The sequence below is a fragment of the Glycine soja genome, chromosome 10 (assembly GCF_004193775.1).
Source record: "Glycine soja cultivar W05 chromosome 10, ASM419377v2, whole genome shotgun sequence".
Classification (NCBI taxonomy): Eukaryota; Viridiplantae; Streptophyta; class Magnoliopsida; order Fabales; family Fabaceae; genus Glycine; species Glycine soja.
The window spans coordinates 34,398,680-34,470,768 of NC_041011.1; the positions used below are offsets into that span (position 1 = coordinate 34,398,680).

The 72,089-nt window shown below is 32.7% G+C and overlaps 4 protein-coding genes across 5 annotated transcripts; 3 read left to right on the plus strand and 1 right to left on the minus strand.

Moving 5' to 3' along the window:
- The first annotated feature begins 15,455 nt into the window (after positions 1–15,455).
- Positions 15,456–15,884, plus strand: LOC114371669 (uncharacterized mitochondrial protein AtMg00820-like). The gene has a single exon (XM_028329034.1). The coding sequence runs from the start codon at positions 15,456–15,458 to the stop codon at positions 15,882–15,884; it is 429 nt and encodes a 142-aa protein (XP_028184835.1).
- A 5,065-nt stretch (positions 15,885–20,949) lies between these two features.
- Positions 20,950–26,362, plus strand: LOC114372058 (probable pectate lyase 8). Its single transcript, XM_028329448.1, has 7 exons — positions 20,950–21,161; positions 21,622–21,681; positions 22,641–22,715; positions 24,215–24,857; positions 24,972–25,075; positions 25,435–25,573; positions 25,688–26,362. Exons 1-7 carry the CDS (start codon positions 21,052–21,054, stop codon positions 25,907–25,909), a joined length of 1,353 nt encoding a protein of 450 aa, XP_028185249.1. The 5' UTR covers positions 20,950–21,051; the 3' UTR covers positions 25,910–26,362.
- A 10,682-nt stretch (positions 26,363–37,044) lies between these two features.
- LOC114371670 (protein MAIN-LIKE 1-like) lies at positions 37,045–40,900 on the plus strand. Its single transcript, XM_028329035.1, has 6 exons — positions 37,045–37,078; positions 38,816–39,153; positions 39,267–39,644; positions 39,762–39,926; positions 40,045–40,638; positions 40,724–40,900. The coding sequence occupies exons 1-6, from the start codon at positions 37,045–37,047 to the stop codon at positions 40,898–40,900; spliced, it is 1,686 nt and encodes a 561-aa protein (XP_028184836.1).
- Positions 40,901–42,564: 1,664 nt separating this feature from the next.
- LOC114369139 (inosine triphosphate pyrophosphatase) lies at positions 42,565–50,142 on the minus strand. Of its 2 annotated transcripts, XM_028326323.1 has the most exons (10): positions 50,040–50,137; positions 49,635–49,784; positions 49,390–49,454; positions 49,211–49,274; positions 49,111–49,120; positions 44,615–44,646; positions 44,386–44,498; positions 43,800–43,876; positions 43,573–43,702; positions 42,565–42,695 (listed from the first exon to the last, which is right to left on the minus strand). In XM_028326323.1, exons 2-9 carry the CDS (start codon positions 49,759–49,761, stop codon positions 43,585–43,587), a joined length of 606 nt encoding a protein of 201 aa, XP_028182124.1. In that variant the 5' UTR covers positions 49,762–49,784; positions 50,040–50,137; the 3' UTR covers positions 42,565–42,695; positions 43,573–43,584. The 2 variants fall into 2 exon arrangements, with proteins under 2 accessions (XP_028182124.1, XP_028182125.1); XM_028326324.1 differs by lacking the exon at positions 42,565–42,695 and having other exon boundaries at positions 42,768–43,702; positions 50,040–50,142.
- Positions 50,143–72,089: the final 21,947 nt, after the last annotated feature.

The following is a 72,089-nucleotide window of genomic DNA, read 5'->3' on the forward strand; positions in this document are numbered from 1 at the left end:
ACTTAGCTTATTCTATCACTTTTAAAAACAATAATACATAATTTATAATCACATTATTAATTTATGGTCAGTAGAGATGTCATTATTTAATTTTCAACTATATCTCAAAATAAATTACTTATGAAAGATGATACTCTTGTGATAAATAAAAATAATAAGAATGTAACATTATTCATAAATATATTTTTTTAAAAATATAAGTTATAATATATATATATATATGAGTGTTTTATTATGAAGGGTGAGAGGATTAAATAGCAAATCAAAATAGAAGATACAGATTTAATTGTTGCTAATATTAAATGCATGTGTATCTAATATTGGCTCTCACACGGACATTTAATATTAGCAATTAAAATTACATGTGCATTTAATACCTTCTATTTTGATCTAAAGTCCATTATTTAATCATCTCACCTCTCATAATAAAACACTCATCTCACATGATATGTTTCCTATATATATATATAAATTTGTCTTAAATATATAACTTTTTTCATATTTATCCTTATAATTAATACTCATCTCTTTTCTAATTGTTTGTCAATACATTCCACCTATTCTTAAAATTAGGGCCATTTTAAGTCTAAAAATAATTAATGCAAAGAACATTATAGATTGAGACTTATAAAAAAAATAAATATCATCATTTTAAACTTAGTCTTATAACTAGGAACAAAAGAAATATAAGATTTATTAATATACACACTTTTGTCTTTTAGTATGAGTGTATTAACAAATTACACCATTGATATATTTTAAGAGAATATCTAGTTATAGTTTGCTAAAAGTGTATGTACCTTAGCAAATCCAACAAGACCATTTGTAATGCCAAAAGAGTAATGATATATACAATGTTTTATGTTTGATCTATCAACATATCTTTTACCTCACCGGGCCTTGGATTTTTTTGTTTAATTTTGGTAATCCCTTTACTTAAGATGTTTGATTTTTCAATGGAACTCCGAAGTATCCTTACAATCTTTGGTCCTTTGAATTGATTGAGATTAATTCTCGCTTTAAAACTTAGTCATATTTAAAACTCTCTCTCCCTCCCCAAAGATATATTATTTAGAAATCAAACATAGTTCTTTCTCCACAAACTCAACGCGTATTTCAAACTAAATTATATATCTATTGGATACCAAGCCTTAAATTGAAGAGCCTTTAGAAAACTTGGCCTCAAAGTACAATAATTTGTCTTTCTTTTTTCACAAAGAGGGTGTGTTATGAAAACAAAGCCACCGGTGATAAGATGAATGTAAAGATATATGGTGATCTATCGAGTGTATTGTATTGTTTTGAAGTGTGCTCACAACCGGTCCCAAACCTCCACTAGTCTTGCCTATAACATTTTTTGGTCATGCTTAGAAAGAGAAAAGCCGGTTCCAAAGCCTGCTCTCGATAATTCATAAATATATACACTATAAATTTATATTCTCGTTCTCGAATAAGAACTTTTTTAATAATATTTCTGCATTTATCTTAAAAAAATATTTCTGCATTTATGGATATGATGGAAAAAAATGTATATCCTCATAAAATTAATTATAGATAGAATTTGGATAGCTTAACATATATTCACAAGTAAAATAAATGAATTTATTTTATACTCACTTATTAATGGTTAGGATGGATAAACAAGTATTTGTACTAGCAGGTATTTATAATTTAAAATTATTTAAATATCCTTAATTTTTATGAAGTAATTTGCTTTAGTTTTCATTTATTCTATCTCTCCTTTTTCTATTTTACTTTTTTAGTATAACTATATATTTAAAATCATTAATTTATTTTATTTATTTTTTCTTTTAATTTTATATCTCAACAAATATTTATGGATAGTTGCAGAAATTGATAAAATATGTAGACATCCATTTAATATGAACTCATATAAGTATGAGACATATTTTCATTCAATGAGGACAGAGTTAGCACTCATACATATCTGCTTCACCCCTTTGTTAATTATTCATATCTACATTGAACATGCAATTTATTATTCTTTTTTATTCATTTCAAATTCTTAAATTTAGTTTTTTTAAAAGTTGATTAATTGTGAGACAATTGTATGATCATTTTAAGTTTTAAATATTGCACAATGAGAGAAAAACTTGTTGAAAAATAATTTTGTGTGACTGTGTGTTTAATTACAATATGTTACTCCGTTTTTCTCATGATAATCATCATGTAAGGTAAAAAATTGTTCCATAATAATTGTTATATAAAAAAATTATCATTTTAACTTTTCAACATAATATTAATTATTTTTTTATTTATATTGATCTCTTATAATATTAATGATATGATAACAAAAATTAAAAATAAATTAATAGTGATAAAATTAATTTTATAAAATTAATATTACTTTTCATTATTTATTAAAAAAATTATCTATGAAAAATAATTTAGGACAATAATTGTAATAAGACGGAAGAAGTAATAGTTAACTGTAATATTATCAATCACAAAATCAACTATGTAATGAAACCGATAATTTATATAATGTAACCAATAAATATGTACATGGGTAAAATAAATTATTCTACTAATCTCATAATTATAAAAATAAAATATTGCCAATATGATGAACCCCTTTTTAAAGAGGGGAATGACTTCTCGGTGCAACCACACTCCAATGCCTTGCCTTGCCATGCCAGTTAAGGCGCACAGTTAACTAAGTAATAAGCCACACTTTGTTCAAGACCCACAATATTTGTGCAAAGTTCAATTTCTTGTTTTGCTTATATGAGCTTGTTGGCTTATATAATGAAGAACAATCATCATTTGGGGGAGTCGGGATGATGATCATGAAATTATAAACAATATTTATACAATAGGAAGGGAGGAATGCAACACCGATGATTTGCCTTTTGGTTGGATGCAGGGTTAGAGCAAAATATGAGAATGGGATAGTCTTAGCTAACTCAAAATAAAAAAAAAATAAAAACTATAATATATATTTTATTTAATTGGTCACCTTTTTATTAATAGTTAAAAAGAGAACTACTTTTTTATTTGATTGTAACAAAAAAATTATGACTTATTTCTTTCAATGCCCTAATAAATGAACTATTGCTCTCTACTTTTAATTTGTGTTTTAAGTCAAAATTAATCCTTATTAATCTTTTTAAATGATGAGTTAAATTTAATATATTAATTTTGAGGATATATCTTTATTTATATTTAATTTCCCCCAATAAAAAATTGACTAATAACTCTATCTGCCCTTAGTTGGATGCATTTGCTTGATATTATCATATGCGTTGAAAACATGGGGCTGTTTCATCTAGTGGGTTGGAGCCTGTTTGCGTTGACGATGAAATCAGCAGTTGAAAACATGCAAGTTGGATTTATTTTAGGGTAGTTAACAAGACTATTCCCCACAAAAATAATAAGAATTATGATTTTTCACATTACTTTCTTTGATACTTTTTATTTATACTTATTTTAATACCATTAATTAGAATTTTTCTATTTTAAAAATTGGTTAAAAGATGGATAACAATAAGATTTTAACGGTAAAAAGTATAAAAAGTATTTAACTGAAAAGGTGTTAAAAAAATATCCATCCAAATATAAAAGAGTTTAATTTTTATGCACTGATTAAAAATTTTCAATGCATAATTTTTTAAGTTTAAGATTAAATGATAGCACATTTTTTTGTGTAATCATATATGAGGTATATAGATTTCTATTTCACATCCAATTAATTCTCCTACTAAATTAGCCCATTATAAGGTAAATTAATACCTCTAATTACGAGTTTATACTCAAAACAAGAATCAAACCTTAGTTGAGACTCAAGTACCAAATTAATTGTGCCAACGATTTTTAAGGAGTTGTTATTAAAATCAATAATATTATCATAAGATAACCGTGTAGAAAATCTTTACACTATTAATATGTTTAAATTAAATTCATAATAAAATCACGAAGTAGCTTTTGATAACATATTTAAGCTGTTTTTGTAATCTTGATTTTAGTTTAAGATATGCTTTTGGTTTTTTTCCTAGAAAAACTTAAACTCAATCCAAATAGACGGGGTCATGCATTGACATTTGGTTCAAATATTTTATGTTATGCAAGAGTCTTGATAAAACAATGATTTTGTCCCTTTACTTATATGAAGGCAAATGATTTCTGCTTAACTTCTTAACTGAAAAAGGTTAAAAGCTCATAACTAACCCATGCGAGGTATGAACATCATTATTGGTCCACCTAATCAAGGGTCCTGCTTATTGCACTTGCTTGCATGATCCATCATCATAATGCTCCGTGTACCTTTTTTTTTTTTCATTACGTGGAGATGATATGTAGCGTGAGGACAAAAGTGGAAATTACGTAAAAGGGAATGTTAATCACAGTCACAATAGGCGTGGGGCTTTGCCATCATGGGACTCACCTTGGTTGTTTGTTGCATGGGAAGCGGGAACACAATAGTGGTCCGAAAAGGTAAAATTGTTTAAGGGCTCGAATCGAATGATTAAAGTATTAAACCCATTACTTTACTAATTAAATTCGAGTTTTTCAATATTGCGGGTTTGGATTTCCTTAAAAACATTAAATATGTCATTTATGAGAGGGAAAATATAAATTTGTTATGTGTATGAACCGGTTAATTCCTTACAGGTACTTTACTCACGATTTAATACCATTAATTAGTATGAATATTTAGCATTATCTTATATTATCTCTTGTCTCCTTATAATTGTTGTTCGAAATTATTTTATACAGATAAAAATAATTAATAAATAAATATAAAAAATACTCTTTTCATTTCATTACAACTGTTGTATAAGAGAAAAAATTACCAAAAATAATTATCATTTTAATTTTTTAATATAACATTAATTTTTTTTCATTTTTATCATTTATAATATTAATGGTGGACAACGAAATCTATAAATAAATTAATGATGATGTAAGATTAATTTTATAAAATTACTACTCTCTTTCATCTATTTATTAATTTTTCTTAATATATTTAAAATGATCTAAAATGACTATTATTTTGAGTCGGAGAGAGAAATAATTTTATAAAATTATCCTTATTATTATTAATTTTTTTTAGTTTTTGTTATCTACCATTAATGTTATGACTTATAAGGGTATAAGTAAAAAATGAGTAATTAACAATACATTAAAAAATTAAAATAAAAATCATTGAGACTTATTTTTTTTTCCTTACATGAAGATTATTATAGGACAAAGAAAGTAAATAATAATGTACACCTACAAGAAATCTAAATAATGTATTAATACACTATCAAAATGTTATACTTCTTAATTAATAATTATACTTAAATAATTTTAAAAATATTTTATTTAGATGAAAACAATACAAAGAAATTTTGCTATAGAACAAATTAAAATCAATTCATTTGAAACCATGCCAATACTATATTTTAAATGTGTTTCTAACTTCTCATATTTAATTTTGATAATCCTTGGAAAATAATACTTTCTTCATTCCTATTTATGAGACCTATCAATATATATTTTTTGTCTCTTATTATAAGATTTCATTTTATTTTTCTTGTGTATTAATTTTTTTTACTAAAATACCCTTATTTATTTTAAAACAATTAGATTTTGTTATTCCTATTCCTATGTTAATATATATATATAGAGAGAGAGAGAGAGTACACTTACGATTAAATCTAAGTAAAAATCTTAATTGTTCCATCTTTCTATAGTAAATGTAAGTAGTGAGTGCTTGTGTAATTACACAAGACCTCATAAGGTATTGTTGTAATTTGTTCATAATTTAAATATTTTTACACTATCATCTAATAACATATTATCATTATTATGTATGATAAGTTTATTTATTTCTTATTAATTATTTTAATATATATATATATAATATATATATATATATATATATATATTTAAATAATAATATAGAAAAAATTATACTACGGTGCATAGAAATTGATATTAACATAGAGGATTGAAAATAAGTTTATTTTTTAATTGTGAAGATAAAATTCAAATTTTATTATTGATTTTTAGAAATGTGCAATACCCAAATTAAATTTATTTATTTAAATGATTTAATTTTATATTGACTTTAATTTATTATTTTGTTTATAATTTATCTATTTTCCTTATTTATATTGATCTTACTTTGAAAATATTTTAAGTTTAATAATTTAACACTTAATATATATTTTCATACGAAAAATAAAGTTAAATTAAGAAATGAAAGAAAATTAAGAAACTTTCAACATAAAGGATAGCGATAAAAAAGACATTAACTCCTCTAAAAAAAGACATTAACAAAAACACTCACTATTCATAAAATTTTAATGTCAGGCAAATAAGAAAGTTGAGCTTTTCTCATTTGTATAATAATATAACAATAAAATCAAATTTAATTTTTTAATAAAATAAATAGAATAGCCAATTATATATTTAATGAATCAAGAGTAAATATTTTTAAGAATGACTCAACTCATAAGAATTTTTATAATACAAAATATTAAAGCACTAGTGACAAATTTTAGTGATGAGAATTGCTTTTTTAACACTACTATGAACATCACAAAAATTTTAGCGGCAAATTTTTACAAATTACTGTACATGTAAATTGCTTCATCACTAATATTAGTTTTTCTTATATACAATTAGGATATATATCTCTGCTATGTAAATAAAGGACGACATAATTTTTTGCATATGGTAAGTTGTTGTTTTCTCTACTCTAATTTTATGCAAATTAATGCCTCTTCTTCCCCTTCTAATTTATTGCTGCAATCAAGTGTAGAGATTGTTCTATGTTTCTATAAGTTACCCTTTTATGCACCTCCTCTTCCACTCAAATAAAAGAGTAACTGAATTAATGAAGTGGAAATTAACAAGAGGATCAGAAATACAAATTGATCGAGTTTTACAAATAAAAAACAAGGTGAAATTAATGAAAAGATATTAAATTGAAAAGTGTTAAACTAGAAGGATTATTTACATAACAATAAAGGTTGGTCAAGTTACTAAATAACCAATTCATATCTTACAAAAAGTGAGTTTGATTCTTATGAGGATCTTATTAATAAATAATACGTAAGTATTTATGTAACAACTGCTATTGAGGTTTGAAATTTGTTATGATTCCAATAAATTCCCAAAATCCAATTTACCTAAAAAATTTGTTAGAAAAAAGGAAATATTTGTAGATTAACCCAAATAATATGTGTTCAAGAAAATTAAGTAAAGTTTTAGCATCTCATATATTTCCAATTAAATAATGTAATAATTTCTGACTCCAGATACCCTTTCAATTAATACGCGGATGCGGGTGGAATTAAATAGCACAATGACACTTCATATTTTACAATAAGTACTACTCCAGATAGTTCTTCAAATTAAGTTTGTGATAATCAATTAGGAAATGAGAAGGAGTCAGATATGGTAGTTGCTATTTGTTCTTCTCGTGAACCAAAAAAATGGCTTTTAATAAATTCAGTAGTTTCGGATGAATGATGAGAATGTATTATGAGGTGTACGTAATACGTATAAATATTTATAGCATTCCCCCAACTTATGTCCGTGAATAATGCAGCACAAAAAGTTGCGAACAGAGAAAATAAAAATAAAAAAGGTAGACTAAGGAAGAACACACGTGAATGTATTTATATATACGGAAAAAATATGCAGAGCAAATCCTGCTTCTATAAGATTATGTTCTCATTCTTTAAAAAAAATATTGTGAGGGGATTCATTATACTTCATTGAGCAGAAAATTTGGATTACATATATTTATTGTCTTTTACGGCTACGCCACTAGAAGTCCTCACTCAACCTCCACCAGTATTTTGATACACATTTTTTTATTATTAAGAATTAAGAATTAATAATATATGCTATGTTTTCGTTGAATCACAAATTGTTATGCCACTTATAAATAGTCTCTTTTTATTATAAGTTACTTTGGACAATACAATTACACGGAAAAATACAAATAATTAATTTTAAAAAAGTGTTATTAATGTAATTCTCATGTCTCAAATATAAGAAAAATATATATATATTTTTTAATTTCAAATATAACAAAATTTCAACTAATTTATCCTACTTAATATTATTATTTTTAAAATATTCTTCATATTTAATTGATGTGATATTTTTAATAAATTTTTTATTCTTAATATTAAGTTGCAATGAAAGATAAATTAAAAAAAAAAATTTAATTGAAATTGATACAATTAAATGTGATTAACTAATTTTTTGATATTAAATTCCAATGAAGGATGAATTGGACAAAATATTTTATTAATAATCATTATGAGTGATGTAAAAACATTAAAGTCTAAAAAGTATTAAGCATTACTATTAATATAAAACACAAATACTTAGAATATTTAATAAGAACAATTGAAAAAAAAAGATTAAATATTTCATAAAAATTCTAAAATGTCTTATAAAAAAGACTATAATTCATTATAAATTATGTCTTATGATAAGGATCAGGGGAGTAACTTATTTTTTCTATTAACTTACTTATGAGAATCTTATCAAGATTATTTATTAAATTGAAACAATTTTATGTAAGTTGTTCTATAAACTTGACAGTTTTCAAAGAGAGTTTGATAGACTGTGTAAAAAAAATTTACACAAAATATATTAAACTCTTTTAATAAAAAGAAAAAAAATATTATTATTCAATGCCAAACATGTCTCAAAGTTTGTTAAGTTTAATAATTATCTAAAATTCATATCAAATTTGATTTTTAATTGTTTGATATGGTAAAAACTTTTATACCAAGAATACATACTCATTAAAGTCTTATTAAAATATAATATAATGATTTTAATTAAACTTGTGTAATTAATATATATGCATAGTGTGAGAACAGCACGTACAAAAGTATACATGTATGTATGACTGTGTCTGTGTATGTGGCTAGGGGGTTTGGTGTAGTTTGACTGAGATGGCAACGAGTCATTCTGTTCGTGTGCCCGAGTCTTAATGCTGAAAGGTATACATTAAATTCTACGTGAAATCTGAAATTGGCACTGTGTCACATGCACCAATAGATGCATTCACATGTTGCCCATTATGCCATTGATCTTTAATTCAATTTTCTCATTTTAGTTAAGGGGTTGGCAAGCCTTCAGGCTTTGACTCAAGGTTTCACACATACCCAATTTCGATCTCTTCATCAAAGAATCCTAATCCTCAACAAGGAAAAGAAAATAAGGAAAATAATTAAGCAGCGAGATATGGCATGGATTGAGGAATGATTTGTTCTTCAAAAGTCGGTTGGTGTGAGAATTGGTTGAAGATTGTTGTTGTCTATATTTGTTTTATTTTCTATAAAAAAAAGTAAAAAGCGTTAGTAATATGTTAGCTGCTACAGAAAATATGAAAAGATTAGGATTTTAGTTTTCTTGTGTTTTAATAAATTTCATGGAAAATAGGAAAATTAAAATAATGAAACATTTGAGAATTATGATATCATAGATGTGGTTACATTTGATAATTATGATATCATAGAGGTGATATCTCTTGGGAATAAATATATATGTTCAAGATCCAATATATCATGTTATCAATTTTAGTAAAGAATGATTCTTTATTTTATTATCATATTTATTATTTTATTAAATTGTTAATTTGACAAATTCTTGATTAAAATTAGAGGTTTGTTATCATGATAAAAATTATGATAATGAGAAACAAGTCTTTATAATTTTAATATAAATTGTTTTTGATCGTATGATTATTGTGAATAGGACATCAATAGTCCAGATAGATCAATATATATAATAATTTTTATTGAATAAAGATTAATAGATCTCATTTATTAAATTACATATATAAATTATGTATATGTGAATGTCATCATTGAACTAACTTAATTGAAAATTTCTAATAGTTAATATTATCTTGATATGTCAATAGGAAATTCTCAAAAAGAAATATATTAGTTTCCTTTGACCTAAGATTATCATAATAATTAACAAGTTATTTGTTATATTTTAATTTTGGACACCTAATATCTTAGGATACTATTTGAATGAATATTGGATATGATTATATACTTGTAGAATTAATGATTAATCAAGAAGGAATTCATCAACTCTAGGTGATAAGTTTGAGCTCTATGATAGAGTTAAGACCTTGACCAAGATAATTGAATGAAAAAAGAAAAGAGTTTCTTAAGTTATTAATTGATTAAATGTGTTAGCTAATTAGAGTTTGACAATAATAGTGTGTTATAGAGTTATAAATGATGGAAGGAAATAATACACTATTCTTCTATTGGTTCTTGAAAGTAAAAGATGTTACTTCATGCTATTTGGACGTTAAGGAGTGTTGTTAGACGCTTACCTTGATTACTAGATTAATTATGATTAATGTACTATCGATCTAGTATACCAGGTCACACAAAAAGAGCGTTCCAATCTTTGCAAAAGAAAATGATTTATTTGATAATTAAATTAGAGAACTTAATTTAATCAAATAAATATTTTAGTGGAATATTATTATATTTTTTGCCGGCACTGAGAATATAATTAATATAAATAAGAGAGTATTATTTTATAAATGTGAAAGTTGTCCATAAGATCAGAATAATATTCTATTGCTACATATTGGAATCAAATCATGTGATTAATTATTGTAGTTAGTCATGAGATTAATTGTGAATTATCTTCATCTTATACCAGAAAGTTTCTTGAAATAAAAGATATATGATAATTTTTATTTTTATAAAGATGAAGAGATATAAAATCATTTTAAATAAAATGTTTCCTTTTTTTCTTAAAAAAAAGGCCCAAATTCATATCTCTTTAACATGATAAATAAGAGCATCTACTAGAGACAAGGTGTACCATATACAACCTAGAAAAGTTTAAAACTAGTTTTAGATTTGAGAAGTATAAAATGATTTATTTTTTAAAGTTCTACTCATCAAAGAACTGATAGCATAAATTGGTTTCGGTGTGGATACATACTATTGAAGAAAAATTTTATTGCTTCAAGAATGTGCATCCACATACCCAACCCTATTTTCTCTATTTATTGTTGTTGTTATATATTTTTAAATACAAAATAAATTATAATTTTCTGCTACAAGTATTAAAAATAAAATACTTCTATGTAACTATTTACCAGCTGGGTCAAGTATGCTCTCCATAATATTTAGGGGTCCTATAAGTTTCGGATATCCCAAATCCAAATAATTAATTATTCGTGTAATTACGGATTTATGAGTTAATTTGCATAACTAGTAAGTTAAATGTGTTTAGTCAATAGATTTATATAGAGATTAATTCGTTTACCCACATAAAAAATGAAAAATAGTTTTAAATAATAATTATTTTTAAAGTGAAAAAGGAAAAAAAAGTCCATTAATGATATTGTACATTAAAAAAACACTTATCCACTCATTATGAAAAGAAACATTTAAAAGGAGTAATTGTTTAGAGAGGTTTGTCGAATGATCCATTTAACTATGTGCTTATACGGATCAATTAAATAGAGACCCATTCACATAATTAAATTCCTAAAATATTTATGATGAAGTGGGATATATATATATATATATAAACAATGAATAGGGATACAAAGAATATAGTCCTGAATAACGAGTATTCTGTCTGTCTATAGGATTACTGAGTTACTACATAACAGATATTTAATTACTTATGTTGGTTAAAATTATATAATCTGTAAAACTTTTTCCTACAATTTCTAGTTGTATTTTTAGGAATTTGAATTTTGAGACCCTAATTAAGTAATTAGTATAATCCTACCAATTGATTTGTACACACCTTATTGAATACTTTATGTTACTTAGAAAAATATTAAATGATTCTTTGTTTAATTTGAAATATAACATTTTTTAATAACTATACTCTTTAGATAAATAAGGGAAAAAAAGCGGTTAGTTAAATACATCACGAGAAAATGCAAATATGTAAAATTTTCTTGATCATTGTGACAATCACTAGAAAAAAAATAATTTCGTATCTATATATATAGTACTCAGTATATACGGTGAGTAGTTTTTGCCATATGGCCCACGCTCGATCATGGTTAATTAGGAAAAGGTCACAAGTCAAACTCAACCCTTGTATTTTAAGAGGATTAGAGGAACAAATTGCTAGATAGGTTGTGACTACGGGAAAACACACAATGAGAGCAAACTTTTTTTTTTCTCTCTCCTTACATAATTGAATATTTATTTCATTTATAAAGTTTTAAAAAGTTACAACGATTTTTTTTTTTGACTGAAACATTACAACGATTTTCTCAACCCATTCTGATACCTTTTTCCCCTTAATTAGGACTTATATAAGTGATGGAATTGTTAAACTTTATCTAAAAACTAATTAGCTGGCATTAAGTATATTTGTTAAATAAGTATTTAGTTCGCATCTGAATAATTAAGATAAGCATGTGAAACTTCTAACACTTCAATTCCGTCTACAAATGCTCACTTGAACAAGCGATACACAGAAACAGGATGTAGATTCCAAAATCATATATTAAATTTCATTACCAATTTAGATTAAGTAAAATTATCTAATCAGCATTCGCACCAGGAAAATGAAGTGGGAATTTCATACCCTTGGACTTTGTGATGCAATCTCTAGCATGTTAAACGTTCTAAAGTTTCATGCACACTACTCAGTTACCAAGGTTTGATTTATTTGCCTATTGGACAATTTAATTTGATGTCAATTAATTTTAAAATTAAATATAACATGAAATTAGAACATATAATTCATTTTCACCGTTTCTTTGGCTCGTAGAAGGATCTCTATGTTTTAATAGTTTTCACCATCACTTTGGTCCAGCAAACATAGGTATAAAGAGAGTATTGGAATTTGGATGGTTACTCTTATCATTGTCTTAAATTTCAACTTATTTTAAGATAAAATTTAATACAAGTTTTTTTTAACTATAATTAACTTTACACAAGTTAAGCTTCACTAATGATTCACTTTCGATCAACTTTAATTAACTTATTAATCATACAATTCTTTGAAACCAATTAATCTCTCTTTTCATTAAACTAATAATAATTATTAATAGATTTTAAGTAAACTTACAAAATAAATAACAGGATAACAAATGCAGAAATATTAACTTAATCAAGCGTTATTTGTTTAGAGTATAACAAAATAAATATTTATTTTTATAGTTAAAAACTAATAATCTCATCTAAATGCAAAATATTGAGAATATTGCTGCATGATTGTGTTGATCCTAATTGTGTGTTGATCCTAATTGTATTGAGAATATTGTTGCATGGTTGTGTAGATTCTAATTGATTCTATATGTATTAATTCTGATTGTATTTTAATTCTGTTTTGTATCTTGATCCCTTGATTATTGAGATCACTTATTTTTAGGATAGATAATTGTATCAGATATGTTAGGAGAGGCTATAGGAGAAATCTTAGCTAGGTGGTTGGATGATCTTGTATATATATATATATATATATATCTATTGATTTTTCTAATAGAGGCAGAACAACAAATTCCATTTAATGTTTTCTTATGGTATCAGAGCTAGGCTCTGATTAAAAGAAAACCGAGTGTTGAAGAATAGTGGATAAGCGCGATGAAGGATCAGAAACGGTAAAGAGAACACCGTCTCCATATGATCTAAGTTCGAATGACAATCTTGGAAGTGTGATCACCCAAGTTCAAACACAAGGTGCTTATCAAGGCCGTGGGAGAGATATAAGTGTGCGTACAAATGTTGCCCAGACTTCCAATGGAGGAACGATTCTGCCAGCGATTGATACAGACAAGGGCGGGTTGACAGGTTTGAGTAGTGAGCAGTGACAAACTCTGGTGGATCTTCTGAACAATCATAAGGGAAGCACCATAGAAAGAATGATAGGTAAAAAATGGTGTGGATTATTGATACAGGAGTCTCTAATCATATGATAGGAGATTTGAGACTTCTTCATGAGCTGAAGGTTGTGCAAGGATGTCTTGTGGGACTACCAAATGGAGAACAAGTTGTTGCTCACAACTAAGGAAGGAACTGTAACTCTCGAAGGAAGCCTAAAGCTTATCAATGTGTTATATGTGCTCGGATTAAATTGCAATTTAATATCAATGTCTCAATTGATAGATGATACAAACTGTATAGTCCATGTCACTAACTCTTTGTGTGTTATGCAGGACCACACTTTGAGGATGCTGATTGGAGTGGGTGAACGAAGAGATGGGCTCTACTATTTTAGAGGGATTCGTCATGAGAAAGTTTTCAAAGTAGGTGATATGTCTTTATTTGATCTTTGGCACAAGCGTATGAGGCACCCTTCCTTGAAGATTACTCAATTAATTTCAAATGTTGATAGTAGTGTAACTAGAAATAAAGCATGTGATGTGTGTCAGAGGGCAAAGCAAACTAGAGATAGTTTTCCTTTGAGCAGTCATAAAGCTAGTAGTAGTTTTGAATTGGTTCATTGTGATTTGTGGGGGCCTTACAAAACACCATCTTCTTGTGGAGCTTCTTATTTTTTTAACTATAGTAGATGATTTTTCTCGAGCTGTTTGGATTTATTTGTTGCTTGATAAAAAAGAAATGTCACAAGTCTTGTTGAATTTCATTGCTTTAGTAGAAAGACAACATGAGAAACAAATGAAAATCATTCGAAGTGATAATGGAACTAAATTTACATGTTTAAGAATGCAATTTCTTGAGCGTGGCATTGTTTTTTAGACATCATGTGTGGGAACCCCCCAACAAAATGGCAGAGTGGAAAGAAAACATAGACATATCCTTAATGTTGCTTGTGCTTTGAGATTTCAAGGTAACCTACCTATTTTTTTTTGGGGTGAGTGCATCTTAACAACTGAATATCTAATAAATAGAACGCCAACGCCATTGTTGAACGGAAAAACTCCATATGAGGTGCTTAATGGGCAACCACCTTTGTATGATCAGTTAAGGGTGTTTGGGTCTCTATGTTATGCTCCTAATCAAGGTAAGAAGGGCGAAAAGTTTACTAGCAAAAGTAAAAAGTGTGTGTTTGTGGGGTACCCTCATGGATAGAAAGGATGAAAGCTTTTTTATCTAGATAACAAAACTTACTTTGTGTTAAGAGATGTTAATTTTTTTGAGAATGAGTTCCCTTTTCTTTCCATTAGTAATATTGTAGCTAGAAGTGTTGAAACTGAAAATGAAAATGCAGTGAGTGAGGAGTCAGGGGTGGCTACAGAAGATAGGATTCTTGAAGAAAGGGGGGGTGCCGAATTGGAGCTCACTCAAGATGTTGGAACATCAAGAGAAGTGCATTATGATGATGATGATGAATCTGAACCAAATAATGAGGAATCTCTTGGCTGAGGTAAACATAGCAGAATTCCGTCTGTGAAGCTGCAAGATTTTGTGACTTATACTGTCCACAAGATGAGCCCATCCGATTGTTCACTCTCTCCACAACATAAATCAGGTGCACCCTATCCTATAACACATTATATGAGTTGTGATAAATTTTCTGTCCAACATTGTAGGTTTCTTGCCACTGTGATTGCAGAGAAAGAACCAACAACATTCTCAAAGGCAATTAAAGATGGTAGATGGCGCTCTACTATGCAACATGAAATACAAACTCTTGAAGACAATCACACATGGACCGTGTGTCCTCTTCCAACAAATAAAAAGGCCTTGGGATGTAAATGGGTCTACAAGATCAAGTACCATTCTGATGGCACTATAGAACAGTTTAAAGCTCGCCCAGTCATTCTTGGAAACCATCAAGTGGAAGGAATTGATTACATCGAAACATTTGCTCCCGTGGCCAAATTGGTCATTGTTCAGATTGTTTTAGCTGTTGTTGCAGCAAAGGGGTGGGATCTTCATCAAATGGACGTGCATAATGCATTTCTTCATGGTGAGTTGCAATAGGAAGTGTTCATGAAATTACTTCCTGGATTTCGCACTGCTCAACCAGGTATGGTGTGCAAGCTAGCAAAATCATTATATGGCTTAAAACAAGCTCCCTATTGTTGGTTTGCTAAACTTTCCTTTACTCTCAAGCATTATGGATTTTGCCAATCCTACTCAGATTATTCCTTATTCACTTTAATTGATAAAGATGTGCAACTTGTGGTTTTGGTTTACATTGATGATCTAATCATTTTTGGAAATAATTATACATCTATTCAGTGCTTCAAGGATTATTTGAGTAAGTGTTTTCATATGAAGGACTTGGGATTATTGAAATATTTTTTGGGAGTGGAAGTGGCTAGATCTCCTACTGGGATTTTTCTTTGCCAAAGAAAATACGCTTTAGACATTATTAGTGAAGTTGGATTGCTTGGAGCAAAGCCTATGGAAACTCCAATTGAGCAAAACCATAATCTTAGTCTTTCCAAAAGACAATTTCTTGACAATCCAGACATGTATCGCAGGCTTGTTGGTCGTCTTATTTATCTTTGTTTTACTCAACCTAACTTGTCATATAGTGTTTATGTTCTCTCTTAATTCATACAACAACCACGAGTAGAACATTGGACTGCTGCACTACGGGTGGTGCGGTATCTCAAAGGGAATCTGGGGCAAGGGGTTTTTTAGATAACGACTATGATATGAAATTATATGGCTAGTGTGACGCTGATTGGGTTGCTTGTCCCCTTACTCAACGGTCACTTACTGGTTGGATCATTTTTTAGGTCGTTCTCCTATCTCTTGGAAGACCAAGAAGCAGCAAACAGTGTCATGGTTCTCTGCTGAAGCTGAGTATCGTTCGATGGCTAGCACAACATGTGGACTTAAGTGGGTGAATGATATATATTATTTCAAGTCTTGGTATCATTCATCCCTTGCCTATGCATCTCTATTGTGATAGTCAGGCTGCACTTCACATTGCGCAGAATCCTATTTTTCACGAACGTACGAAGCACATTGAAGTCAACTGTCATTTCTTACGTAATGAAATTATTCATGGTCACCTCTAGCCTTCGTATGTGCCTACCCGTGCACAACTCAGACACATTTACTAAGGCTTTGGGACGTGCACCACTTAATCTTCTGCTTGGCAAGTTGGGCATTCGAAATCTTCATGCCCCCACTTGAGGGGGGTAATGCAGAATATTGAGAATATTTTTGTATGATTGTGCTGATCCTAATTGTATTGAGAATATTACTGCATGATTGTGTTGATCCTAATTGATTTTATCTGCATTAATTCTGATTGTATTTTAATTCTGTTTTGTATCTTGATCCCTTGATTATTGGGATCACTTATTTTTAGGATATATAATTGTATCTATAGGAGAAACCTGAGTTAAGTGGTTGGATGACCTTTTATATATATATATATATATATATATATATATATATATATATATATATGGCAGAACATTAAATTTCATTTATTATTTTCTTACATCTTATATAATTGACCCATTAAATAAAATTGACCCATTAAATAATTATTTTTAAAAAGAGTCAAGATTAATATTTGTTTTATAAAATGCAGAAAGTAAATTTTAGATAAGTTTTATATATTATATTGTAATTATTAATCAAAATGTTATACAAATTGTATAACAAAAAAGTATAACAGTGGTGGTATTATAAAAATCGTATATATATATATATATATATATATATATATATATATATATTAACCACCACTACCCTTATAAACAACATTACTTAGTAGTATATGACCCATCGGAAGAAAAAAATACTTTCTTAGTAAAAAAATATATTTTATGTAATAAATATTAATGGAGGCACCTTATACAAATATTTATTTTGTAAGTTTACTTTAAAAAATTTTAGTAACTATTATTAGTTTAATGTGAAGAGAGATTACATTGAAGTGAGTCTTATAAAATAAATAGGAGATAGATAATTACTCTTTCCAAAGAATTATATAATTAACTAGTTAGTTGAGAATGGGTCATTAATGAAGTTTAATCTGTGCAAAGTTGCAGAGATTACAAAATCCTAAAATAAATAGGAGATAGATAATTATTCTTTCCATGTAATTGTACAATTAATTAGTTAATTAAACTTGGTTGAAACGTTTAACCTATGCAAAGTTGCACAACTTAGAAAAATCGTTAAACTAAAACTCTAACATGTTCATTTTGCCAAATTTAGTTAGTCTAAAGCCTAATTCTAGTATATATAACAAGGGAAAACAGGAAATATGCATATGCACATTTTTTTTTTGTCTATAAAAGGACAACTCTTGACCTTCTTTATAATATTGTTCAAATAAATTAATGGCATAATTAAGTACATAAAATTATTTTTTTTTTACATAAAACTTAAACACTAATAAGTTTTTTTTTTATCAAATAAAGACTTCATACATGTTTTGCTTTTAGTTTGTTTTAAGGAAATAATTAGTTATTTTTAATATTAGTTATTTAAAAAAATTGAAAAAATAATAACAATTTCTCCAGAAACAGATCTGCCAAAAAAAAAACTTGACTTATTATAAGTTTGATATAGTGATATTTATTAAAAACATGTTTAAAGAAAAAACTTATAAAATATTCATAACCGACACTTATAAGTTTGATAACTTTTTTTATATGTTGCCTAATTCAGTAGGTTGAATACTATTTGATCATAACCACTTCATCTACTCGAATATATATGTTACCATTATAACTATGACCTTGGTATAGACCTAACACCCCCTTCCCAAAACAAAGTCCTCAACCTCACTATAAATTTCACGATCTCACTCGTTTAGAATATACTATAAATTTAACGGTAATGCATATATGCTATGCCGAGTTTCTATCAAGAAAACACGAAATTTCACGTTAATTTTCAATTTTCAACTTTCCATATAATGAATATAGTATATAAAAAATATGATATGTGGTTGTGTTAGTTGAATAGGTAACATAAAAAATAAACATAGTGTAACTTTATTGGTAGGAGTTGAATGGTGGCACTAGAATGGAATCATAGTCGTCAAACTCATTAAACTTCAAAAGAAAGTTACTGGCCGTGATTAGCGCGCATCTTGGACGTACGTTTCCACGGAATCAATCTCGCCAATAAAATAAACTAATTAACCTAAAAGAAAAAAGAAAAAAAACAACATCCCTTTTTTCTTCCTTTTTCCCCCCAATTAATCCATCTTATTTTATTCAAGTTATTCATCATTTAATTTAATTTTACTTGTTGTTTCTAGTTGTCTTTATTCTTACGCGTTGTATTGTGTTGTGCACTACTACTACCTTGCCGTGAAATCAGCAGTAAACTGTGACATTTGTGTTTTTCTCTGTTTATTATCCAAATTCGTACGGCCCCCACTCCTCCGAGATCTTCCTTCCCTCCTTTATATATCTGCCCTCACGTGGTCCCCTTTCACTATTCACTACCCACCACTTTTAATTTTTTTCTTTCTTCTCCTCTTTTCACTTATATGTTATTTGTTTCACAAATAATGATTTAAGTGATATTAAATTTGATTTTTTAAAATAAAATCTTAAATTCGAGCTTGCGTGATTAGAAAATCATGGTTAAGAATAAAAAATCTCATAAAAAATCATCAATCAGATTTTTTTTACAAAAACTCATCATTAAAAAAACATATGAATATTTCATACCAAATAAATGTTATTGTTCATACTATGCAATGTCATATCCACCCAATTAAATCATTTGATTTCATCTTATTTCATTTTGGTTTTATTTCCATGCCACACTCTCATTGTTTCCTTTCATGCAAATATGCAATCATCCGATATATATGTGCATATCACAACATGTTAAATATAGTTTTTTGGATATGTAAATTATTGTACAAAGGGAATTGCCCGTTTTGGTTTTTTGGATTTTACTCTTTTTAAAAAGTATTATTATTTAAAAAAATTAGAGAGAGTAAACTAAACAACAATGTAAAGAATTTTTATTGTGATTTTATGAAAAAAATATAATGCACAGTTGTTAACTTAATTAGCTTAAAACTTATACATATCATGATTTTTTATTCGTGATAATGTATAAAAATTATAAATAAGTTCATAAACATGTTTACATATTTACAGATTTAATTAAAATATAAGATCGTAATTACAATGTTAGTAGCGTCTTATTACAATCATCTTTGACTACTGATTAGTTTCTCACTGCTTAACTATACTAACTTCAGGCATAATCAATTGAATTGTGATGTAAGAAAATTCAATTCCTTCCTTCTAGGACATCCAATGATATAAGAAAGCAACATTAATTACACCGCATGAAAATCAACCTTCTTATAAGAAGAAGCGTATACTACATACAATTACGTCATTGTGAGGTATTTCAGCACTTATAGTAACCTTCTTCTTTAATTTGTTTATTTAATTACTTACGTGTATGTAATTTAGTGTCTCAGAGTACCTACGGTCTATTGGGAATTAAAAAAAGAAAAATTAAAACCGAGCAAAATCTATGAAGGGAAAATAATGAAGTTTAAATGAATTAAAATTGGGACAAGACAAAGAACATTGCATTATTAAGTCACAATGATATTGTACACACGATTAAAAACCGTTTGGAGTTAGTTGGGCAGTGACTGGTGGATAAAGTGAGGAAAAAAAAAGTAAAAAGTAAAAAAAAAAAAAGAGAAAGTGGTGTGATCTGAGATTTTAGATCTTAGTATTAGCAATTAGCAATCAGCAATAGTAGACACTAGACCTGCAACGCCACGTGACAGGTACTGGAGCCACGTGCGGGAGAGAGGGTAAAAAAAAAAAAGTGAGTTTAAGGTTAAGAAGAAGAAGAAGACAGAGAGGATGGTTAATTGGTTAAAGAAATAGAAGAAGAAGAAGGACGGAGCAGAAAAAAGCAAAAGCCAAAAGCAAGTGTTAGTTAACGGCGTGAGAGGGACGGCGAAGACCCAAACAAGAAAAACGATCGGTTAATTAACGGCGTGAAAGGGTTGGGCGTTTGTGGGTTTAGTGTCTATAAAAAACCGTTATGTTGGAACCTGTTCTTCTGAGTCCACTCCACCCATTTCTCTCTCTCTCTTCTCTTTTCCTCTTCAACATTCTTCTCTCTCACAAAGCAACAACACAAACACCGAGCGAGGGGAATTCAACTTTCAGCAATGGCGGTTTCTTCTTCTGCAACAAAATGGGTCCTCTTCTTGCTTCTGGCGCTGCTCATTCGAGAAGAAGCCATGGCCATGGCTACTACCCCACAGATCTCTGACCTCAGGTCTCAACACACACACAAACTCTGTTTCAGTGTCTGAACCATTTGTTTCTTTGAGAAGCATTGTGTGGTGGTTTTTCTCAAACCAAACTAATGTGTGTTTTCTGCTTTCGCTTTGACTGAAGCTTGCAACTCATTTATATTCAATGTTTTGGTCATATTACTGGGCAATGTGGGATCTCCAAAATGAAAAGTAGTTTTTAGAGTGAAAAATAGAAACAAACTAAGCGCAATTTTTTTTTCTGGATTAGAAACCACATTGTGAATTGTTTGGTTTCTCAAAGGGAAAAATGAAAAAAAAATCTCAATTTCACATTTCAAATTGAAAACCCATTTTTCAATTCTTATTCATTCGGATCAAACATTCACTTCATTGACACATTCCATGCATATTCGTACACTGAAGCAAAGAGAAAACGAAGATATTGTTCTGACCCATTTTTTTTTTCTATTTTGGTTATAGGAATGTTGAAGTTGAAAGACACAGGTTGCCGAGCTTGACGAACTCGTCAATGGTGGAGAGGTTAGTGTCCTTTTTCCAACGTTAAAAATTCTTATCCTCTTCTTTCTCGAAACTCGTGTAAATCTGGACCGTCCGTTCCGAGTTCTATCTTTAACTCTCGGCCGTTGGATTTCGATTAACCGCAACTAACGATCACAACCGTTGAAAAATCGTTGATGCTCTCGATCTGGATCGTTTTTATTCGGTTATTTTCGTTCTTCGGATTCCTTTGCCGCTTCTTTCTGTTTTCTCTTTGTCGAGGGTTCTGCAAAAGCAAAAATCTAACTCCCCACACCATTAAAGAGTTAGTTAACCGTCAACAAACTTTTTTCCATTTCCAAAACTACCCTCCAAAGTGTGGCTTATATAATGTTAGCTGAAGGGTTATTTTGGTCATTCTAATTCAGATGATAAGATATATCATTAAATATTATATTTCGCTGTCTTGGAAAAGTTATTTAAGTTTAACGGTTTTTACGTTTTTTTTACTCTTTTACTTCTTACGGTGCAAATATGGCTACGGAACTCACTCAAATCAAATCTCACCGACGATTGCATTTGTTTAATTTTTATATTTTTCCTTTTTTTAATTGTTGTTACAATCTCCTGTCATTTTCTTTTTTTCTAAAATAAGCGTTATTTTCTCTTTTTGTATTTACTAATTATTTCAATATAGTACAAAAAGGACTGTTGCTATAGTTAATATGTCACAATTGCCGAGTCTAATAGTGTAAATATATTTTTGTATTTTTCTTCCAATATTCAGGAAAAAGGGGTAGTTTATTTATTGTTGCTATCTTTAGCATTAGTGAATTTTTGGTTATTATAATATAAATTGATTTATTATATAAAGTTTAATGTTGTCTTATGGCACCTATGACTAAAAGCCTATCTAGTGAAATAATATATGTATTGAAATAGTATAGTTTGTTATTTATTTATTCGTTATGATTGTGATTGTGTTGTAACTTTTTTTTCAGGGCAAAAGAGGCTGACAAATTAAATGAACAAGCTGCTGTGGCTAACCCAGAGGAAGTGGTTTCAATGGTTGAGATGTGGGTCCCTATTTCTCTCTCTCTCACTACATTTTCACCATAGACAATAGACAAGCCTTGTTACAATGTCCATTCATAGCTAAGCAAATGAATTAAAGCAAAAGAGAAAAAAAAAACTACATGAACATATAATTATCTATAATGTTTTTTATCTATATTTATTTATATATTCACGTGGAGTAGGAACTATTTAGTGTAATGGGGTAGGGTAGTGGAGTGGTGTGTACTGTAATTGGTGGCCCTCATAACTATCCCTTTGAGAAATGAGACTAACTCTTTCTTTAACCCCCAACTCACCCTTTTTTTTTTCCTCTGCTACATTACTTTCCTGTTTTTTTTTGCCATATTTGAATGAATTTGAATTTTTGATTCTTACCCCTTTTTTTTACCCTTTTGTGGCACGGCAAGTTAAAAACATTACCTTATGTCACTAACTAGCTACATTTTTGGTCATGGTCTCTCTCTCCTTTTCATGCTTCAGTCACATGCACTTTCTCATGATATGATATATAATATATAGTTATATACCCTTCTTTCACGCTCATGATTCTTTTGCATGTCATTATAAACCTAATCCTTTGCCTACAAGTAAATTAAATTAATGTTTCTTCATAAATGTGTTGTTGTACTTCCGGGTACAACTCTTTCTCTGCCATTAAAAACAGTTGCAGCAGCTTCTAGCGGTTTTGCTCTGCTTGATCAAATTTTTCGGTGCTTCATGTGTGGTTGAGTTTAGTTGTGTGAAAAAAATAATTTACCATGTATTTGTTGATTCCTTGTAACGGCCACAGTTGCATATTTGGGGTCAAGATCCATGTCATGACAGAAAAGCATATTTACCATATCTTCTATTCCAGGAAAAAGCCAAGAATATTTTGCCGTTACACTTGTGAAAATTCCTTTTGTCTTCACTCATCACATGGATAAATAATTAATTTTGACATTATTTGTTTCCTCCACAATGCTCAAAGAGATTTATTAAAATTTTTATCTTGGGTAAGAATCCTAGGGATTTTATTTTATTCTTGTTAGCTGAGTCTACCTATTGAGATTAGGCCTAATTATTTGCTGCTAACCTCTACAAAGGCTAGAACCTTTAAAAAGCATTTACATATTGCGCAGGAAACAGGAACACTTTCCTAGTAGCACATCTGCAAATGTGTTCAATTTGTAACACATCTTGGCATTGTATTAAACTATTAATGCTGGAAGCAAAAAAAGTTGGATATCATATGAGAACTAACTTAGAGTAGTTTCACTGAACTTGAATAACACCAAATATAGATTATGTTTGACAGTTGGCATTGATGGCATTATGAAAACAATGTTGTTTCAATTTGTAACACATCTTAGCATGGTATTAAACTATTATTAATGTTGGAAGCAATCAAATTTGGATAAGAGTAGTTTTGATTGAGCTTGTATATATAATACCAAATAAAGATTGTTGTTTTGACACTGATGGCATTGAGAAAATAATGTTGTTGATATTACTACAGGAGCATCCAGAACAGCACAGAGAGAAGGAAGCTGGGATATTTCTCTTGTGGAACAGGCAACCCAATTGATGATTGTTGGCGTTGTGACCCCAACTGGCAACGCAACCGGAAGCGTCTGGCGGATTGTGGCATTGGTTTTGGCCGGAATGCTATCGGTGGTCGTGATGGAAAATTTTATGTGGTGACTGACCCCAGGGATGATGACCCTGTGAACCCGAAACCTGGCACTCTTCGCCATGCTGTGATCCAGGACAGGCCCTTGTGGATTGTGTTCAAGAGGGACATGGTTATTCAGCTGAAGCAGGAGCTGATCATGAACAGCTTTAAGACCATTGATGCTAGAGGAGTGAATGTGCACATTGCTAATGGAGCATGCATCACAATTCAGTTTGTAACCAATGTTATCATTCATGGCTTGCACATTCATGATTGCAAACCTACTGGAAATGCTATGGTGAGAAGCTCCCCAACACATTTTGGTTGGAGGACAATGGCTGATGGAGATGCTATCTCCATATTTGGCTCAAGCCACATTTGGGTTGACCACAACTCCTTGTCACACTGTGCGGATGGCCTTGTGGATGCTGTCATGGGCTCAACAGCCATTACTATTTCCAACAACCACTTCACCCACCACAATGAGGTACTACTACTTTTCACTGTAGTGTTTCTGTTTCCTCTGTGTCTAGCTTCACTTTTCCCCTTGTTGTTGCATCATGACTTAAGCTGTTATCTTATTATTTCTTTGCAAATTCAGGTGATTCTACTAGGCCACAGTGACTCTTACACAAGAGACAAGCTGATGCAAGTGACCATCGCATACAACCATTTCGGAGAGGGACTTATCCAGAGAATGCCACGGTAATATTTATTGTCACTTTTTTGCATTGAAACCCTTTTGTTTCCCTTTTTCTCCGTGTGTGCGCCTTGAATGCAAATAAATGTTAACACAAGATAGGTTGGTCTGGACTTTGGAGTAGTAGGCTAGCTACAACCCTCTTTGGTGCATTAATTTTGTTTTTAATCTTTCTCATTCAGTTTAAGGAAATCACATATTTTTGTGGAAGAATTAGTTTTAAGGGACCAAATGGTGTAGCCATTAGTTGAAACCAACAACTGGATAGGGCTATATTGTCCCCTCCAACAATGAAGTGTTTCAAATCAGATGTGGAATATTATTATGAGTTAACCTAACAAAAGATTGGTCATGAATAATGCAGTTGTAGACATGGATATTTCCACGTGGTGAACAATGACTACACTCACTGGGAGATGTATGCTATTGGTGGAAGTGCTAACCCCACCATCAACAGCCAGGGCAACAGATACAATGCTCCTACTAACCCTTTTGCCAAGGAGGTACAATAGTACAATCAATCAACCAATCCATGTGATGCTGTAAATTTAATCACCTTTTAGTTAAGCAAGTTTCGCTAACTGACTGAAAAAAACAACTTGGTGCTATGTTAACAGGTGACTAAGAGAGTGGAAACAGCAGAAACCCAATGGAAGGGTTGGAATTGGAGGTCAGAGGGAGATTTGTTACTGAATGGGGCCTATTTCACTCCATCTGGTGCTGGAGCCTCAGCCAGCTATGCTAGAGCCTCTAGCTTAGGAGCAAAATCTTCTTCCATGGTTGATTCCATGACTTCCAATGCTGGTGCACTAGGTTGCAAAAGAGGCCGTCAGTGCTAGCATGTATTATCAACCATAGCCATGTGAATGAAAGAGGCCATCCATTATTTTTATTTTGTGTTTGATTCTCAAGTTTTTACCATATTATAGTAGAAAATCATCATCATCGTATCCATTGCTTTCTTTCCTCACACCTCGATTACCATATCCTGCATTTTTCTTGACAAGTGTACATTAAATTACACATGTCAATATGGTTTTATGTTGTTACCCCATTGCCACATTGTGTGTTTTGTTGTTGGTCAACCTTAGCTGCTCGACTTGCTCCAACTGAAACAAGCAATGCAATTGTAGGAGCAGGTGCAGAAGTGTCATCCATTGTTTTCTTCCCTTTTCAATTTTTTTCCTTTTTCGTTCTTTGGTCCTTCCCAGCTCATCTCATCTCATCAACCTTTGTCCCCCCCCCACCAATTCATATGCATATTTTTCCAAATGTCAAATCATGTCTCCTTACATATTGTTCAGTCTTTTTCAGTTTTATAGGATTTGAATTGAATGAGCCCAAATATATATATATATATATATATATATATATAAATATATATATGAATTTTCTTTTAGCCCCATTTTGTTATTTTTTTACTATTTGTTTTGTTGAGTTAATTATACAAGCAAAAGCATGATTGTCAAAGTTGAGTTATATGGAAACACTTTATCAATGACGATTATGGAATTGTAATAGTTGTGGTTTTGCTTTTTAACTTTCTCACCTTTTTAGCCTTTTTTTTCTTTTTGCCCTTGTCAATGCAAGTAATCTTTGATTTTTTTATGCAATTATGGTTGTAAATCATTAAACATATCTGCTTGTGTTTGTTTCTCTACCAACATTTGTGATTCGTTCATGTGCACCACATGATCCTCCCTCCCTCATTATCTTTCTAATTAACATGATGACCCCTTTTACCTACATTGTCCCCCAACAAAAAGATGCAATGCTAACCACCGATTACTTAAGAGATTTCCTTGGATTTCACATTATCATGGGTGAAGTTATGAACAAGACATGCCATGATTTCAAGTATCCTTCTACAATTAGTTTTGTTTCCTTATTTTTCGACTACGCAATACATAGCAGATCGAGCGTGTATCTAAAGGCATGCTTGTGTAACAAGTAAAGTCTTTAAAGGCCTCCAGGGAAGTAGTATTAATTGGGAAGCTACCCTCCACAAAAGAAAATTGATCGATGTCCTGCTAGAATTTTTCACCTTGCACAATTAACTATCCTCATACATTTCAATCCTTATGAGAGAAATTTAACCGTTTTCACAAATACATATCAATAATTGGAGATAATCATATTCATTTATCCTTAATCACTTATAACTTATAAGACAAAGTTCACCATATTTATACGTGTAAAATGATCAATAGTTAAAATATGTCTCGCAAGTGATCAATAAGATCACAAGATTATTGAAATATCTAATGATAATTAACTACAGCTCAAAAGTGAATAATTGTGTCAGGTGGCAGGAAGGTAATCACTACCCTCCACAAAAAGTCAATGTGCCAACAAGGTATATGACTCATATGATGTATCATGGGTAAACCAGTAAATACTCTATGACTTATTAACATGAACTTTCACTAGAATGTAAGAGGTGATTAATTTCTGAATGCTCCCAACATGGTAATTGAAATGAGCTAATCAAATTGGCTAGTTCAAATGCCTTTGTTCTGTCCCGTCACAACTCACAACTAGTTGGAGGAACCTAGTGTGACACCCTCTACCCCTCACATATATATTAATAAAGAAATAAAAATTCAAATATTAATTAAAAGTATTTTTAAAACATTTTTAAATACAAGCCTTTCAAAGGGGTAAAAGACTCACATTCACTTTCTTCTACATCATATTCAAACTTGTCCAAATTTATAATAAAGTCATCTCGGCTCAAACAAGGTCGTATAAGCTTCATATAATTAATATAAAACATATATCCTAATGTCACATCCTATCAGAGCGTTGTGTTCCCGTGTCCTCTAGCATGAGGTTCTTCATAGTCATCCACCTATTCATCTACTCCCTCGAACACAAAGTTCAAGATCATCACAGGATCTAAACACAAACAACAAACTAGGAGTGAGTTATCACATTCCTAACTACTAGAGAGAAATAAGACAACATATAGTAGTCAAATACAATTTACTTAGCATATTTCACATTATTTCATCACTTTGTCATTCAAAATTTACTTTTCAATCATCAATCACAATACACAAGAATCACACACTTCGATCAAGACATAATAACACATCAATTTCATAATAAACAATTAGCAAGCGTATGCAACAGTTATGCTAAGACTCAAGCCTATATGCAATGTGGTACCATGTTAGTGAAAAACCTCGTCGGGCGCCTAGGAGTACATGACAAGACAAACCACACACTAGCAAGTCAAGTCACTCTCACTAGGTAATATCATAGGGAGACCAGTCAGGGTCACAATGTTTTGCGAGAATGCTCCAACCATATGGGATCAACATAGGCTTAAAGGAGCACTCAAACCATGTGACCCCCAAGGCCTACACTCCGAAGAGTTCGTCAGGGCCTCTCCCTCCTGATTCAGGTCCAACCCAGAAAACATTTTAGCACACAGACTCTATCTATGAACTGTACAAAACACACGACTCCTCAATTATTCTCAAAATAATTTTAACTCGTCACCCTTTAAGGATCTTATCATTAACTCTTCGCCCTTAAAGGGACTTAACATTAACTCGTCGCCCAAAAAGGGACATAGCATCAACTCGTCGCCCTAAAAGGGACTTAACATCAACTCGTTGCCCTAAAAGGGACTTAACATTAACTCATCGCCCTTAAAGGGACTTATGATCGTGTGATTGTACAATTCATAGTTCACAACTCAATGCACACAACACCTCAATGCACATATATATCTCAATCATATACATACTCAATTTATCACATACACTTAATCCCAATCACAATGATATAATCTCAATTTAACACGTTATCACACCTCATGAATCATATACACTTTACCTATGAATTATGCAATACACACATTTACTCAATTGTTTTCAAAGTCATTTTAACCCGTTGGGTTCCCATAGTGGATCTCATCACAATACCTGTCACCCTTAAAGGGTCTTATAATTGTGTGATTGCACAATTCATAGCTCACAACTCAATACACACATCAATATACATTTATTTCACCATTTATCGCAGGTTCAATTTATCACATACTCGTAATTTGAATCACCATTTCGTAATATCAATATAATAATTTATACAAAAGGTTTGTCACAACATGGACAATAAAACCCTTCAAATAATTTCACACAATTATATCAAAATCATGGGTCAAAAAGCAAAAACATCAAGAACACTCAAGTTTATTAATTAATTGTCATCAAAACATCAATTGGTATGTAGAACACAACCATATTGTATTTATAATCATAAAGGAAAAATTATAATTCAATAAACATCCCAAAATAAATCCAAATTTAGTTCTCCAAGGATCCCTACACATGTTCATTCTAACCCCAATTGCGATAAACTCATCCCTTACCTCTAAGCGGACTCACAGCAGCGGACTCACGTGTCTTCTGACAGTGATAGCGCCATCTCTAGCGGTTCCTTGAGATTTCTCCAGTTATTCCTCCGACTGTTCCAATAGAATTCTCAAACGTCAGAGAAGAGATTGAAGCCTCCACTTGTACTGTCTTCATGCGATTCCTTTTTCTCCCTCCAAGAATATTATCTCGCAAATCCCAACGGTGAAAGTGTGCACAATTGAATTTCGAACAACATATCCAAATTTGACTACAATCCAACGGTTAACGAATCCGGGATCGTAGTTTTACCGAGACAGTTTTGAGTTTCTGCTAGAAAATAAAAGGCTACAATGCGAAGGGTTTTCCTCTAAGCTCAAACATGATTTTGAAATTCCCAACGGTGAGAATGTCCGGATTTGGGTTGCGAACGTGACACTAAAATTTCACGACGATCTAACGGTGAATGAATCTGAGATCATCATTTTTCTGATACAGGTTTTGTAGGCTGCGGGAAAAAGAAAGAGTTTTGGGGAAGAGGAGAGGAAAAACGAAAATGAAGGAAAGACATCGTCAGTCTAAAAACTGACCTAACATCACTATTTATACCTAGGATATACACAACTTATTATTACTCTATTTATTTATTTTTAATATTTTATAAAAATAAACTCTATTTTATTCCCTATCAAATGAATAAATCAAATGTCTTTTTTTTTTCTTCAAATCATTATTTTTCATTATTTATTTATAGAAAGCTGATATTTTTCTAAAACTTTATTTATTTAACAATAAAAATTCTTTTTAAATTGACTTAAAAAAATGAAATGTTACACCTAGTAAATGCCTACGAAGAGAGCAATTGACAGTGCTAAACAGAGTGAGTCACTGATGAGTGCTCAATGCACATGGTTAGATTTGTAATAAAGACTATACCTCACTTGCATGTGAGATAGGGCCCCATATGGCATGTGGGTAGTTCTTGGCCAAAATTGGGTTCCAGTTCATATGGGGTTTTGTTAGGAAACTTGTCCCTTCACTCATATGGGGTTTTGTTAGGAAACTTGTCCATTCACTTTCCAACGCTGCACTTTTTTCCTTGGAAGTTCGCCACGTATATCACTAATTCATACCATTGCACTTGACTTACAATTGCATAACTCAAGTAGTCTAGTTACACCATATGGCTTTTAATTAGATGATTCAAATTAAGTTTTGCTAATTTTTTTTATCTGAATGAATCAAAGACAGATACAGGATTTTATAACAATTCACACACTTTCATAATCAATTGAGTTAGACATTTTTAATATATTTTGTTAGTTTAACAAAGTTAAAATGGTGTGTTAATAGTGAATGAAATTTTATTTCTATTAAACAGCACCACTGTATTATTTGTATCTAATGACAACTAGGAAACATTTGTATTAACATTAGTGTTGGTACCTTGAATATTAATCCTTTTGTTGAAGATGTGACTTCGAAGTAGTTGCTTGAATTAAATATTTAGGCCCTTTCTTTTTCTTGATGGTTCCAAGATTGGTACAAATTAATGTCTAGCCCCGAAGTGGTGCCATGATATTGGCATTTGTGTTGAAGGAGCAACCTCTCATTCGGGTAACAAAGGAAAGAGTAGGATGTCTCGATATTGTGTGTTTTTAGAGTTTAACACACACAAAAATATATTTCACATTTTTTTTCTATGATAACGCGTGTAACAGTAAAGTAACTCAGAAGATTGATTTTGACGTTCCAATTCCAAAAAAGGTATAAAAATATGGGGTGGAAACACACAGGAAAAGTTGTCTGTTGAAAATTGTAATGGTACGTAGAGAAAAAAGTTTAAATCATAATACTCTTTTGGCCAAATTTGGGACCGTGTTGCAATGTAATGTCCCAACCCAATGGTAATTATGAGGCCAAGGTTAATTAGAAAAAAAGAATAATAAGATATCAAAAAGAAAAAAAAGAATAATCACTGGGTTAATCGAAATTTGATGCACCGACAATGGTTAATGGGTAGTCCTAGTCCTATTGGTCCCATCAGAGAAAAAGCTTTAATCAACACTGCCCAAAGAAGAAACTTCAAAGTTCAATTCAAAGGTCAATCAAGCCATTCACAGACCCACGTAAGACATTTGCAGAGAACCCTTTCATATTACGTGAAGCTATCCCTCTATTTTTGTTTGTTTGATAAAAACTTAGACGTAGAAGCTTAAATGTTTTTGGTTTTATCATCTATTTAGAATTAGAATTTTATTTTAATAATTTTTATAATAACAGTTTGTATTAAAAGTTAACATATATAAATTATCAAACAAAATGTGATTCTGATTGAAGCATAACACGAGAAATATCCATGAAACTGTATTTAATTTTTGTTCTTTGAGTAAAGTTATATTTTCTTACTATCTTATTAGAAAATTTATTAAATGAAAAAATATATTTAATATCTTGAAAATATAAAATATACTTAATATTGAATATATAAAAAAAGTAGGAGGATTTAGTTGTTTTTTTAGAAATCCTTTACTATTTTAATTATGTTAGACAATTTTGAGTGAAAGTGAGGGGCTCAAGAAAATTTTAGACACATTCGAAACTATATCATAATTATCCCATAAGAGCCAACAGCGACCCCACCCTGTAAGATTTTAATTTGGATTTCAAGAAACAGCATTTTCTTTACAAATGATAACTAATGATTATTGTTATTATTCAGAGGTGAATTTGGATCTGACGATGTGAAACATTCGATTTATTAGGGTTGATGTCTCAAAAGAATAATTGTTTCTTCTTCTTTTTTCTGAATAAAGAATAATTGCTAGCAACTCTATTAATTTGGTTATCAACCAATGATTCCATTGAAGAAAGTTTCAGATCGCGTGAGGAGCAAATGGGCTTTAAAATCCAGTTTGAAACTATATATTTTGATGTGTTCTTCTTGTCTTAAATATAAGAAAAAATATGATAAAATAACTAAAATAATTAGTTAAAATATAATATTTTTTAATTTATTTATTTTTATTGAAACTTGATATATAAAAACAAAAAAAAATATCAAAACTAACACATCAATGAAGAATATTTTAGAGTTAATAAGGTTAAATAAAATAAAAAAATTAGTTAAAAAAATTATATTTAAAATCAATAAAAATTATTTTTGTCTTATATTTGAGATTGAAATAAATATAATTATATTAATACATCTTGTTAAAAATCCTAATTGTATGCACGTAATACCATATCAAAATCACATAATAAATTAACCAAATTGAAATAATCAATATATTTCATAACTAAATAGTTAGACGTTCAGACCTACATTATTTCATATCTAAAGTGCATCCTATTTTAAATTTATTCTGATTCGATATGGAATCAAATTAAACAGAACTATGCCCACCCTACATATTGCTAGAGGAGCTTTAAATGTTAACATAGGGAATATGACCACGCCAAAGCTGGTAAGGATACCCACAACACAAGCAGTTGTCACTTGTGTGCAATGTTGCATAGATTTGGGTATGAATTCATTACAATATGCACATTTACTAAATATTTTCATTTTTTAATTTATACGTTAAAAATAATTTTAAAAAATTGTTAAGAGTATCATATCATTCTAGTGCTAGCTTACATGTAATTAGAAAGGAATTCTCAACTCTTTTTTTCTTTTGGTAGAAAATACAAATGTTTTAAACAATTTTATTTAAATTGGATAAAACTATTATGAGTAAACATTTTCTTTTAAGTATGTAATATATTTATATATTTAGAACTTAAACTTAGAATGATTACTTAAGTTAGATTAGTTTTGAATTAATTAATCTATATATTTGGTGGTAGGAGTTCAGTTTTGAACTTATATTGTCGTGAGCAAAATAAAATCATTCTCAATTCCATTAAAACTTCAAGGAAAATATTTGTTGGGCACCTCTTAGTTATATACAACTTGAGAGATATAAGAAAAAAATAGAGATAAATAATTGATTTGATAAGTGATGTAATGTAATAGGAAAAAAGAGATGGAGTGAAATTAAAGGTGTTAATAGAGAATTTAGAGTTTGTGGATGTAAAAATATAATCACCTAAATTTTAAACATTGTTTTTATTTGTTGATCCCTTACATATGGTTCAATTGATAATCATACTTGCCTTACAACATAGTTATCTCTAAAATTGTAATTCAGAACCAACAAGATCTAACTACCACTATTTCAGAAAGAAACAATAACATTATCAATTTGTCATGAATCTTATGAAATTCGACCAAAATGCAATTTACTCTTCAAAATAACAATACCGACAAAGCGTGTCTTTCCCTACCGTTGTAAGGTTGCTAGTAAATTATAGTATCTCTTCATCTCACATTCCTGGTCCCACCATCCGCTGCAACCTGCATCAATTTTCATTTTTCAACATATACTAACCCAAAACACAAACGTATGAGTCATTTTCTAGTTAATTATCCAGGTTTTATATGGAAGGGTTTTTTCTCCATTGTAAAACGAGACACCCATTTTGGAAAATGCATTGTTTTTTTAAAATAAAATATAGAATTTATTTGTTGGTGGGTGACTGTAATTACTTTTCTTTATCATGTTATTGGTAACAAGTGTCTATTAATTTTACCATGATTAATCAATCTCTATCAGGAAACTTAATCAGATTTAGTGAATTCTCATCTTCTATTTAGTTATATTTTTTTATTAATAAAAATTGAAAAAAAATCTTATTTAAAAAAATCAAATCTAATATCACTTAAATTAACGATTTATTGATTTTCATTCTTTAATCAGAAGGTAAATAATCTATAATATAGAATGCATATGGCAACTGAATTATAGACATAAATTTTGCTCCATCAATGTGTTATAGTATTAAACATTAATCGAGGTGGCCCAAAATGTCAAGTCAATACGCTAGTATGGATTATTTTTCCGATATACTACTATTTTGGTCATAGTTGAGTGCAATAAATAGAGATGGTGGGACTTGGGGAGACTTTTGATACTTTTCAGCTGAAATTTCAATAGACTATATAACTAACTAACAGTACTTAGGATGAAACAGAAGATACCTATGAGAAGAACCATGATATATTTGTAAATGTAGGGATAGTAAGGATAGTTACCAATTGGTAGTTGCCTTATTTTGGGGCTTTTTAACCAATCAGGGTAAAAAAATTTCAATTTACGAATTGAGGGTATATTTTAAAAAAGTTACTCAAAAAGGATAAATCATAACAACTGTCACGACTTCTAACTCAGAAGTCATAACACTTGTTACGATTTATTATTTTTTTTAATTTTTTTATTTTACAATTTCAGTGTAAATCTATTTTTTTACAACTTCAAAGTCATATTTTTTTTAAAAAAAATAACAAAAGTCTTAATATTTTACATGATTTTAAATAATTTTTTTAAGGTTTATGACTTTGAAGTCGTAAATCTATTTTTTTATTATAAAAAAACTATTGTTTTGCTATTTGCAGTCATGTTTATGTTTTGTTCACCTATTTTCTTTTCTTAAATTTGATTTTTTAATTTAATAGTATTTACGGTTTTATTTTTATTTTAAATAAAAAAGTTAAAAAATATATTTAAATATATAATAAATAATATTAAGTTGATTTTATTAGTATATTTTTTGTGATTTTATTTGATATTTTATTATTTTATTTTAATATTTTATTATTTAAAACATGTTATATATATATATATATATATATATATTTAATATAGTATACTTTAAATGTTTTTTTATTTAAAAGTTTAAATAATCTATCAATAAAAATACATTAAAAAATTGAAAGACTTTAAATTAAAAATTGATTATATTTAAATAAAAATTACATATTTGTTAAACTAATAATGAGACGATGTCCCACAACGAGTTCTTCTTGATACGCGTTTGGGTCTCTCATCTTGTTGGACTGGATTTGTTTGTGTTTGTTGTCGTCTTGATCTACAGTCTCTACCTCCTCTTGTTCTAGGATGCTCACGTGTAATTGTCCGTTGTTGTTGAGGAACATGATGACCACCGTTGTCATCATCATCATCACCATCACCATCATCATCGTTGTTATTGTTGTTATCCTCCTTCTCGTCCTCATCTTCGTGACTGATGTCACGTATTTGAGTAGGTAATGATGGACGATAACAAGAACTAGATGGTGCAAGATTATATGTAGATGGTGGAGTGTTGAAAGTGATGGCAAACATTTGTGAGTTGCCATAAAAAAACATTTGAGGTAGAAGGAACTTGAAATGAGTATTGAGGTATATATGATGAGAACCCCAGTAGTTGAAAGCGTTGTTGACATCCTTGAGACACATGACCAGAAAAACTTGATTGATATTGTACTTGTGATGGATGATGTTGAAACATAAATCCAGGAACATGCACTGGAGGTACATCTAGGAACATGCATTGAAGATACATTAGGTTTCGTATATTGTGCTTGTGATTGATGTTGTTGATAGATTATTTAAACTTTAAATAAAAAACATTTAAAGTAAACTATATTAAAAATATATATAACATGTTTTAAATAATAAAACATTAAAATAAAATAATAACATATCAAATAAAATCACAAAAAAATACTAATAAAGTAAACTTAATATTATTTATTATATATTTAAATATATTTTTTTAACTTTTTTATTTAAAATAAAAATAAAACCGTAAATACTATTAAATTAAAAAAAAATAGATTTACGAAAAGAAAATAGGTGAACAAAACAAAAACGTGGTTGCAAATAGCAAAACAACAGTTTTTTTTTTATAAAAATAATAGGTTTACGACTTCCTTTAAAACAAATTTTAAAAAACTAAAATACGCTTTACGACTTTAAAGTCGTGTAAAATATTACGACTTTCGTTATTCTTTTTTAAAAAAATATGACTTTAAAGTCGTAAAAAAAATTAGATTTATACTGAAGTCTTAAATATTTTTACGACTTCAGTTAAAAAAATTAAAAAAATAATAAATCATACCAGATGTTACGATTTCTAGTCTTTTGGGTAATTTTTTATTGGTAAATTGAATTTTTTTTTGCCCCTAATTAGTAAAAAAGCCTCATTTTGGTGTGAAAGGCACGGAGCACTTGAATGCTTGCACGACAGGCATTGAAGGATTTAGAGTTGCCAAAATGGTCTACTTCATCCTATTTAGTTTTGACTTACATGGGCTGGGATTAAAAAAAGACCCATATCAAGAAGAGCACTGCTAGGTGCACCCAGCAATTATTGGGAAAAGTCCTTTAAGCCCCTGAGTATTTTTTTTTTAAAAAACAACCCTCTCGCCTCTCTCTCTCCTGCGCCGCGATTTAGCTTCTTCTTTCTCGGAGTTCTGCTTCTTCTTCCTCGGAGTCTTCTGCTTCTTCAGTCTTCTTCTTCTGCGTCGCGATTCCATCTTCTTCATTCTTCTTCTTCTTCTTCGCCTCCCAAGTGAACCTCCCCAGTCGCCATTGTTGCCATGATTAGGAGGAAGGTGTGGGTTTGCTTCTTCTTTGCGTTTTTACTTCTTCTTTGCGTTTCTGCTTCTTCTTCGAGGTAAGTTTCTTCTTCGCGTTTTGTTTTTTCCACCATTGTTGCCGGCGATGGCGAAAACCGCTATCGGGAAGTTGCTGGGCTGTTTACGGATCACTTGATCCGTAAAAGTCACAGTTTCATTTTAATTGAAAAAATGCCAAATATTTGATACATTGTGAGCTTTTTTTGAAATTAGGGTATTTTAATTTAGACTGTACAATCATTGCCTGCAAATCAATGTTCCCCCTTTAATTAGGTTTGCTTGCCTTATTTTGTTTTTGGTTGTTTCAATATTGTTGAACTTGAACATTGTAATTTGCATCTAAAATATATCTTCATGACTAATTACTGACTCTTGGACACATTAGAAAAAAATCTTGTCCCGGTTAGCACCTAATATCCCTTTTTCGTAGACATACATATTAGTTAGGCTTGTTATATAAAGTATATGATGGATAAAATAAAACACACATCAGTGGTTACATTTATGGGTCTATTTAGATAAACTTTTCTATATATATAGATATATCCTCTTTTAGGGCATTATCCAAATAGTATATATTGATTAGCATTAATTATGATTATATTGACATGTAAATAGTCAATGCTACATTCAAACATGTTCTCCTCCAGTAACCACTAATTCAAGAAAATGACTTAAGACTTCACTCATCCACTGAAGCTTATGAGGGTACAACCAAAGAGTTGAGTTCAGGGCCTAGTGGAACAAAATGTCTGTCACCATTACACACCACAGTACATTAGGAATGGTGAATCATCAACACAAGTACACAACACAAACCACACCAACTAAACTACATAATCATATACTGAGATGTTGACACCTAGTGCTTGTATGAATTATGATTATAGATAAATAGTATTGATTGATTAGCATGAATTACTTCATTTAAAAAATTCCAAGAGATACCTAGTGCTTGTATGAAATTATCCAAATATTCCAAACCATATATTGCTAGTAAAACTAGTCTCATTATTACAAAGATAAAAATCACAACTAGAGTAAGCACGGGCACAAAGATGCCACCCCCACCAACACCTTCCAGAGTCCTAAATGCTGATCCTAGGAATCCAATTATGCTACCCCCACCAACACCTAATGAAACTGGGGGAGATTCTCAATTTCTACGACTTTCTTTACTTTTATTATGGATCCTTAAGATAACAATCAAATCTCAGCCCTTGAGAGTATTATTCTTTGAGTGCCTGATAATTCTTTAACCCTTATTCTTTTGCTTGCAGACCATCAATCCCCCACATATCCCATATGCCTCTTCAGTTTGACTAATTATTTTTAATGAAATTTCCCTAAATTTTACCCTTAATTCTCGCAACAAAGCCCTAACTTTGATCCATTGAATGAGAGGAACACAACAAAAACCATGCATGGAGTTAGGGTATACTATACTGATGTTAACAGGAATGATCTGTTTCTCCGATTCCTGAATCAAGGTCAATACCACTAAGCATTTGAGATGCTTTTGACCATTATTTCTCAGATTCATAAAGCTCAACAAGTTTCTCTCTAATAACTAAAACATATGATAAAACAACAAGTGGCCATTAGAGTAATTGAATTGAGTCAACCAAATGCTTGAACAAGCATTGGGTGATGGTGCTTTGCTGTCCCAAATTAGTGTCACTTATAAGCAATGCATATATCTTAATTTCAAAGTTCGAATATCCTTTTTCCTACCAAGTAGTGCCTGAAAAAACATAATGCCTATATGCGTTAGATGCATGAAATTTGAGAAAATGAAATAAGTGATGGATTTTGCGGTACTCATTTGCAGATCATGGTTAGGACCAAATGATTAGGTCGTGCCTTAGGTCAGGTTACTGGCAGAGGTATCAACAGAGGAGATTGTGATGATTCCGATGATGCTCCGCAGCGTCGACGGCCTACTGCATCCGCACGGAGGCAGCGAGTCGCTGTGACTGTGGCACACGATGAGCCAGTGGTCCCTGCGCCAGATGTTCAGGATGACCCGATGGAGTCACCAGCTGCTATAGATGACATTGTGGCAGACATTCCTGTGGACACAGGCGTAGAGGCTGCTGAGGATGAGCATGAGGGATTTCCGGGTGGTCCGAGCGACCCATTTGTGTTGACCCAGTATGTGGATCACGTTGCTTGCAGCGTATGGACGGAAGAGGTATTTATAATATTTATTTTTAGTTACTTGTAAATTATACTTTATGATTGAAATTAGTTTTTCTTTAAATGATGATTTTAACGAATTTTGCGTTCCTTTATACTTCAATTCAGGAGCGTCCTGAGTTGAAGTTATCCTCTCATGGGAGGAAGGTCCACAGTTTAGGCAGGCCTGTCCCTGCCATTGAGGGACTTGTTGTTGGTACAAGACTAAGTCCTCTGATCGCGTGTTCGGTAGACATCGGCGATCGAGGACTTTTGTCCGCGTTTATGGAGCGGTGGCACCGGGAGACGTTTAGTTTCCATCTCCCGGTGGGAGAGCTCACCATCACGCTGGACGACGTCTCCTCGCTTCTCCATCTTCTCGTGGTTGGCGACTTACACGCCTTTGAGCCCTTGCACGTGGACGATGCAGTTCAGATGCTGGTGGACTTATTGATGGTCTCTGCAGAATCTGCCAGGGCTGAGACAGCCCAGTGTCGTGGACCGTACGTATGCCTGCAATGAGTACGTGATATATATGAGAGCCGATGCCAGGCAGGTCATTGGACAGCTGCGGCTCGCGCATATCTTCTTCATCTTTTGGGTTGCACTCTGTTTACTAACAAGAGTGCAACCAATGTCCATGTTGTCTACTTGGAGGCCCTTCGTGACCTCAGTATGACGGAGAGGTACGCCTGGGGAGTGGCTGCTTTGGTGCATATGTACGACAAGCTGAACGATGCATCTATGAGCCACAACCGACAGCTTGGTGGTTACATCACACTGCTGCAGGTAACAAATATGTTTTTCATTCGTTCAGCCTCAACAATGTTCAACTTTAAATTTTGTTACACTTTCATTATTAATGTTTATAATTTTGATGTTACATTTGTAGTGTTGGATTTACTAGCACTTTTCGTCAGTCGCAGACTCCACTACTGATCAGGAGTATGACGAGGATTCTCCGCGTGCGTGTAGGTGGATTGCGATGAATAAGACCGTGAAGAGCATTCGTACACCGACGTACAGGGAGCGCCTGGACCGACTCCGGATTCCGGATGTCTGTTGGTATGGGGAGCACCGATCGGTCCGGGACTTCCACATCAGATCATGCTATTCCGATCTCTTGCGCTGGAGGCCTATTGCTGTTTATTACCGACCAGAGAGGGTCGTGCGGCAATTTGGATACACGCAGACCATTCCTGCTCCTCCTGTTGATTCATGGGTGTCGTATGATGATATACACGATAGGTGGATGCACTACTCGGATCATATCGTTCCAGCAGGTGAGGTGTGCGTTGTGCCAGGTCAGTGTTCCAGTGACTACATGGATTGGTTCTTCCGCATCTCGCATCCTTTCATGACACCAGGCCACGCATTAGATCCTCTGCCTCATGGTCACGCCCTGCAGCCCCGAGTCGTCCCTCAGGCCCCACAGACGAATATCCCTCACGTGCCGAAGCTAGGAGCATCGTTGACATCTTTGGAGGAGCCTAGACATGCAGTGATAAGTAGTACTAATAATTTACGTCATTTATCTCAATATTTGCATAATAATTTGTGTAATCAGTTTGTTTTGTATGTAACAGGAAGTTTGTGATGACATTGCTGAGAGGTTGAAGCGCTATCTGAGTCAAAGGGTGGTCACTCCAAGCTCATCGACACATGAGGTGATCGAAGAATGCCTCAGGTTGGCCAGGAGTGTGACACAGGACCATCTAGTATATGTTAGGTCTAGACGCAGGCGACGCACGAATCAGACGTAGTTTATGTACATATTTTATATTGATATTCCATGTATATACAAATATTGTACATGAACCCATTTCTTGAGTATTGTTGGTTTTATTTATTTTCATTAGTAATGTTAGTTTTATATATTTTCATTGATTATGTATTCCATTTGTGTCTATATACACGTGTGTTATTATAAGTGGTCTAGTTAACTTAGTTATAGTATATGTAAATTATTATAAGTGATCTAGTTAACTTAGTTTACCAACTAATAAAAAATAATTTTAAATATAACTTTAAATATAATTGAAATAAAGAAGTTGAAAAGGGTGTAGAAAAAAATAAATTAAACAAAAAATGGACATCATGAGTAGAGGTCATACAAAAAAATAAATTAATATTTTCGTAGAAAAAAAATTAAACAAAAAATGGATATCATTCGTTATCTAAGATCCTTATTTTATATAACGTACTAATATTTTTAAATTTTCTTATAATTACTATTTTCCCTTTTATACTAATGATCATGTAAAAAAATGTATTATAAAGTAGTTAGTATTTTAATTTTTAATATAATACTAATTATTTTTTTATATTCTTTATAATATTAATGATATGATTAATTATAAAAATAAAAAATAAATTAATGATGATAATATTAATTTTATAAAATTATTATTATCTTTTATGTATTTATTAATTTTTATTAATATGTATAAAATAACCTTAAACAATAATTATAATAGGACTGAGTAAGTATTTTAATATCATCTTCTAAATAAATTTATTTTAAAAAAATATATTAAAAATTAATTATTTATAATAAATCAATATTTATAAATATATTATAATTAATAAAATAAATAAATATACTTAATTATATTTTAATTAATGAAATAAATATATTTAAATGTATAAATTATATTATAAAATAAATATCTTTAAATATGTTGTATAATTAATAAATTATTATTTTTCCTCTTACTCTTACGGATCAACTGTAAGAGGAAAACCAAGTAAGGACAATTTTGCTATTTTTTTAGAATGCTGGGTGCACCAACAATAATGCTGGATTATGACCAGTTTATAGGCCTTAAGTCTTAAAAAAAACATAATGTACAATAATCTTACATTGTCATCTTATAATAATCATCATGTATGATTAATTTATTGACTTTTATAAAAGAAAATGTCTTAAAAACAACATCAACAATGATTTGTAATTAAATGATAATCCTAAATTTTAATACTATTAATGTATAACTATTAAACTCTAATAAAAAAAGATATACCTTAATAATATAAAATAATTATATAATGTAATCCAATCACAAATCACTCTGATATGTTTATCGACTTTCATAATAATTATCAACGGTGATTTATAATTAAATAAGAGTGTAAAATTATTTTATATTATTCATGCATGATCATTTAATTCTTTCTAATTTATATTCTTTATTAAAATAATAAAAATGAATTTTTTTTAAATAAAAGTGAGTCAAATAGTCTATAGAATAAATTAAGCAACCCATAAAGTGAGTTAACTAAAAAAAATTAAGACTTAAGGCCTATAAACTGGCCATAATCCTCTATCTTTTATTCTCTTGAAGCAATTTTGTTCAAACCAAAACATCTATAAACTTATAAGATTAGCCTATTTTTGGGACACAAGCTACGGTGGGAAAATTTAGTTACAACTCTAATAGACAATGACGAAGAACAACAATCATTCTTAACACCCCGTATGAAACCTACAAGGCGTTCACGGGTTACAGTGGCATCAGCAACGACCCCACCACCCTGATCAGTGGCGAATCCAAGACCCTGAGTCAATGAGTGCAAATTATAAAAAATAAAATTAGTGGGTTCAATTATATAAATATAAATAAAATAAAATATAAAAATATAAGATTTTATTTACAAATTTAGTAAATTTTAAAAAATGAGAGAGTGCAACTCAGTCCAATGTAAGTCTGCCACTGACCCTGACAGAAATTCACAATCTCGTTTCCTCTGCCATCCTAATTCCTTAATCTGTAACACAAACTGCAAGCAATGATCACCAACCCTCCAAGAAGATTCGAAACTGCAATTCTCACCACGCCAACATCTCTCACGACTCCCACTCCCGACTTGCACTTCACCTCAATCGTCACACACCTCGTGTGCTGCCCCAACTTCATAGAGAACTTTTGGTTCCAAGAATGGAACCCATTGTCGCTGTCGTGTGACTTGCTACCGACTCCGTGCGAACCACTGCAAACACATTCTTGTTTGCCGCCTTTCCCCTTACGTGGAGACCCTCCCAATCTAATTCGTTGGAATGGTGGCATAGGGAGAGGGACGAGGACCAGGGGATCAGAAGGAAGGGGAGAGAAGACCATGGGAGAGGGTTAGGGAAAAAGATAGGGATGAGAAGGTATATGGTGCAAAAGACGTACCATAGAGATTTGTGAATAAATCTTATCTAATGGTTAAAAAAAATTGTACATCATACACAAATTCACATACTTAACCACTGTAGTCTACGCCCTTTTTTGGTATATTTTTCTAATTTTGGTTTTTTATTCTCTCTTGCTGGATAAGTTGTAAACAAAAGCAACATTTAAGTTCAAAATAATTCCCACATTGCTACTGCTAGAAACAATTTCCCTTCAATTTCAAGGGAAATTTAATAAAGAGCATGTTGCCTATAATTTACCACATTCAGCTTTCAGACGTTCTTGATGTCAAAAGTATATCCAGCTTCAGCAAAATGAGATTTTACCAATGCAAGAGATTTGGAGCGGTGGGAAATTTTGTTCTTTTCTTCTTTGGGCATCTGTGCATACCTACAATGAGAGTAAATGAAATGAATTAGCCTTAGCAAGTAACTAAACTATGAAACACCTTGAACAGAACATGACATGAAAGAAGGGATGGAAATACGTTTGGTCATAGCCATCAGGTTCAAAAATAGGATCCCATCCAAAATCATTAGGCCCTCTTGGAGGAACAATCTTCCCCTGATAAGCCACAAGAAAAATATGTTAGTGATACACTCATACACATTAACTACTTTCTATTTCGTCAAGTAAATTGACGAAAACTCTTCAAACTTTGAAGAGTGCTAGTATCTACACATTCCTTCAAACATATTCTCGATTATTAGTTAAAATTTATGGAAGACTACAAAATTATGAATAGAGCTCATTATAAGAAGCGAGACCTACAAATTTTGTGATTTCTAATAAATTTCACCTAATAATAGTGGGTTTAAAAAATGGGTTAGAAAATGTATTGCTAACATTTTTCAACCAGGAAAAGTAGATTATGCTAGTAAAGATTTTGGTCAGGTGGAAGAATAAACATATTTTTACAAGGGAAAGCACATTATTACTATATTCTTTAAACCAGATGAAATAAGGAGATTCATATAATTCCACTCTCAATATTAACATGCAATTCAAAGAAAATATATTCATTCATAATTAATTAATTATGTCCGGCAAATAGTATACGGGGATTGAGATACCGGAGTTTTTCCAGAAAATGTGATAGGTTCACTGTTTGAACCAGCTGCAAACGAAAATACACATAAGGCATAAGCTGATTTATCATCATATGCCATCAGCAAATTGTTGAGACCTGGAAAATGAATCAGAGAAAAGGGTAAATCAAATTCTGTGAAATATCCTCATCCCTGAAACTCCTGTACTAAGATAATTGAAAACTGATATAAAATTATGCAGTTAAGGTGTAACCTTCATGACCAAGCTTCTGCAGAAACCATTTGCTGCATGATACATCAATGAAATTACACAATAACCATTAGGAGCACTGACAATTAATTTAAAAAATCTCACATGCTGAATGCTGATGATACAGAAACAGTATTTGTATTGCATATATATATTGAGCTTCAAAGATTTCAGATGAATAAGTTTTTATGTTCAATATTGAATGGCAATAACTACATGGATGAGAATATTAGATAAACAGGAAATGCACAGTCAACGACAACTGTCCACCCTACAGAATCACTTGACACAAATCAGCAAGAGATTTATAACTTGTACAAATGTAAAATTACATCCTTTGTTACCAAAATTACAGGAAATGCATCAAACATTTTGGGGATAAGAGAGGGGGAAGAATAAATCACATTAAGAAATGAACTCCAAGTTCATGAAAATAAGATATTTATAAGAATTTAATTGACAATAATTGTAGAAAATAAGTTAAGGAACATAAGTATAAAAGGATCATATTATAGAATTATAATATTGTAGAAACAACAAATTGTGATAAAAACATATCTGGGAAACTATACTTAAAACAGTATATTCCATTACATCACAAGATGACTTCAAAAGAAATTTTAACCTCAATGCCTAAAAATAGTTAAGAAAATTGCAAAACACACTGATTTTATAACTAAAACCAACTGGCTTAGAAACTATTTTAAAGGTGGATAATTCAAAGCCACGCTACAAGTCTCTTTATATAAGCTAGTTACCCGCATTTACATTAAATAAACCTTCCTGCATGCAGCAATTAATACTTGCAACCACATAGGATTTTTGTCAATTTCTTATTATTATTAAATCCTAACAGTTATTCACAAAGAATGCAAGCCCACTTAACATTAGCAAAATCACCACAGCAGTTGAAGCTATTCATTAAGTATACATAGTAAATGTTTCAGGTGCCACAGCCAAGACATTCTTAACAGATCTGCATCTTGAGTAGACATTTACCAAGTCTTTGATTTCTGAAGTTGCTTTCTTCAAAACACCCATTATGGCCAACTCACATACAGGATTTTCCTAACAGGCACAAAGCTTCACAAATTATAATTGATAAAATACTGAGGTATTTTGGGAGTGTTATGAGCAGAGTATTTTCCTGGTATTCGAGGTCCAGGATTCCTCCAAAAAAGCTAAGATAAGAGGGAATGAGACTTTAATTTTCTGCTTGCCATTTGAATACATGTTTTGAGTATATATAGAGTTTGAGCCTATTACAATATTCTAACAGCTTTTGGCATTATATGCCTTGGAGGAAAAGACAAAAACAAAAGAAAAATCAGCTTTTCTAACGGAATGGTGCCACCTCGGCCGACAAGGGAAAATTGCTACGTTGCTGGTCTCCTGCTTGTTCTGTTCCTAACATTCCCATGCCCTTCAAAAACACCTTGTCCTCAAGGTGTTACCAGTTCGCCGAGGTCCTCCAAGATCCCAAGGTCTGTACCGGCGAGGGTCCTTTGGGTCAGCCGCCGTCCCTATTCCTGCACGCAAGCGCCAACCAGCTGCTTTTGCATTAGAGATGGCGGCTGACCCAAAGGACCCTCGCTGGTACAGACCTTGGGATCCTGGAGGACCTCGGCGAACTGGTAACACCTTGAGGACAAGGTGTTTTTGAAGGGCATGAGAATGTTAGGAACAGAACAAGCAGCAGACCAGCAACGCACCATTGGAGACGCAGCAGCAGACCAACAACGTAGCAATTTTCCCTTGTCGGCTGAGGTGGCACCATTCCGTTAGAAAAGCTGATTTTTCTTTTGTTTTTGTCTTTTCCTCCAAGGCATATAATGCCAAAAGCTGTTAGAATATTGTAATAGGCTCAAACTCTATATATACTCAAAACATGTATTCAAATGGCAAGCAGAAAATTGAAGTCTCATTCCCTCTTATCTTGGCTTTTCTGGAGGAATCCTGGACCTCGAATACCAGGAAAATACTCAGCTCATAACAGGGAGTATTTGGGGTTTGGGTTTTGATTGAAACGTAACCACTTTAGTATTCTTCATCATGTTTCTTTAGTAAAATATTTGATTGTTTCCTTTGCCTGTGGAGACACGCAACACAACTAATCACATAATTCCTTGGATTATTTGTTCTTATACTTGCACATCATTCTTACCATGTTCTTTTGTCATTAGACCTGCCACTTTCCAACAAACACAGTGGGCCAAACATAACATTAGAACAAGCACATTAGCTTAACCCCTATGGCTCACGCTTAGCATATATGGGACCAATGTTCTCCCACAAGTTCAAATTCAATGATGCAACCATATGTTACTTCGTGCCTTCATGAACCTGTGTGTGTGTAAAATCAGTAGTTTGACTGGACAGTGTACTAAATCTCAACAGCAGTGAGGATTTGGGTGTATTTGATTAGGGTTTTAGTGTTCAGCTGCTACTCCTAATAATATTTATCGATCATAATGATTTTTCTCTTTTTTGCCCATGGAGTACACAAATAATTTGTTGTCAGCAAAACAATATTAAATTCTGTGTTTCTCTTCTCCCTATTTTCAGTTTATGCACATGAACACAACGTACAAATCCACTTGAACACTTTCTACAACCTGTTCAAGGTTACAAGCAATAATTCAAGAAAATATCCTATCATATGCAACATATCAGTAGAATATACCAATCAAAATATATGTTTTTTCATGGTGGTAGCTAAACTCATTGGTACTGCATAATTTGCTGTATAGGGTCTGCCAAGTTGTGTTTCAATGTCAAAATGTGGACAGTGTTTAGTTACTTTGCTGCACATAAGGTTAAGAGGCAAGTGTGAACCTAAAAGTCAAGTTTGAAAGACATGCATTATCCTGCCTATTGCTCGAAATTTCAACCCTTGCGCTAGCTGTCCAAATCAGTTTTCCTGCATTAAATGGCCTTGGGTGTTGCATTAACATATCAGTAGCCACCTCATAGTTTCTAATACCAAATTTTAGAAGCAACCCTTGAAGATTTTCCAACTTGAGCAGCCATTGTCTAAACATTGCTAAATCAAGAGCACTAGAGGCATGCAATGCACAAACCCCAAATATTCTTGCTCTTAGCATGAAACCTTCACACAGAGGTTCCCTACCCTATAATAAGCTGGACTTCAAAACTCAAAGCCAATAGTTTTACGTAGCTCCAATTAGACCCATAGGATCCAAAACATGACCAAATAGGCTTAACAAGAGATTCAAACAAGTGAACAACACCTTTTGGCTTGGTTTATAAATTAATTGCACACACACTTTGCACATGTTATAAAAATATAAAATGTTTCCTACAAGTTGTACACATTAGTTCAGCCATCATAATACCAGCTCACCAAATGAATAGAAGATTCTGAACCATTATTCCCAACTTTGCACCTTTGGTTTGTGTTGTTATCAAAGAGACATGGACATTTAAAATTGTCCAAATTCTCCTACACAATATTCACTACAACCTCCAATTTTTTTTATTCTCCATTTTTTCTCTTCTGTTTGTTTGGTGAGACGTATCCTTTCCATATTCCTTCTCTCTATGATAGTATTTAGTCAAAATCTGGGATGCAAACAATATTTCTCACCATCCAATTTGTCTCTGTTCTTTTTCCCATGGAAAAACCTAAACATGTTGGATCCACAGGGCACTGGTCATGACAAACTAAGATTATCTGCTAGGCCTAGAGTTAACTAGTGAATGCTTAAACGAATAAAGGAGTGAGCATACCAGGATAGATATAAAAAATCAAGGAGAAGGTCTAGGTGCTAGATCCTATAGGGGGAAATTTGCTTAAGATGGTTTTGGAATATAAAATGGCGGCTTATATATATATGCCTCGGAAAGGTATGAGAATACAACCAATATCCCTTTAAAGATGGATAAACATAAACCCCTACAAGAAAGGTGGGAGACTATTAAGAAGGATATAGAGCACACCACGCTACATATATCTGTAGTACAGACAAGGCACGATGGCAAACTAGAATCCATGAAGCCAGCCCCATTTTGTGGGAATGACAGGTACCTGGTACTATTTTAGATAATGGTGGGTAGAACTCCCCAAATTACTGAACAGAGAGCACACTTCGAGGGTCTGTGCCTCCCAATGCCCAAAGGCCCCAATTTCCTCTCAAATTGTGAGATAATTATCTCTCTCTCTGCCTTGACCTCCTTTCTTATTTAACATCAATGACTTATTTCTTCAAACTGTCTCAGCACAAGAAAGATAAGCCCAGGCTTTTAATACAAAATAACCTAATAAGCACATACATAAATAACTATTCTCTATCATCACCTCTTTCCTACCATAGATTCTGCAAATTTTAAGAAACTATTTGCTTGTTCTTTTATTAGTGTTATGCTAAAATGCTATAGTATAAAATGAATGGCAATCATATGGGGGCTTAAACTATTATGATAAAAAAGGGGTATAAAGTTCACCTGAGCTCAATGGTTAAGGGTGAAAGATAACTTACATGTAAGGCCCTGCAGAAATTTGAAACATTCAATCATAACCAGTCAGGTTGTATAATTCCAATTTTCATAGCACAAAAATAAAGTAACAACTATATCCACCTGGAAGACCCTTCAAGGCATTGAAACAGAGGCAAGTGTCTTCAACCAACACAGGTCCATTCACCTGGCCATGCACCAAAAAAAAGTATAAAAAAAAATTATAACAAAGAAAAAAACAGAAAAAACAACATAAAACCAACAAGGTTAAGCAGGTGAGAGAAAAAATGGTAACAAAGTACCTGAACAGCAGCCATCCGAGCCTTCTCTTTGGATATATCTTCAGGCTCTCCTTGTAACTCTGGCACTTGAAATAAAATAAAAGGAAAACTAAGAATCAAACAAGAAAAGTAACTGAACAAAAAATAATAGCAATCACACACACAAATGATAAACAAGTAGAAGGAAAAAAAAAAACAACACAAGAAGGGAAAAATAATTTTAAAAAAAAAAGTTGGAAGGGAAGCGTGATTATTATTATTATTACAGTCAAGTTTGAGGGACTGAAAAGGAATAGAATTGCCCAAGATGGCACGAACTTCTTCAAGCTTTTTGGCATTGCCCGTCACAAAAGTAACAGGACGTGTCAGTACCAACCCTCGTGCAGCAGCCATTTCCCAAATCTTGTAGGACTTTTCTGGCAACCAATGATCAGTGAGAAAAGCAGAGAGACCCATTAGAGAAAAATCATTTTTTTTTATTAAAAAAATCTTAATGAGCTTGTCAAACATGGAGTAGAATTCAATTCTATCAATGAATACAAATACAATACAATGACAGAATAAAGAAGAAAGAACACAACTTGGAGAGTGTTTTCTACAGAGCAACACATGGGTAGTAAGTAGTCTTTAGCAGAAAAAAAAAAAAGCAAAGGTTACAGAGAAGTTCATACCGCCGAGTCGACGATGGCTTCCCACTACGGCGGCGGCACTGTGCTGACTGCTGTGTGATGTGCAAATGTGAACTTGTTTGATTTTTTGTAACCTTTTCTTATCTAATGTGAGTTTCTCTCTCTCTATGTATAAAAGAAACAATTACTTAATTTATTAAAATAAATAAAAATAATTAGTATGTGATAAAATTTAATTTTATTCTAAAATGATATGTGACATTAAATAATTTAAGATATGAATATTTTTAAAAAATAATTTTTCAATGAATTTATATTATTTTGTTAATAACTCAATAAATATTATTACTTTTATAAAAAAAAAAGTAATCATTAGAAGTAAAAATGAAATTCACTTATAAAATAGTCCTATATGTTTCTTATAATTTATAATTAAGAAAAAAATATTATCTTTTATTTTTTATAAATAGGATGAGAGATAGTATTTTATAACCTTTTCTCATATTATATTAACATTTGTGTTAGGTTAAATTTTAATTTATTTTTGTTCTATAAGTATTATATATTGTTATAGTTAGTTTTATTTGAGTATGACAATTTTTAAAGGATAAAAAGCCTAATTAGTTTCTATATGCATTCATGAACAATTTAGTATGTTTATTTTTTAAATGACTAATTTAGTCCATAGATATATAAATGCTGCAACAACTTAATTCACCATTAAGGTTAAGAATCCCCTCTCTAGACACATTTAGAATAGCCCATAATTCAATCAAGACCATTGCTTTCTTGTTATTAAGGATGACAATAAGTAGGGTCTAGATAGGGCCTTATAGTATCCATTTCCATACCTTTTAAAAAAAATCTTTGTACTTGATCCTATACCCATACAGATAACAACTTTAATCTTCATCTCTGTACTCGCTGGATACTTATATATCTATATCCGTACTTGTGACTCACACTTTACTTATGCATAAATTTAATAAATAAATAAAATAATCAAAACAATTACTACAAATAAATTAAAAGTGCATTCTTAAATTTAGAAAATACAACATCGAAAGCATCCACACATAATATTAAAAACAAACAAACACAACACTAATTCGTCCAAACTCAGGTCTTAAATAAACAACATTATGAGGATAATCATCTAACATAGTGATTTAAAGTTAATGTTCTAAACTCTAATCACTTAACAAAAAGTCTAATTGACATCATATGGTAACGGTACTCTCTAAGACCTGTCAAAAAAGAATATAGGAAAATTAGTTAGCTTATAATTATACTTGAAGTCGTAGAGGCTTAGTCACAATGAGAGACACAGTTGTAGAGGCTATCATGCACAACCACAAACTAACGGCTTGAGGTCGGCACTCGAAATCTTGAACTCGCATAGTCGCACTCAAAGAATCATAGAGATGAGAGGCATAATGCATGAATTGTGAAGGGAAATAGAGATTAAGGATGAGATTTACCCTTTGTTTGGATTGAAGAAAAGAAAATGAGAGAGGAGAAAAAAAAATTGAATTAAGGAAATAAGAGGAAAGAAAAATTTAAATATTTGTCTCTATAATTCAACCTTTCTCTCCCTTTTTTTTCTCGCTTTTTCTCCAACCAAACAATAGAAACTACATTGTTATTTGTGTTTTCTTTCTTTCCTATTTTCTTTCCTTTCATCCAAAAATACCATTTAGGGTTCTATTAGTGTTTATTAGTCATAAAACTAAAAAAAATACATAATTATTTTTTGACAAAAAAATTATATATATGTGCGGGACGGGGTTGGGAGGGTACTATAGTACCCGACTTGTGCCCATACTCGCGTAAATTTGCAGATAAGTACCCGCCCCTTGTACCCCACTTGCAGATATTTTTACAGGTACTCGTAGGGTCCAGATAAACTTTGTCATACCTAGTTGTCATTCCTGCTTTAGTCACAATTAGAGTTAGGCATTTGGATTTGGACTCGCAAGCCTCCCGTATAAGTCGCAACTCGCACAATACATGAGCATGTTTGTTTTTAACCCATTTAAACATTGGGCTTTCTAGCCCAACTAATTTAACCCATGGATTAATGGGTTAAGCATGCATAACTACGGGATCTACGGGTAGCCTGCAAATTCCTTAATTAGATTTTAAAAAGATTAAGTGATCCTTTTAGTAAAGCTAATGAGCGTTAGAAGGACTTAGTGTTAGTAAAACTACTAACCGATCTTTTGGAATATAGCATAGCATGATTCAGTGTTGAGAATTCCTTTTTATCATATGTAATTGTGTTTCTTATTTTGGCAATGAGGACGGGGTGTTGGATAATGATACAAAAGTTGCATTTGACTGTTTTTATGCATTTGATTTATTTTACTCATGAGTAGTAACATTTTGTTTTGAGCTTTATTCACATGTAGCAATATGATACTTAATTGGACCTTTTTTTTTTGCAATTGTTTTTAAAATGGTTAAAAAATGGGTTAAATTTTAGATTTTAAAATTTAGTTTTTTTATTTTTTGTGTGGATGCGGGTGAGTCTATATAGCCCACAGACTTACGGTACAGTTGTGAGCTTACACAAATACCTAGCTCTGGTTACAACTCTATAACAATTGAGTTTAAAAGATCCTTGTGGTGGATGTTGTTGGATTTTCCTGGTTTTAGCGAAATAGACTTGCTCTATTTTTGAAAGAATTCATGCTGCTATTTTATGAGAAGAAACGTTTCCAATTGTGGTCCATTTTCTATCCACATTCAACCCACGTTGAGCAATGTTCATCAAGTAACGTTCAACAACAACCCAAGATCTTATCCATACCCACTGTAACATCCTGGAAATTTCTATCCGGAATTTTTGGAAACGATGTATTTTGAATGATTATATATATATATATATATATATATATATATAAGTATTATTCAGTGTATATGCCTATGTGTTCTTAGTAGAAGTAGGAATAGCGGGGGGCAAGATAGGTGGGTTAGGCTAATTAAGGAAGAGAAATCCATAACTGGGAGGTTATGGGTTAATTCTTAATTAATTAGTTTAAAAATCATCGTTTTGCGTGCGACTTAGAATTTAACGAAACCAACCTCTGAACCACGCTCGGGGTTTTATTCTGAGCGTTTTGATATATATATTGCCTACTTTCGAAAACTGGCCCCGACGGACGTAGAGAAACGCGAGGAACTGGAACCAGAGAAACGGCACGCAAACCGAGGCAGGATTTTAACGTTTCAAAGGTCAGATTTTTCTCACTTTTGTGGCTGAGTATGGGTCACAGTCAAAAGGGAAAGTGGGCCCTTTTTGCTCCACTCAAATGGAGACATGTGGCATAGTTTATAATAAAATAATAGAAAAAGAGAAAACCCTTTTATTTAAAACCAAAAGCTGTTCTCTCTCTCCTCACTCAGCAAAACAGAAAAAATTCAGAAGCCTTTTCTCTCCCTCTCTCACGTAGCTTTCTCTCTTCTTCCTCCACCATTGAAGCTCCACACAAAGCTTCAACCTTTGGTGCCCATTTCCGCTCCAAATCACAAAAGGAGGGCATTTCCGGAGTCGTGAAGTGCGTGTCTACGAGTGGGACTTCGAAACTTCAGGTTTGGGTGGACTTCTTTCTCCTTTGATTTTCGTAGGTATGGGGTTTTGGGAGATATGAGGGGTAGTTTTGTTAGTTTTCTGCTTCATGATAGTTATTTGTGAAGACTCTTGTTGAAAGCTTGTTGAACTTGCTATGTTTGGATGAGTTAGACATACCCATTCTATTTTAGGGTTTTTGTGATGATGTTTGTGATGTTTATATGCTGAAATTGCTTATGGAAAACTGATAGAGGTGAAGGGTAGAGTTAACCTAGGGTTAGAAAGTGAGAATGTGATGTCATGAGTGGAAAAAGAGTGAGGCTTTGAGAGTTGGAAGGTTAATTCTGGATTCTGTGGTAAATGGAGGTTAAAGTGAGTTAATCCTAGCTTGAAATGTCATTTAGGACTTATGAGAAGGTTAGGCTGTGCTAGAGAGAAAAACAAATGACCAAAGTGAACAAAGAGCCACTTCTAGGGCAAATTTGGGTGTTGAGGAGTCAAATTTTGATTCGGTGGAATTTTAGGTGTAAATCCAGTTTGAGCAAGTTTAGATTGATGTTATAGACTTGTGTGAGGTGAGAGTTTGCTCCAAATTTACCTCATTCTCAATTTCACTTTTCAAACCTAGAAAACCCATTGAATTGAGGGGTGTTGGACACCTAGATTCTGTGTTGCTGTGCTTTAAAGCTTGACTTTGGTTTAGACATGATTGATACATGATTTGGGACTTGTAGGATTTGATTTGGGCAAGATTGGATGAGAGGAAGGGTGATTTTCGAAATCTGCACTTATGCAGAATTTTGCTGTCAAAATAGGTGCAGCAGGATTTTGGCTTTGTGCAGAAAAATGCTTGTGTGTGGTTGGCTGTGGAAAGAGTAGTGCAGAATGAGTTCTGGATGTTTTCTAGTAGATCCCAACGGTCAAAATGTAGGCTTATGTACTATAGACTTCCAGTAAAATTTTGGGGTCGATCCAACGGTTAACGAATTGGATCGAAGGAATTGTTACTGGGGTCTTTAAGTGAGAAAAGCTATGATTTTGGTTGGTGTTTTGGGCAGAGTTTTCTGCCTCTGCCCTGTTTTCTTGGCTGTGGTAGTTGGTGCTATTTGAATGTTGTTTTACTTTGATGTTGGGGAAGCTTGGGAGGATTGATGGGGACCCGGTGTTGAGAGAAACGAGGTTATGGGCTACGTGAGAGTACGTGAGCTCAGTTGGAGGTGGGCAACAAGGGATGGTGGGTTTATGCGCGCTTTGTGGATGTGGAAAACTTGTTGTGCACCATCGCCCGACCGCCACCTAGTACCACATGTGATGGGTACCCCATAATCCTACAAGCTTGAGATGAGGAAGTGTAGAAGGGTGAACTTCCTGCTTTTATTCGTTGACCACAGAGTGGTACCTGGAGATATGTCGCGGGGGTCAGGAGACCTTGGGGACGTCAGGTGGGGTGCTATTGTCCAAAACCAAGCTTGACCAATCCCGACCCAACCCGGGCATAGTCGGCCAGTGAGAACCTGTGATGTACCTAAACAGGCGAGCTCCTGGCAGTCAACAGATAAAAGGAACAATGACCACAAAGCGAGGAGGCTTGTGGTGGCTGGCCAGCTGTGAATCTTGTGTGATATATGGAGGATTGCCTCTGGTAATCGATTACCAAGGGTGAGTAATCGATTACAAGGCTTAAAAATGAAGACAGGAGGCTAAGATAGTCTCTGGTAATCAATTACCAAGGGGTGTAATCGATTACCAGGCTTGAAAAACGAGGTCAGGAAGCTAGGAGAGCTTCTGGTAATCGATTACCAAGGGGTGTAATCGATTACCAGGCTTAGAAAGGGGACTGGAACATTGTGGAGGCCTCTGGTAATCGATTACCAGTCTGTGTAATCGATTACACAGAGGAATGGGTCACTGGTAATCGATTACCAGGTATGTGTAATCGATTACACAGTGCATTTTTGCATATTTCATGTCCTGAGGCTGTGTAATTCGAGTTTAGCCTCTGGTAATCGATTACCAAGGCTGTGTGATCGATTACCAGAGATGAAAAGCCTTAAGATACTCCTTTTAATTGCATGTAGTGGTTTTGAAACGTCTTGTGTTGCGGCATAGTTAGATTCTTGTGAAAGAGTCTACCCCTTTCTTTTCTTCCTTGTAGATCGTGATGGCGGCGCAGCTAATCCATGATCGAGTAGAGATGGAGTGCCTAGAGGGAGCTTGGGAGACCCTCGAAGGCAACACGAGGTGTCGATTTCGGGGCACGATTCGATTCACGGCTACTTCTTTGGTGCATCCAGATGAACCGGCGCGTACGCTTCAGCGCACTGTAGAGTGGATACTACCCACGCCTACACCATATCGTCTAGTGGAGCCAGTCCAAGTGATCGAGGTGACGTCATCCGAGGAAGACCCTGAGGAGGATCTTGAGGAGCTACCTCCTGAGCCTGCTGTAGATGCTCTTGACTTTCTAGAGGGTGATGAGGATCCACTTCTTGAGGTGGATTCTCCCGAGGAAGTCATGTCGGCATCTGAGGCAGATTCTACGGAGGATAGTGGCTCGGGGGAGATGGCGATCAGCGGAGGCTCTTCATCATAGTGGACAGTTCCATGGATTAGTTTTATATACTTTTTGAGGGTGGGTGTATCTAGGACTGACTGTTAGGTTTACTCTTTTGTTTTCGTATGGGTAGACCTGTTGTATAGGAATTTGATGATTGTCTACATGTGGCTGAAGCCACCACTGTGGACACCTTTGCTCTGGATGACACTATGTATTTTGTAAAACTCCCATATTTTGGACAGCTTTAAATGATGAATGCATTTATGATCGATCTTGTTATTTGAAAAGAAAGCATTAGCAACTTTATTTGTAAAAGAGTTTATCGACCGTATTTTATTCTCTTATTTTCACGTGACGACCTAAAGTAATGGCTGATACATTCTTCCTTTTGAAACAACAAAATAGTTTAGACATTATGAGCGGTAAGAAAGAAATGACTCCGAATAGAGTTGTGAACTGACCATTCAGGACTCTATAGTGAGGACTTTCCTTCTAAACCTAGTTATGGTGAAAAGAGAAAGAAATGAAAAAGAAAAAGAAAAAAAAAATTTACCATGGTTTTTGCTATTTAAATTATTACTATTAAACCAGTCATTAATTTAGGGACGCCACACCCACGTTCTAATCCATGGAGGTTGAGCTCTGTGATGCGCAAAGCTTTATAAATAGAACCAGGTGCTCTCAATTTTGAATCACTAAGCTTACTACTTTCTTTAGACAAACACACCATCGAGTTTGAGCGGGTGAGGATCTAGAAAGCTAAAATTGTGAAGGCTAAAGAAGGTCAATAGTAATGGTTGGAGGTAGTTACCTCTGAAATTTATTTTTCTTCTCCATTTCTATTGTTTGATCTGAATGTGTTGCTTAAGGTTGTTAACATGTTTGGATCAATATTTAGATTTTAACATTTGGTATCAAACCTTGTATGCCTCTGCCTTACTTCTGTTTGGCACTCATATATCTGAAACATTGTTTTATTGAGATACGAGATTCTATTTTTGACTGTTTTAATCATTTATAAGACCTGAAATCATATGAAAATGGAGTTTCTAAGCTTTCTGTGAATTAAAACAATGAGTTTGGGGTTGAAAATGGAGAAACCATCGAGTTTCTATTTAGGTTCACGGGCTACAATCAAAGTGACTCGGCTGAAGGTTGAAGATGGTAGACAATGTTGCCTTGTTACGTCTAGGCATGGCAACGGGGCGGGTCGGGGTCGGGTTTTGTTCACCCCACCCCCGCCCCCGACTCCCCATTTCCCTCCCTGCCCCCGCCCCCGAAACCGACGGGGGTGTATATTTACACCCCATCCCCGTCCCCGACGGGGGTCGGGTTTTCCCCGCCCCCGACATTTTTATAAAATTTTATTAAAAAATATAATTTTTCATAAAATAAAAAATATAATTTTAAATAAAACATAAAATTCAATTCAACACTAACATAAAATTTAATCTAATAGTTTCATATTTCAATGTGTTATATATATTAATAATTAGCGGGGCGGGTTTGGGTACGGGTTCGGGGCGGGTATTGAGAATCTCATCCCCGACCCCGACCCCGACCCCGGTCAACTCAGATTTTCCCCGTCAAAATCAGGACGGGTCCGGGGCGGGCCCCACGGGTTCGGGCCCCATTGCCATGCCTAGTTATGTCGGCATCACGTGAAATATTAGCCCATACTACGAGGGTCTTTTGTTGTTGCTTCCTATGGCCCATCGTGACATCACATGTTTTAATAAGCTAATAATCAGATGTGGGTGCTTTGTTTCCTCTTATTGAAGCCCAATAGCCCTTTTGATATCACATTAAAGTTTGAAATACGTTAACATCATGTTCCTGATATTGAAAGCCCTTGATGTCAGGCCATCATTTTCTTCCTTTGAAAGTTCATGTATATTGTTTGCTTTTATAATCAAATTTGTATACATGCATGTTTTGCTATTTAAGTTTTATAAAGTACTTTAATGATTTTAATTAATATGTTGCTCATAATTAATTTATTATTTATGTGCTTAGATTAATTTAATTATATGAGTTTGCGTGTATAATTTTTTATTGATGATTATACATATGATAAATAATTAAATTAAATGGTTTAGCACATATATGGTTATGAATTATTTAGTGCATTTTAATGTGTTTAAATTATTTGTTTATTTAGTTTAATTGTATGTTTAAATTTGATATTTATTTAAGCATGCAACATTAAGTTAAATAATTTATGCACATTAAAATTAATGATTATATATAGAGCTTGTGTGGTTTCCTTGATTGAATAATGATATGAATATATTGTTTATTTATTTCCTAAATTTATGTATGATTTTATGATTATTGTACATGCAAAATTATGTTAAATAATATTTATGCAATGTTGTTCAATTATTTGCATTATTTAGGATATTATGTAAATATTTAGCTCTTTAAGAATTAATTAATGTTAAGTGATGATTAATATAATTCTTAATTGATTAAAGAGTGGCCACAACATCTTCAATTGATTAGAATTATAAATAAAGTTTTAGAATCACATTTAAGACATTAGTTGTAATTAATCATATGTGATATAATGAAATCTACCCATAGGAATTTTGTTATATTTGTATGATTAATTAGGATAAAATAATCAGGTTATATTTCTTAATCTATCCTTAGGAATTAAGAAAAGGAATATAATTTGGTAATTTTTCATAAGGTTATTGAATGAATCTGATTGAACAGGACTTTAGCCCACAAACAAGTTTTATGTCACTAGATTTATACATTAAGACATGGTTTACATTGGTAAGACATGACATTTTATTTTAGTCTCAAATTATGAGTAATGAGCATGTATGCTTGAACTTTGCAGTTAATCAATCTGCGAACATTTCTGATATTAACTGTGATGCTCCTAAATTAAAAGGGGGCATCTATAAGGTTTGGAGAGAGAGAGTTCTTCTCCATTTAGGCTGGATGGACATTAACTATGCTATTAAGAAAGATGAACCATCGGGTATTACTGAAACTAGCACTCCAGATGCTGTTGATCTTTATGAAAAATGGGAGAGATCCAATTGTCTCTCCATGATGTTCATAAAGACCAAATTATCTGCTAGTATCTGTAGTTCTGTCGATCAGCATGAGAAAGTCAAGGATCCTTTGAAGGGCATTGATGATCAATTTGTTACATCTAATAAGGCCCTTGCCAACACCCTTATAATGCAATTCTCATCCTTAAGGCTCTATGGGATAAAAGGTGTGCATGATCACTTCATGCACATGAGGGATATAGTGGCTCAGCTTAAAGCCTTGGAGGTTACCATGTCAGATTCCTTCCTAGTACACTATATTTTGTGTACTATGCTTCTGCAATATACTCCTTTCAAAATCTCTTATAACACACATAAGGGTAAGTGATTAATTAATGAGTTACTGACTATGTGTTTTCTAGAAGAGGAAAGGTTGATCATGGAAGAGGGAGAAAGGGTGAACTTAACTCTTCATGGAAAGAAGAAATGAGATCAAACCAAGAATAAGGGCAAGATTCCTACTCAGCCAGTCATAAAGAAAGAGTCAAAGTATTTCTATTGTAAGAAGAAATGATACATGAAGAAAAACCACTCAAAATTTAAGAGCTAGCTTGACAAGAAAGGTACTTCATTTGCTTTTGTTTATTATGATTCTAATATGGTTAATGTTAATCATAACACACGGTGGATTGATTCTAGTTCTACAATCCATGTTTCTAATACCTTGCAAGGTATGGAAAACCTAAGGAGGCTAGTGGGAAGTGAGCAATACATTTTTTCAGGAGGCAAGATGAGCTCACATGTGGAAGCCATTGGGAAATGCAATTTTATTTTGTCCATCACATAGCACTAGGATTGTGGAATCGAGAAATGCAAAAATTTCTTGAGAATGACTTGATCAGTGGGAGTTACCAGTTTCAAGATATTGCTTCTAAAAAGGAACACTATGAAGATTAACCCTCTGGCTCAAGTGATAGATTGATTGTCATTCACACCCCTCAAGTACAAATGGGTGTTAGACAACTAGTGATTGAAATTCCACAAATTGTTGAAAATAACCTTTAGATCAAGTTATTGATGAGGAACAAGGAGATAGTGTTGAACAACCTATTGAACACCTGGTGGAACAACAAGTTCCTTAAGAAGATCACAAAGCAACATTAAGAAGGTCTACTAGAGTCAAAAGGTCAGCAATTCCTAGTGATTATGTGGTGTATCTGCAAGAATCGAACTTCAACATTGGAGCCGCAAATGATCCTGAAACATTTTCACAGGCCATGAGTTCTAAGGAATCAAACTTGTGGTACAATTCCATGAAAGATGAGATGGATTCTATGGTGTCTAACCAAGTCTGGGGTCTTGTTGAGTTGCTTGATGGTGTACAAGTCATTGGATGTAGATGGGTCTTTAAAACCAAGAAAGACTCACAGAGATAACATTGAGAGACATAAGGTAAGACTTATTGCCAAAGGGTTCACTCAAAGAGAAGGAATAGACTATACAAAGACATTTTCTCCTGTATCTAAGAAAAATTCTTTCCGGGTAATTATGACATTAATAGCTCATTTTGACTTTAAGTTACATCAAATAGATGTAAAAATGACATTCCTTAATGGTCATCTAGAGGAAGATGTTTACATGAAACAACTTGAAGGATTCTCCTCTAGTGATAGTGAACACTTAGTTTTCAAGCTTAATAAATCCATCTACGGATTGAAACAAGCCTCCCGCCAATGGTATTTGAAATTTCATGAGGTCATCACTTTATTCAATTTTGAAGAGAACATGATGGATCAATGTATATACCAAAAGGTCGATGAGAGTATTTGTTTTCTTGTGTTATATGTGGATGACATTTTGCTTGCGACTAATGATAAGGGTTTGCTATATGAGTTGAAATAACTTCTCTCGAAGAACTTTGATATTTAGGATATGGGAGAGGCATCTTATGTCATTGGCATTAAGATCCATATGGAAAGATGTCGAGGCATTTTGGGTTTGTCTCAAGAGACCTATATCAACAAAATTCTAGAAAGGTTTAACATGAAAGATTGTTCAACAAGTGTAGCTCCCATTGTGAAGGGAGACAAACTCGATTTGAGTCAGTGCTCGAAAAATGATTTTGAGTGGGAACACATGAAGAACATTCTAAATGATTCAATAGTTGGAAGCCTTATGTATGCTCAGGTTTGCAGCAGACCTGACATTGCATATGTTGTTGGAGTTTTGGAAATATCAGAGTAATCTAAGTATTGACCACTGGAAAACTGCAAAGAAGGTGATGAGATATCTTCAAGGAACAAAAGACTACATGCTCTTTATTTATTCATTTATATTTGTGTCTTAGAGAAAGGAGGAAGGGACTCAAACTTACCTGTCTCAATAGGTTCACAAGAGTCCTGTGTAGTGCCTCAATTTTCCTTAAAACAATGTAGTAGGGAAAGGGAAAATAATCCATGTACTTGGAAAATTTCATTTTTCCACCCTTAAAAGACACTTCCTGCAGTCCAAAATAACATGATAAGAGAGAAGAAAAGTTTCCCATACACTCATAATTAAAAATCATTTGAGCATCATTGTGAAAATACCATGAGATCCATAATTGACGCCTTAGAATTATCCAGAAGCAAGTGTCATACCCTAATTTCATCCGGGGACTATCATTCGTTGATCTTTTGATTCCTGCTAGTCGACTTACGGTGTTAAACACCAGTTATAGTGCAAAGCAAGGAATCATTCAGTGTCTCAACCACGAAGGCAAAAGATACCAAGAAAGGAGAACAAAAAGGTCTTTTCCTTGGTTTTCCTAGACTCTAGCTCGCCCAGGCTAGCCTCTGGCTTGCCTGGGCCACCAAATGACTTCAAGGTTAAGAAACTAGCTCGCTTGGGCGAGCTCATGACTTCAGGACTAAGCCTTAGCTCACCTGGGCGAGCTGCAACTGCCCCAAGTGACCCTTTTCCTATAAATAGGCGTGCTAGGGGGGCTGAAAGGGGGTTCGAGCATGAAGTAGTGAAGGAAATTGAGAGAATTAAGAGAGAAGAAGAAGAGAGAAGAGGAAACGATGTCAAGGCACTACTAAATTGCGACGGTGATCAATCTCTACGTTGTTCCTTGTTCAGCATTCTTCGTGCAACCGTCGGTTAGTTTTGTTTTTAAGATTCAAATATGATCTATGCACCCTTAGGGGTCCCCCTTGTTGTTTTATGCATATTCATTTCCTCCATCTATCATCGGTGGTCTCGTTTTCTTTGTAAAGTTCAATCTTAACCAATCACTAGTATTGTAAAGTCGTCTTTAAAGAGGTTGAAAGTCAATAAACAAAACCAAGATAAAACCAATTCATAATCTTTTTTTTTTATCAAATATCCCTTGGGATCGTTTCAAGGTCCAACGCCTTAACGATTCTCTCCGCTTTTCGAAACTCAAAACATTGTTTCAAGGTCCAACGCCTTAGATGACTTTTTGTTCGCAATTAAAATAAATATTTCAAAAAAAACATAAAATCAATTTAACACACAAACATTTAGACTTAAAGAACTACGTAGGTCTGAATTCCTCATCGCACTCGAGGATACGTAGGAGCAAGGGCACCCATTTGTCGACCCTAAAAAAATAAAAATAGAAAAAGGGAAAAATAAACAATTCTGAAGTCACATTGTGCAAACTCGATTAAAGGCTGCCGTCCTTTGTGACGGGCGCGTGCGGTGCTAATACCTTCCCCATGCGTAAACAACTCCCGAACCCTTATTTTCAAAATTCGCAGAATTCTTTTTGGCTTTTCTAATGTTTTCCTCGAATAAACGTTGGTGGCGACTCCACTCGTTTTCTCCCAAGGAGGCAAACACACTTTGGCTTATCTATTTTGCTTTCACCATCCCGATGTGCGGTAGGCTATGATAGCAAGAAAACATCCATTCAAATTCCAATTGATACATTTCTAACACACTGCATTAAGTTCTCCTGAAAAAATTAAATTCTAGATGAGTAAACAAAGAAGCCAGTAGTTATGGCTAAAGAAGATAAATGGGGAAGATGAAAAAGAAAGTAAATTTTTTATCAAGTACCTTTTCATGAAACTGACCATCTATAATTATTAAAACTAGTTACTGTAAAGGGTTATGCCTAGATGGAAGTCGTGCTTTTGCAAGTGCAACATCTAGCTTGTTAGTCAAGTACTTCAATAGATTAACAACTGGCTCATCAACAATAGTATTCTCTTCCTTGAATGTCAAATTGGAGATCATCTTCTCCTTAGCCAAAACAAATGGTTATATTCTCTCACGAACATATCCAACACATGCATAATGATGTCAATAAAAAAACAACCAAAATTATATGTCAAATTGTAAATCCTGATAACCTTAACACTAACTTTTCCAGTAAAGGGCTTGTCAAAGTCATGCAATAACTTTATGTTTCCTTTTGTTCCAAAACTAGCAACAACCAAGCTGCCCATTTCCAATTGAGAAACAACAGGACATACTATAACCAAGGCTTCAATAGCAACATCACCACAACAACTCTCTGACATACTATGTGAATCATCAACAACTATCACAACTTGGTAATCACGTTTATTGGGTTTGGTCCATCTTAGCCATATTTATCTTTACTATAATCACTTGTTATGTATGGAATTACCTGGGATTCTTTTAAAACAAAAAAAAATGGTAAGATAAGAATCAATATTTCATCTACTAGTGTTACATACAAGGTCTACTGGTATTCATAAGAATAAATCATCTACCTTTTTCATATTTATTCTTTTGCCAATTTTATAATCCCCTTGGAGCTTGCTGGCCACAGTAGGCTCCATTACATGGTGCAATTGCTCATCCAACTTAAGAGACAATTTTGTTGTGCTAAGTTCAAATCTTTTCCACAGAGTAATAGCATTATCTTTCACGTAATTAGGTACATCACAAGGATCTTGGCCTTTACCTAAGTCTTTTTCATGCAGAGATAACTGACTTAAATTAAATGTGTTCTAACTGATGTATGAACTCGTGAAAGAAACCAAATCTTCTAGAAGATTTTCACGATCAATATTTTCACTAGTAAGAGGTTACATTGATCCATCATCTGGTGACTTCTTTGTGGATAACATATTCACTTCCTCTATTTTTTTCATTTTTGGGGATTAATGAAGAGTTACTTACTGAATTCATTTCTGATTTCTTCTTCTCAAACTGCAACTTTGCATCTTCTCCAGTAAGACACTCTTTATCAAACTTATCACAATCAATGTTTCTATCAACCTGCTCCACCAATGCAGGCCCCAAAGCTTGAGTTGTCTCCTTCTCAAATTCAGAAACGTAGCCATGCTCATGAGCATTATCATCATCCATTTCACCCTACTTCTCTATGATAACTTCCTTAAGATCACCAAATACTTTAATTCTTTATTTTTGATATTCAAGTGCATCATCCATACTTCGATGATGATTAGTATGCTTTTCTTGAAATGAATGCTCATTTTGTGGATGGTGTGATTTATGTTGATTTTTGCTGAATACCCCACTATTTGATGAGTCAAATATCTTAACATCCATCTCAAACATGTTACTAGAAGGCAAGCCTCCCAAGAGAGTAGGATCAAAGTCATGATGGCTATTTGATAAATTTGACTCTGCTGTTACATTTTCGGTGCCCGATGTCTGCCAATCAACTTTGGATTGGGATGCTAATTCAGTAGGGGAAACTTGCTTATCAATCAACTTAGAAGATTTAGATGCATATTTCTTGGGTTGTGTGAAATTCATGTTTGTATCCTCTTGTTGGTCGTGACCTAGATAATTTTTTTGAAGTTCACATTAACTTCCGGATGAGTCTTTTCCATAACATCATCAAGTGAACAAGTCTTTTCATCTTGATTCCATTCATTTTCATTATCAGCTAAATTACCTTGCACATCAGGTTCTCCTTCCATGAGATCTACATCTTCCTTTATATCCAAATTCATATTCATGTTAGAAGCTTGATCCAACACATCAGGCTTTAACCTAGTAGTTTTTGAATATGCTGCTTCTTTGTCCATATTCACCTTATTTGCATTCCCTCCATCACCTTCATCACCTAGGGATGCAGTTTCATCACCCTAGGCATCACCATTGTCACAATTACCATCCCCAAGTTGATTGGTGGTAGAGTTATCCCTGGTTCTTAATTCTTTGTTGCCTCTATCTCTATCTTTAGTTGAAGGTCCAGTTTCATACTTTTCTCTTATATCATTGGGAGTTTCATCTTCATTCTTATCACAAACTTTCTCCGCCACAACTTCACTGTTTGGTCCAATGGGTCCCATTTCAGACTCAAGTTCCCCATTTTCACCATCAATATCATTGTCTTCACCAGAGTCCTCACTAAGGCTTTGTGCATCAACCTCAAAATCTTGTTCCATCTCAATCCATGTATTATTGCTACTTGGCACTTCATTGGAGTCATCGTGCTTTCCATTTTGTTGCAGCATTAACAACATAAGGACATTATACAAAAATAAGATATACGAGCAAAATCTCACAAAATCAATATATTAAAAAAGCTCAAAAGCTAACTTGTTCGCGTGTTCCCAGCCATTGATCTTCATCAGCAATCTGATCACTAACATCCTTTAATCCGACACCCTTTCCCATGCTTGTCCCACTTGCATCTCCAGAAGTATTAAGGGTTCCATCATCTTCCTGGTTTTCAGTAGAATCCAATATATATATCAATATGTTTAATATAAAATATAATTTTCATGATTCATGTGTAATTAATTTTTAGTGACAATATCAAGTTTAAGTTGACAAGTTATGACCATATTTGTTTGTCAAAATAAAGATTATATTAGTAGTATATGAGCCAAGTGAGAGAATGTTAGCATATAACCGTTATGTGTCTCATAAATAGAATTGAAGTAGTTGTTACAAAGTTTTTTATTTTGTATTATTGGTTTTTGATGGAGGAGTCAAATAATAAAGCAACAATTAAATTTTGGGTTTTAAGAAGGGGTCCCTTGCCTTGTCTATAAAAAACACATGATGCTCCATTGATTCACACATATTCAGAAAAGACTGTTTGATCGAGTGGCCTCAGAATAATTAAGAAGGGGGAGTTGAATTAATTATTCCTAAACCTTTACTAATTAAAAAATTACTCTTCTAAGGCTTTTACTAAATTGTTAAGAGAATGAGGACTAGAAGAGAAACTTAACAGAAAGTAAAAGTAGAAATTAAATGCACAGCGGAAAGTAAAAGAGTAGGGAAGAAGGAAACAAACACACAAGAGTTTTTATACTGGTTCGGCAACAACCCGTGCCTATATCTAGTCCCCAAGCGACCTGCGGTCCTTGAGATTTCTTTCAACCTTGTAAAAATCCTTTTACAAGCAAAGATCCACAAGGGATGTACCCTCCCTTGTTCTCTTTGAACCTAGTGGATGTACCCTCCACTAGAACTGATCCACAAGAGATGTACCCTCTCTTTTTCTCAGTCAAACCCAAGTAGATGTACCCTCTACTTGTACCATAAAGGATGTACCCTCCAATGTGTTAAGACAAAGATCTCAGGCGGTTAAACCTTTGATACTTTGTGAATGGGGATACAAAAGAATTCTCAAGCGGTTAGTCCTTTGAACACTTTTGTATTAGGGAAAGGGAAGAATCAAAAGAATTCTCAAACTGTGTCGTTTTGAATTCTTTGACAAGGGAGAAGGGAGACACAAAAGAATTCAGGCGGTTAGTCCTTTGTTCTTTTGGAAAAGGGAGAAGAGAGACACAAAAAGAATTCAGGCGGTTAGTCCTTGGCGAATTCTTTTTGGCAAAGGGAGAAGAGAATGAAAAGATGAATAGCACAAGTTTTCAAGGTTTGGAAAACCAGAAAACTTCAGAAAGCTTTTGGTACAAAGAAGAAGAAGAAGTTCAAAGAGATTCAAGGCTTATAAAGGATTGTATGAAATAAGTGTAAAAGTATATTGAAAAGTAAATCAAAGCCTTGCTTTTATAGACTCTTCATGTCTGGCCAAGAGGATCATTTAGAAGAGTTACAACTTTTAGAAAAACTTAAAACCAATTTGAAAAAGTCAAAACCTTTTTGAAGAGTAACATCTTTCGATTTATTCAGAAACAAACACTGGTAATCGATTACCAAATCAGTGTAATCGATTACACAAGGCTTTTATGTGAAAGGATGTGACTCTTCACATTTGAATTTGAATTTCAACGTTCAAAGGCACTGGTAATCGGTTACCAAAACATTGTAATCGATTACAACAATCTGGTAATCAATTACCAGAGAGTAAAAACTCTTTGGTAAACATGTTTTGAGAAAAATCATGTGCTACTCAATTTTTGAGAAAGACTTTTTATACTTATCTTGATTAAGCCTTTTCTTGATTCTTGAATCTTGAGTCTTGAATCTTGATCTTGATTCTTGAGATCTTGAACCTTGAATCTTGATTCTTGAGATCTTGAACCTTGAATCTTGATTCTTGACTCTAAACTTTCTTCTAGAGTCTTGAATTCTTCTTGATTTACTTGAGTTGTTCTTTGATTGATCTTTGAGATTTTTGTCATCGTTATCATCAAAACACCTTTGAATCACCTTTGATTCACCAAGAAGCTTTGCTTCTACAATCTCCCCCTTTTTGATGATGACAACTTCTGAAATCAAGAAACACATACACACTTTTTCCTAGTCGATCACTCACATAAATTCTTCCCCTTTGTTTTTGAATTTATGCTTATCTTAAAATTAAGTTGATTACTCATGTGAATTCTTGATTTAATCTCATTTCTCTCCCCCTTTGGCATCAACAAAAAGCCAAAGTGCGTATCAAACAAATTTAATTTAAACATCCATACAATGTTCATGAAAAAATATCAACCAAATCATGAAGCAAGAAGCAAGAACCATGAAAACCATGAAGCAAACAACCATGAATAGATTAATTATAAACTCCACATAGTCAAATAACATACTTAATATTGGTCCAAACATACCATGCAAATAAGGAAATAGTAAATTGTTCAAATACCATAATAATATAGCCAAAATACAAGGCTGAAAATCAAAGTAGTAATAATAATATTTAAATATAATTCTAAGATGATGGTGGCGGCGGTGGTGGAAGATCGAAGCTTGACCGAATGTAAGATACATCTTCTTCAACCTTTGTCATTCTTGACTCCATTTCATTGAAGCGCATATCCACTTGCAATTCCAAAGTATCAAACCTCTCACCAATAAAGGTTTGAAGACCATCAAACCTTTCCAAAATCTTCGAAAGAAGAGATGAATCTTCTCCCTCATGTCCTTCTTCACCAATATTTCTAGCACCCTTCTTTACCCAAGAGCCATCATGCTCCTTAATATAACCAAAGGATGCTATGACTGAAGCGCCTATAAGGAATGATCTCTTGATTGGAACATAGGGTTCAGAATCAAGAGGGATGTTGAAGTGTTGAAGGAAAAGGGTAATAAGATGAGGATAAGGCAAAGGGGCATTCAATCGCAATGCCTTATGCATGTGATATCTAACAAGGTATGCCCAATCAATTTGTAAACCTTTATGAAAGGCCCACATGACAATGAGATCTTCTTCAGAAACCTGGGGAAGGTTTGAAGATCTAGGAAGCAAAATGCGAACAATAAGGTAATGGAGGATGCGACTTTTAAAAGCCAATGATCCGGCAAGAATCCTTCCGGTCATATTCGCTTGGTTGGTGCAAACCAACCGGCGGACATCATGCACAGAAAAATCGAATTTCCAATCATCAATCAGTGCACCCTCAAAAGGCACACCTTCACTAGGTAATTTTGTTAAATCATAAAATAGGGATTGGTCAATGACCATCTTAATCCCATAAACCTCAGATATTAGGGTACCTTCATGGATTTCTAAATTAGAATAAAAAGCTTTGACTAAATCAAAATAAACAGGTAATTTTAGAGACATGAATGGAATAAGATTGGAGTTTTCAAATGCTTGAAGGCATTCAAAACTCTCATTTGAGAGAAATCCATATCTATGAATTTTGGGTCTATAATGGAACGAGAGGAAAAGAGGTTTGTGTACCGTATACGTTGTTCCTCTGATGAGAACAATGATCCAGAGGGAATGGAGGGAGGAATTGGGGTTTCCTGTGACCCGGAATGCTGTTGACTCCGACTTGAAGTGCCTTTCCGCTTTTTCGATGGTTCCACCATTTGAGAAGTTTTTTTTTCAAGATTTTAATCGGTTCAAATGAAAATGAGTGAAAATATGTTATGCATTTGTTGCCTAAGGAGAATATGTTATTTTGATTTCATAATTGCTATTAATTGCTTATGCTACCCATTTTTATTGTTACTATGTTTTTTTATTACAATTTAATTACTATAAAACATGCAATTAATGTCTTTAATTGAATGTGTTATACTATGTTGCTTATGTATTTCATGTGAAGTATGGTATGGAAACATAGATGTTAACTTATTGATTTTATAATACACATATATATATTGGATTCTATTTGCTTGATTTACTCATGCAGATTGATTCAAAATCATGCTTTTAGTAGCTTTTAAGTATTACATTAGGTAAGATGTGATTGATGCATGATATTAAGAATATCAATATTAAAGATGTATGTTTGAGAATTTGGCCATGTATATAATACAATGATGTTCTTTGCTTATTGAATTAATTAATTTTGTGATTACATATATGGTCAAATGAAATAAAGTTAGACCAATTGTGGTAACCAAGAATGAATTTGAAGTTGTAATGATTATATTGCATAAATTTTTATTGGCATTTAAGAATTGATAGCCATGATATACTTTAAGAAAAAAAATTGGTTTTAGCTAAGAATTAATTTCTTAATTTTGGATTCACCACATTCTCTTTATGGGTATCAAGAACTAGTATTAAAAACCAAACGAGTTTGTCTATTAAAGAGATAATTTTATTTGCCTAGTGATCCTTATAATTTTAATTAACTATTGATTAGTATAGCATCTTTAATTAATTGATATTATATATTAATTTGGCTAAGCAACATAACACTATCTTGAGCTCTAATGCCACGTTTGCTGAGCATAGATCTAATTATGCATAGACGATGGAAACATAGATTGATGATTATCTAATATGCATGTGATGACCCACCAACCCGAAGGAATCTTTTACATAATGGATTCTTATTCGAAGGGTGCATAATCACATGGATAATCTCACACTAACCCATCAATTTGGGATCCAATTCAATTCCTTAGAAGGTATAGGGAAGGAATTTTGAAATGTAGTAATATTGATTCATACTGATAAAAAAGAAAGTGTTTTTTTTATTGATTCAAACACTCTACCTACTAAAATGTGTGATAAATTGGAAGCATCAAGCAATGTTATTCAACTTAAAAATTGAAAACCATGGGTTCCTTGTCGATTGGTTTGAACAACTCTAGGGGTGAGCATAAATGACTTACCCGATTGCAAGCTGCACAACCCCACATTTTTGTGTCTGCTTTGATTTTGGCTTCATTTTCTTTTCTTGGTTGATACCTTATGTGTTCACTCCCCCTTAACTGCTTCACTTTCTCTCATGGAAAATATTATGTTGGCAAAAAGAAAAAAAAAAAAGAAAAATTTAGCAAGACATATATAAGCTGCATAGATTAGCATCTTTCCAATTTGGCATCTTATGTATACAAATTTCACCTCTGCTTTCAGTCTTGGCCTTCGAAGTTGTACCCTTCCAATATGTAAGCTTATTGAATTGTTTTCTTAATCATTTTACTATTTTATTTGGAACAGTAACTTCTGCTATAATTTCACTCCCTAATAAATTCAATAAGCTTATGATAGAATCTTATTATTATTGCTTGATGCCCCTTTCTCACCTTGTGAATTCTTATACTTATAATAGAATCTTATTATAAAATATTTGCTTGGAGTTATCTTGTGTGCGAAAATTAAAAATATTGGAAAGGCATATCAGCTGTGTAGATGCTGGATCTTTCCAATTTAGCATCTCCTGTTAAAGTTTTAACTGCTCTAATTTGTTCAATCTTGCCTTTCTAAGTTTTACCCTTCTAATGTGTGAGCTACTTAAATTGTTTTCTTGAATTGTGCTAGGGTTTGTTTTGGCAGGTCAAACAAGTTCTTTTTAAATTATAGATCTGCTGCAACCAGATCATGGATTTTCATGTATGCAAAGGGATGGAAGGAAGAAAGATTGAGCGAGAATTTAGATCACTTTTTTGAATCCTTGACCAGAATCTTATCAGCTTTGGTCTTTCTATTTATGATTGGCTTGGAGTTTCAGTTGCTCTACCACAAGATGGAATTGCTCGTTATCTACAAAACGGTAGCTTATGTCTTATTGCATGGAATGGAAAAAGGTTTCAGAAACTATTGGTACTTTGTTTTGCATACTGTAAACTGGTCAATCTGGCAGTTGTGTAACAAGATATTATATGAGGGGTACCTTTGACTTGCTTAGTTTATCAGACATTATTATTGTTGTCAGTTTTTTGATTGGTGCATGAGTCCTTTAAGTTGTATTTCTCAATGTTGGTAGTCAAATGCGTTGTGACGAATTAGCTTCTGGAATTTGGCTGGGGTAATAGTGCTCTTAATACATCAGTACAATTAGTATTGTTAAATGGCGGCACCATGACGTTATGGTGGCATGGTGTGGGGGATCTTTTTTCAACTGCTATAGACAATTTGTGAAGGGAGGCCCGCTATGGCAGCCCCATAGGCTGCAGTGGTATGCTTATACAGAGGAATTTTGGCCTTCCATCTTATTCCGCCATCCGCCATTGATAATACTGTAGAATTGTCTGCTACTTCATGACTATCGACACTGAATTTAGTATAATGCAAGTTAGTGGTTGGTTGCTGTTTTTTTTTAATTTTTATCAGCAAATGTTAATTTGTTATTAGAAATATCAGTTGGGGTTATTCTGTCATTCTAAGTTTTTGA

Excerpts from the sequence above, each read along its gene's own strand:
- LOC114371670 (XM_028329035.1), top strand. The coding sequence starts at position 37,045 with ATGGCGAAAACCGCTATCGGGAAGTTGCTGGGCT. Across the intron at positions 39,645-39,761 it reads CCCAGTGTCGTGGACCGTAC|AGTGCAACCAATGTCCATGT; the intron begins GTATGCCTGCAA and ends TTTACTAACAAG. Across the intron at positions 39,927-40,044 it reads GTTACATCACACTGCTGCAG|CACTTTTCGTCAGTCGCAGA; the intron begins GTAACAAATATG and ends TGGATTTACTAG.
- LOC114372058 (XM_028329448.1), top strand. The coding sequence starts at position 21,052 with ATGGCGGTTTCTTCTTCTGCAACAAAATGGGTCCTCTTCTTGCTTCTG. Across the intron at positions 21,162-21,621 it reads CCACAGATCTCTGACCTCAG|GAATGTTGAAGTTGAAAGAC; the intron begins GTCTCAACACAC and ends TTTTGGTTATAG. Across the intron at positions 24,858-24,971 it reads ACTTCACCCACCACAATGAG|GTGATTCTACTAGGCCACAG; the intron begins GTACTACTACTT and ends TTGCAAATTCAG.
- LOC114371669 (XM_028329034.1), top strand. The coding sequence starts at position 15,456 with ATGAGTTGTGATAAATTTTCTGTCCAACATTGTAGGTTTCTTGCCACT.
- LOC114369139 (XM_028326323.1), bottom strand. The coding sequence starts at position 49,761 with ATGGCTGCTGCACGAGGGTTGGTACTGACACGTCCTGTTACTTTTGTG. Across the intron at positions 49,275-49,389 it reads CTCGGATGGCTGCTGTTCAG|GTGAATGGACCTGTGTTGGT; the intron begins GTACTTTGTTAC and ends GTGCATGGCCAG. Across the intron at positions 43,877-44,385 it reads CATTTTCTGGAAAAACTCCG|GGGAAGATTGTTCCTCCAAG; the intron begins GTATCTCAATCC and ends GTGGCTTATCAG.